The sequence below is a fragment of the Lathyrus oleraceus genome, chromosome 4, assembly GCF_024323335.1.
Source record: "Lathyrus oleraceus cultivar Zhongwan6 chromosome 4, CAAS_Psat_ZW6_1.0, whole genome shotgun sequence".
In the NCBI taxonomy this organism is placed as follows: Eukaryota; Viridiplantae; Streptophyta; class Magnoliopsida; order Fabales; family Fabaceae; genus Lathyrus; species Lathyrus oleraceus.
The window spans coordinates 60,830,579-60,902,667 of NC_066582.1; the positions used below are offsets into that span (position 1 = coordinate 60,830,579).

At 38.5% G+C, this 72,089-nt stretch overlaps 1 non-coding gene and 1 pseudogene across 1 annotated transcript; one reads left to right on the forward strand and one right to left on the reverse strand.

Annotated features, from left to right (window-relative positions):
- The first annotated feature begins 13,246 nt into the window (after nt 1-13,246).
- On the forward strand, nt 13,247-13,353 carry LOC127078025 (small nucleolar RNA R71). The gene has a single exon (XR_007787775.1). It is a non-coding gene; the product is annotated as a small nucleolar RNA R71 (small nucleolar RNA).
- A 19,359-nt stretch (nt 13,354-32,712) lies between these two features.
- LOC127136019 (phragmoplastin interacting protein 1-like) lies at nt 32,713-33,543 on the reverse strand (annotated as a pseudogene).
- Nucleotides 33,544-72,089: the final 38,546 nt, after the last annotated feature.

A 72,089-nucleotide genomic window follows, 5' to 3' on the forward strand; every position in this document is an offset into this window, starting at 1 on the left:
CCCGCCTCATCAGGAATGTTAGGAGGAAGAGGACCCAAAACAGGTGGAGCATCTAAATCGTAGGTCCAATTCCTCTCATCACGTATATCTGTACGTCTAGTGCAAGGTAGAATAATAGATGGGATGGCTACACCATGAACCTTAAGTGTATAACCTCCTTCTCTCCTTGAACGACACAATTTCATGTCTCTCAGAAATTTTAAGTTAATTGTGCGAGGAGGTAAGGGGTCTAGGGTAGCCATCTCATTGTTCAGGTTGAGTGCCCGAGCAATAGACGTAATCAATCCACCAAAAGAAATCGGTCCCGCCTTATTCAGTGTTAAAATCATATGGGCGAGCATGAACGGAACCAAATTAATTCTCCTATTTGTGAGCAAATATAGAAGCTCTCTAGCGTTAACCTTATTTGGATTCTCCCCGCCAAAAATAGTGCATGCCAACAGATATCTAAAAACTCTGATGGTCGGGTTATGGATAGTTGAGGCAAGAACTCCTTCAAAAGAGTTTATTGAAGTGTTTGATAAACGCTCCCAGAAGGAAAATACCTCAACAGACCATTCGGAATCCAAAGGGGCCTCACAAATAGCACCTTCCCCATGAGGGATCCCTAACAAGCTGGCTAGTTCGTTGGTACTGAATTGGTATTCAACAGCAAACATTCTAAATTTGACAGTACCAACTGTGCTAGCAGTGTTAGGGTTGACAATATAAATTAAGGAACTTAAAAATTCGATTGTCAACCGCTCATAGGTGGGTTCTTTGTTGATAAAGAAATTATGCAAACCTAAGTTGTCTAATAAATGGAAAATGCTATGGTAGATACCTAAAGTGTAGAGACAGTTTTCGTCAACATACCTTGTCGGGAGGATTTCCCGAATTTGCAATCGTTCAATGATTTTTCTTTGTCTCTCCCCCGGTTTCCCTCCTCGAAGAATGAATCCGTTGAACTCCATTTGAATGCTCTTGAAAAGTGGATGAAGAAGATGAAGCGGTTGGTGAAAAGGTTGGATTTTTAGAAAATCCGGCGGATGAAATCGAAAATGGAAAGTGGATTAATGATTTGTATGGTATGATGGTTAGGAAAGTATGAGCTTTTTGTGGGTTCAAGGACTTTTTTCCAAGGTGAAAAAATGGGTTTTGGAGGTTGTAAGTTGCAAAAATGGTGAAGAAAAGTGGTCTGCCCCGACCATTTATAGACGCTGTGGCGGGTGCCACAAGGCAAAATCTGGCTGGGCCAGATTTTGGTCCTTTGGTTTGGGCTTCTCTTGTCTTTTGGCTTTGAGGGGTCTGGATAGCATTTGTCTTGTGATTCTCCTAGTTTCTTCGACTTGCATAATTTTTATAAAAGTGAAAAAAACGAAAAATAAAAAGTGAAACTGAAACAAAAACAAAAACAAAAATTAAATATAAATAAATAAATAACTGAAAAATTAAAATGCAAATAAATATAAAACATATATAGATAAAAATAGAAATACTAATATATAGTAGTAGTTTATATAATATTCAAATGCGATAATAATGAGTAATGCAAATACGGTAAATATATAAAAGAGAAATAAAATGAAATGGTGAGATTAGGTATTAGGGGTGTCGTCTGCCTGAGTGGATCCACGGAGCACGACTATCTCCTGCCTGAGCTCTGCGATCTCCTGATATAGACAATCGGCTTCAGTAGCATGGGTGAGATCAGACACTCCTATCTGTAAAGTTAGGTCCGCCACTTCCTGTCTAAGCTCTGCAATCTCTCTACGGCACTCAGCAATCTGGGTGCGTATGTCGGGTGTCTGCAATGAATGATTATTAGAGAAAACAATGATTCTAGGAGATGGTGGTGTAGGCGTGTATTCAGCAACGGGTGGTGATCACGGTGCCTCGACGGTCTCTCCCTGGCCCTCTAAAGCATAACTCCAATTCGTTGGATCATGCACACTGGTTATCATAGGGTCTGGCAGTGTGAAATAATGGATATCCTCACTGTCGACTAGCAATCGGAACTGACATGGGTGGAAAGAGGCTCTCCTCATCAATCCTCTAGTCAAACAGAAATCGATGTCCATGGTAGTGTGTCCACAGTAGACCCGAAGATGTGATAGCTTGCGAGACAGACCTAAAGCGACAGCAATCTGTGTGATGATTCCACTAACATGGATGACTCCTTCGGTGGATCTAGAGATACCGCTGAGATTATTCAATAAAAAGTTCCCACATGCTACTGGGCGAGACTGGGATGCGCAAAATAATAGGAAGATCTCCTCTTCACTCAGTAGTGTCTCTGCATCCTGTCTTCCCAAGAAGGAATGTGCTAATATCATCTGAAAATATCTGAAGGCTGGGTTATGTATGACATAAGATAATTACGTAGATAGATCCTGGCTTCCGCCACCTGATATATCACTCCAAAACTTCTCCACTTCCTTACCCAGAAAATATCCCATAGGTGTCTCCAGGATAGCATCAGGAGTGGTCTGGAAACCTAACAGGTCGCCGAACTCTTTCTGGCTGAAGGAGTATTCAACTCCGAAAAGTCTGAAAGTAGCATATCCATCTGGTCCAGAAGATGGGTCATAGTCGAATGAACTCAGGAACTCCAAAGCCAGGTTCCTGTATGTGTTATTCAAGTCATCAGCAAATTCGTCCCAGTGAAGTTGGTGGCTAAGGAATCTGATACTCGGCTCGATACCCAGTGCCTCCATACAGTGTTGGTCAGGATAACGTGTGGGTGCCATAGGACGCTGATACAAAGCAATGTAGCGCTCCCTCTGAGCATTATCTCTATAAGCAACATGCATGTCATCGAAACCCTGCATCCTGTAAAAGTTAAGAAAGTGATCCTGAAAATGCAAACCATTCAAATTTTTAGTCTCTATGCAAAGTAAGATAAAATAAAATAAAAATAAATGTAAATAAATGTAAAAAGAAAAAGTAAAATGAAAAGAAAAACCATGGGTTGCCTCCCACGCATCGCTTGTTTAACGTCATTAGCTTGACGATCGGAATTTATACACCTGTAGTAGTAGGAATCGGTGGATCAATCAGGATGTGGCTCGAGTAGTATGCTGGAATGTCTCCTCCTTCGTAGAGCTTCAGTCTTTGTTCATTTACAATGAATGGAATACACACTTGGTTCTTGATTTCTACGGCTCCTGATCTCAGAATCTTGGATACTTCGAAAGGACCAGTCCATCTTGAACGTAGCTTTCCAGGGAAGAGTCGTAACCTAGTGTTGAAAAGGAGAACAAAATCGCCTATATTGAAGTTTTTCTTTACTATTCTTTTGTCATGATAGGCTTTTGTCCTCTCTTTATATATTTTTGCATTTTCGTAGGCCGACTGCCTAAGTTCTTCTAATTTATGAATGTCTAGGGTACGCTTTTCTCCAGCAGCTAGGTAGTCTAAATTCAAAGTTTTAATGGCCCAATAGGCCTTATGCTCTAACTCGAAAGGTAAGTGACAAGATTTTCCATAGACTAGTTGGTAAGGAGTAGTTCCTATAGGGGTTTTAAAGGCGGTTCTATAGGCCCATAATGCTTCTTGAAGCTTCTGAGACCAGTCTCTCCTAGAAATAGAAACAGTTTTCTCTAGGATTTGTTTTATCTCCCTATTAGATACTTCTACTTGGCCACTAGTCTGTGGGTGGTACGGTGTTGCTACTCTATGCCTAACTCCATATTTTCTTAAAAGTTTGTCAAATATTCTCGATATAAAGTGTGATCCTCCATCGCTTATGACTAAACGTGGTGTTCCGAATCTAGGGAATATATAGTTTTTAAATAGTTTGATTACTACCCTAGTGTCGTTTGTGGGTGCAGCTATAGCTTCAATCCACTTAGACACGTAGTCTACAGCTACTAAAATATACCTGTTTCCTAAGGATGGTGGAAAGGGTCCCATGAAATCTATACCCCATACGTCAAAGAGTTCTACTTCCTGAATGTTTCTTAGAGGCATTTCATCACGTCTTGAAATGTTTCCAGTGCGTTGGCATCTATCACACTTGACAATGAAAGCATAGACATCACGCCACATGGTAGGCCAGAATAGGCCAACTTGAAGAATCTTGGCGTATGTCTTAGAGGTGCTCGCATGTCCACCATAAGGTGCAGAATGACAATGCTCGATAATACTATTTACCTCTTCTTCTGGAACGCAACGGCGAAAGATGCCATCTTTACCCCTTTTGAAAAGGAGTGGTTCGTCCCAATAGAAGTTTCTCACATCGTGGAAGAATTTCTTCTTGCGATGGTAGTCAAGATCAGGGGGTTCTATATCAGCAGCTAGGTAATTAACGAAATCTGCATACCAGGGTACGTTACTTATTGCTAAGAAATTTTAGGGGTGCTCATAAGGATCTAGGTTATTGTCTTCAATGGTTTCTACTCTAGCGATCAATCTATCATAGGCGAAATCATCATTTATGGGTACTAGTTCAGGTTTTAGATGTTCTAGCCTAGAAAGGTGATCGGCTACTACATTCTCAGTGCCTTTTTTATCTCTTATATCTAAATCAAACTCTTGTAGTAATAGAATCCATCAGAGTAACCTGGACTTGGCATCTTTTTTACTTAATAGGTAACGAATGGCAGCATGATCGGTGTAAACAATAATTTTTGCTCCTACTAGATAAGATCTAAATTTGTCTATAGCGAAAACTACAACGAGTAATTCTTTTTCGGTTGTTGCGTTGTTAAGTTGGGAAGCATCTAGGGTTCTACTGGCATAATAAATGACATGTAATTTTTTATCTTTTCTCTGTCCTAGAACGACTCCAACTGCACTACTAGAAAAACTGTTATTAGCGTCGGCCATTTACAGACGCTAACGGTGAAAAAACAGACACTAATATGTGGTTAGCGTCGGTTTAGCGTCGGTGTCGGGCCTTGAATAAAAGTTGCGAAGCTACTGTGTAACGTCGGCTAAAGATACACCGAGGCTACGTAGCCTCGGGGAGACGGAGGCTAAAGCGGACACTAATTCAACCGACGCTATGTTGTTTCAAAACCATGAAAAGTCAATATTATGTTTAGCGTTGGCCGGTCCGACTCTAAAGTCAACAAAAAAAGTCAACAGATAGCGTCCGTGTCACCGACCCTAAAGTCAACATAGAAAAGTCTATAATAATATTTAGCCTTGCATACACCGACTCTAAAGTCAACAAAAAAGGACAATAACGGGTTGCAACATGACAACCTCACTTGAACAAATTTTTTCAATCCACAATATCATATTTATGGTAAAACATTTGGAAACAATTTTAAACATTCGTGAAAGTAACTACAAAAGTTCTACCCACATTAACTTCCAAAAAACATACACAAAAAGTAATCACATCCGAGATTAATTCGTTCTACTAAAAGTACAAGATCAATCTTCATCTAATGATTGATCATCCAAATCGTCATCATAATGATGAGAATGTGATACAAAAGTTGAAGTGTCAAATTTCTTCATCATAAATTCCTTCGAAGCATTCATCTCCCTCTCCATCCTTTGTGCAGTCTCGGTAGCAGCTTTTGCAGCCTCGATAGCAGCTCGCATTGCTTCGTTAGCCTCTTGTAATTGGGTCGTTGCAGCCTCGGCAATTTGTTCAGCTCTAATTCTAGCTGCTCTTTCAGCTTCTAATGACATCTCAAACATAGAGTGTTGAGGAGTTTGAGATTGTTGGGTAAAACTTTTTGATCCACGTTTTAGATTAATAGCTAAATCTGCAGCGCCATAAACCCGACCACGGTTACGGCCCCCAGCAGCCTCTGTCCATAGCTGATTTACACGCTCTCCATCTAACACTTGAACAACCTCTCCATTCCCTTCTTCAGTTGGCTGAAGTTCTGCGTCAAACTTCTCTTTAAAAGTCTTCTGCATAATAGAAAAAGTAAGGAATATTTAACAGCAAGATAACACAAGCAATTGTATCATTCTTATACAGCTATGCCAATGAAACTCAAAATGGTTATGCCCCATATCTATCTAAGAAAAGTCCCATATCTGCCAAATGGCTATGCCAATGAAACTCAAGATAACACAGCAAGTTTAAAGTCCCATATCTATCTAAGAAAAGAATCAATAATAATAAAGATCTTTAAAGAATCGACTTAGCTCAGTTAATGGTTTCCAAACCAAATCTGGCAATGAATGGAATGCAATTGGGAGTAAACATTCCATGAAAACATGACAATCATGGCTCTTCATCCCATGCACCGTACCCTTTTCTACATTGGCACACCTACTGAGGTTTGAAGCATAGCCATCTGGCATTCTCAATTCCTTAAGCCATTTATAAACCAACTTGGCTTCAGATTTGGTTAGAGTGTAACTAGCCTTTGGTTTACCATTCTTTCCGTTTTCTAAGGGTTGGAGCTCCAAGTCCCCGCGAAAGCATAATTTAGCCAAGTCTTCTCTTGCCTTTTCATTATCCTTTGTTTTATCCTTAACATTCATGACAGTATTAAATATATTATCGAAGACGTTTTTTTCTATGTGCATCACATCGAGGTTATGCCTTAACAAGTTATCCTTCCAATATGGGAGATCCCAAAAAATACTTCGCTTTTTCCAATTGTGATCCACTTCATACCCTTCGAATTCTTTCCATTTCGCCTCCCATCCAATTTCAGTAACTTTTGGAAAATTACTTATTACCGCCCATATATCTTTCCCTGTGGAAATGGGAGGTGGCTCATTGGTCACAACCCTATTTTTTAGGAAACTTCTTTTACTCCTTCTGAAGGAGTGATTAGATGGCAAGAAACGACGATGACAGTCAAACCAGGAATTCTTATGGCCACTTTTCAAGGTGAAAGCATCAGTGTGTTCCATACAATGAGGGCATGCCAATTTACCTTGTGTTCCCCATCCAGATAACATACCATAGGCTGGAAAATCATTAATTGTCCACATCAAGCAGGCTTTCATGATGAAGTTTTGTTTTGTAGATATATCATAGGTCAATATTCCATTGGACCACAATCGATGTAGATCATCAATCAATGGTTGCAAGTAGACATCTATCTTTAATTTAGGGTTTTTAGGTCCGGGTATGAGGCATGCCAAAAACAAGTATGGTTTGGTCATGCACATTTCAGGGGGGAGATTATACGGAGTAACTATTATTGGCCAACATGAGTATGGAGAAGCAGACGCTTGAATGTAAGGAGTAAAACCATCTGAACACAGACCCAACCTTACATTTCTGGGTTCCCTAGAAAAGTCAGGATATACACTATCAAAATGTTTCCATGCTTTTCCATCTGACGGGTGGCGAAGGATGTTGGAACTATTTTTGTTCATGTGATGCCATCTCATTTCACTTGCCGACTCAGTTGATGCATACAATCTTTGTAATCTGGGAATGATTGGGAAGTAGAACATTCTCTTCACTGGGATATCTTTGTACTTTCCCATGCCAGTCTTGCGAGGAATGAACCTAGGAGCATTACAAAATTTGCACTCTGATAGATTGCTATCATCCTTGTAATATAACATACAACCATTCTTACAACAATCAATCTTCTCAACCTTTAGACCTAACTTAGATACCAACTGTGTTGCTTGGTAATAGTTCTCGGGCAAGCATTTTTGAACTGGACATAAATTTTTAAGCATTTGTGCAACAAAATCTAAACCTTTTTGTGGTACATGCCAATTAGACCTAATTTCAAGAAGTTGAGTAGATATTGATAATATTGATTGGGTAGCTCCCTCATAAATGGGCTTGTTGAAAGATATCAACTTGTCATAAAATCGTTTGGCATCTTCGTTGGGAAACTCATCCTCCGTATATTCCTCAACTTCTATGTTATCATTCACGTGAGAGAATACTCCATAAGGCCTAAAAGCATCATACACCATCTGATTCATTGCCTCAATTTGGTCATCATGATGCACATGCTCACTACTATTTGAATCATTCCTTGTATTAACATTGAGCTCTACTTCTCCATGTTGAGTCCAAATCCAATAGTCTGGTCGAAATCCATCTCGATACAAGTGAAGTCTAACATTAGTTGGTGTTCTTATCTTGAGACACTTGCAATTTATACACGGACACCTTATCCCTCCCCTCAGATTTACAAATAGGTTGTTTCAAAGCCCTCTTTACGAAGTCTTTAACCCCGCGAACATACTCTTCTTTCAATCCGTGTCTATTGGAATATACTCTATCGTACATCCAAGTACGATCCATTTTCTATAAGGCAAACAATTAACTCGTCAACCACTGAAAATTAAAACATATATTAGACAAAAATGAATGGCTGATAAGTTCCTAATGGGTATTAGGAGAAAATCAGATAACTTCCTAATGGGTATTAGGAGAGAATAGAATACATGCATTCCAAGGGATTTTTATTTTATTTTCAGTGGTTCAAAAATTAAACATGACGAACATACCAAATTTTAATACTATTGTACATTATTATTTCAGACCGTAAACAAAATTGCTGCACAGATTTATAAATCTATTAAACTGCTGTATATTTTAACAAATCCAATAAGCTATTGTACTCACTTCCTGAAATCTAACTAAAACAATGTAAGCCTTAATTCTTAGTTTATTTTTTAATGTAAACCGAACCAAAACTACATGTTAATGGAAATAACTAACAACTTGCAGTATGTAGTCACTATATAGACTGTCATGTACAGTAGTACCAAATTATTACCATGCCAACACAAATCAACATACAAACCAAAACAAAACTTCTACCTACAAACATACGCAACCAAAACGCATAAGGTAGCCGATACACAAAGCAACCGCCTCGAAACCAGAAAAAAAACACAACACTGGGACAGTGATCACAACAACAAAATAGAACTTAATTCGAAATATAAACAAAATCTATGCGAATCAAATGCCACAAAGGTGAAAGGTTATATCCCGATGCTAGAATTTCATTTACAACATAACCAATTCGCAATCCAAGGGAAACCGAAAAGAGAAAAACACAACATAGCCAATGCGTGTTCGAAATCAAAATAAAGTTCAAAAATTTGTAGGGTTCACAATTCCACGAATTCGCGATATAGGGTTCGAAGAGGTTAGAATGGTGATTTATGTTAGAACGTTCGAAGAAGCCGCAAAGTTATGAGAGAGTGAGGTTATAGTCATTTTTCAAATCTAAACCAGCACAAACTTTTTCAGCTCTTTTAGTTTGACCCCATAAGAAATAATTAAGCAGAACTTAGGAAATTCCATAGCCTCCTCATAACCACAAAATCAATTCATAAATAATTCTCAACCTTGAGAAATACTAACTGATGCAAACACTAACTATTGCAAACACTAACAGTTCAGTCTGGTTCCAAATTAACATAGGGATGACTAACCTTGAGAAAGAGTTGTCTTTGCAAAATCCCGGATGATATAGTGCTTCGGTTCCAAATTAACTTGCATTCAACAACTGCTTACTGCCTCCACTAAGTAAGATGAGCATTCTTGAAAACCTACATTCAGAAAACCAATTAGCAAATAATTTGATTTTTGTAGTTTCAGACTTAAAGGAGACTTTAAACATATTTGGAAACAATACTAAACTTGCAAAGACAAGTTGATTCCAGCATCCACAAAGCCGATAGTTCTGGAAAACCTACATTCAGAAAACATAAAACATATGACTATCTCATACTCATTAAACCAAAACTCCATGGAAATCACTTGAGATGAATATGTATTACCTTTGATGATTCAGAAACCCTTTAACGAGGGATTTTGAATTAGGGATTCTTCAATGGATTCACGGATTAGGGATTCACGAATCGGTTCACGAAATTGGGAAAAAACGGATTCACGATTTAGCATGGAATTAGGGTTTTCGTTTTGTGAAATGAAATGGAGGGAGAGTGAAAAATGACGAGGGAAAAGGAAAGAGGGAAATAAGCTGTCGCGCAATTTTTGGTCCGAAATAGAAAATTCCATAGAGTCCGCCAAGCGGACTCTAATTAATAAATAAAATACTTAAACCTTAAATATATATGTATATATATTATAGATAAATAAATGGAAAATGTATATGTTATAAGAATAGCGTCGGCTAAGCGGACTCTAAGTAAATAAATACTAATTAAAAAATAATGCTACTAGATAGAGTCGGTCTCACCGACTCTAAATAAATTAATCAAACATTCTTCAAAGGTAACATAACAAGTAGTGTCGGTTTTGCCGACACTGATAAAAAAAATAACTTGTCTTAAAAGATGTACGTAGATAGAGTCCGTTAGTGTAGGCTTAGCCGACACTAATAGTGTCCGTGTCGGTGGCCGACTCTAAACTAGGAGGCTAAAATGACTTATTCTAGTAGTGCTGCATAATCACTAGCATCGCACATTATCTCAAAAGGTTCCGACCAATCGGGCGGTTTCATAATGGGTGCAGAGACTAATGCTTGCTTTAAAAGATTAAATGCGTCATTGCATTTTTCATCAAAAATGAATTCAGCATCTTTCATTAAAAGTTCGGTTAACGGTTTTGTTATTTTCTATAACTTCTATTTTAGCTTTATCTACCTCTATACCTTTTTCGGAAACTATATGCCCTAAAACTATTCCTTCGGTCACCATGAAATGACATTTTTCCCAATTTAGCACGAGATTCTCCTCCACGCATCTCTCCAGGATTTTCTCAAGGTTAGCAAGACAATTATGAAAATTGAATCCGCAAACCGAGAAATCATCCATAAACACTTCCATGATACCCTTTAGGTAATCTGCGAATATTGACATCATGCAGCGTTGGAAAGTAGCTGGAGCGTTATAGAGGCCGAACGGCATTCGTCTGTAGGCAAAAGTTCCATAAGGGCATGTAAAGGTAGTTTTTTCTTGATCTTCTGGGTGAATAGGTATTTGGAAGAATCCAGAGTATCCATCTAGATAACAGAAGTAAGAGTGTCTGGCTAGACGCTCCAACATTTGGTCTATAAATGGTAAAGGGAAATGGTCCTTCCTAGTTTCTTTATTTAATTTTCTATAATCTATACACATCCGCCATTCTCCTTCTAAACGATTTGCTACATGTTCGCCTTTATCGTTTTGCACGACCGTGATGCCTCCCTTTTTAGGTACTACATGCACAGGGCTCACCCACTTACTATCCGAGATCTGGTAGATTATACCTGCCTCAAGTAACTTAAGAACTTCCTTCTTAACAACATCACTCATTATAGGGTTTATTCTTCTCTGATGCTCCCTAGAGGGTTTTGAATCTTCTTCGAGCGAAATCCGATGCATGCATACGGATGGGCTTATACCTTTCAGGTCATAGATATTATATCCTAAGGCTGAGGGATGTCTTCGTAAAACGTCTAAAAGTTGGTTTGTTTCTTCATGGATCAAGGTAGCACTAACTATAACTGGACGGTTCATATTTTCATCGAGGAACTCATATCTCAGGTTCTTAGGCAGTTCCTTAAGTTCTAAGGTTGGTTTCTTAGGGCATGGCATAGGATCTGGGGTAAGGGATAAACATTTGTAAAGGTTGTCATCGATGTAAGGTTCTTTAAAGTCATCATCTTCCTTTATGGCGGTTGATGGTAACTTAATTGTTTTTATAATTTCTTTTTGTTCTAATTCTCTAACACATTCATCAATGATATCTAAGGCATAACACGAGTCTCCCATCACAGGTGCCATAAGAAATTTCGAAAGTATAAATTCTATTTTCTCGTCACCTACCTCAAATGTCAACTTTCCTTTCTTGACATCTATTATTGCTCCTGCAGTTGATAAGAATGGTCTACCTAGAAGGATTGGTGTATCATTATCCTCTTTGATGTCCATGAAAACAAAATCAGTAGGGATAAATAGTTGACCTATCCTAACAGGAACATCTTCTAAAATTCCTATCGGATATTTAACAGATCTATCGGCTAACTGAAGTGACATCTTAGTGGGTTATAACTCTCCTAAGTTTAACCTCTCACAAACTGCTAGAGGCATTAGGCTCACACTAGCTTCTAAGTCTAGAAAAGCTTTATTGATGACATGATTACCCAAAAGGCAAGGAATGGAGAAATTTCCAGGATCTTTATCTTTCTTTGCTAATTTGTCCTCGGAAATAGCATTACATTCCAAAGGCTTCGGATCGTCAAGTCTACGTTTGTTGGTAAGGATGTCTTTCAGAAACTTTGCATAAGAAGGTATTTGGGTGATGGCTTCTGTGAAAGGGATTTCTACATGAAGTTTTTCTATAATTTTAATAAATTTTTGGTACTGTTTATTGATCTGGGTTTGTTTGAGTCTTTGCGGATATGGTATAGGTGGTTTATATGGCGGGGGTGGTACGTAAATTTTATCTTTAGGTTCTTCTCCTTTCTCTCGACCTTCCTGGTTTTCAGATTCCTCTGGTTCCTTTACTTTGTCCGGGGGTTTGGTACATTCCTTAGAAGTTTTGAGTTCACTCAATCTTGGGTTTGGTGGCTCATCATAAGCGTTCCCAATTCGTAGGGTAATGGCATTGGCTCGTCCTCTCGGGTTTTGTTGAGGTTGTCCAAGGAATTGTCCTCCAGGAGTAGTCTGAGGGGCTTGGTTTAAAGCCACCTGAGAGATCTGGGTTTCAAGCATCTTGGTATGAGTAACTATTTGGTCAACCTTGGTTCCTAACTGAGTAATCAATTCGTTAACATGAATGCTTTGGTTCATGAACTCCTTGTTTTGTTGGGTTTGAGCGGTGATAAAATTTTCCATAATTTTCTCAAGGCTCGGCTTTGGTGGTACAGGTTGCATAGGTTGATTTGATCTAGGGGCTTGATAACTAGGTCTCGGAGGTGCATTATTTTGGATAGGGTTATTGTTTTTATAGGAGAAGTTCGGGTGATTCCTCAATCTAGGGTTATAGGTATTCGAGTATGGGTTCCCTTGGGTGTAGTTCACTTGCTCAGAGTGGGTTTCGTTTAATAGACTGCATTCTGCGGATTGGTGTCCTTTGGTTCCACATATCTCACAATCCGACGAAACTGCGGCTACAGTATTCGGGTTCGTGTACATATGCTCGACTTTAAGGGCTAATGCGTCCATTTTAGCTTGCATCATGTCTATAGAGCTTAGTTCATGCACTCCTCCTCGGGCTTCCTTCTTCACAACTGTCGCTCGTTCGACTCCCCATGATTGATGGTTTTGAGCCATGTCTTCGATGAGGGCACTAGCTTCAGGGTAAGGTTTATTCATCAGAGCACCGCCTGCGGCAGCGTCGATGGTCATCTTTGTGTTATAATGAAGTCCATTATAGAAGGTTTGAATGATTAACCAGTTTTCTAAGCCATGATGTGGGCATGCTCGTAACAACTCTTTATATCTCTCCCAAGCTTCGAACAACGATTCTCCTTGGTTTTGGGTAAATCTAGTTATATGGTTTCAAAGAACGGCGGTCTTACTCGGGGGAAAATATCTAGCAAGAAAAACTCTTCTAAGGTTATCCCAAGTCGTAATGGAATTGGGTGGCAGGGAATCTAACCATGATAGGGCTTTATCTCTGAGGGAAAAAGGGAATAATCTTAAACGTATTGCCTCAGGAGAAGCCCCATTGGTTTTAAAGGTATCTGCTAATTGAAGAAATATTTTTAAATGTTGGTTAGGGTTCTCGGTAGCGAGACCCGCGAATTGTCTCTGTTGCACTAGTTGTAACAGAGATGGTTTAAGTTCAAAGTTATTGGCTGGGATAGTTGGGTTTACTATACTAGAACTAGGTTCTTCATTAGATGGTTGAGCGAAGTCCTTAAGAGGTCTTTGGTTTTGATCTTCGGCCATAGCTCTCTTAATTCTATGAAAGAATAAACATGCGCGAGCGTAACGTTCAGGTTCCGCCAGAGGGTTTACTAAGCTTAAACTTCCGGTGCTGCGAGTTCTTCGCATTGACCGGCGGGAAATAACCTAAGTCTAAACGATATAACAACAGGAAAATGAAATTTGACGAAATTGGTCCCCGGCAACGGCGCCAAAAACTTGATGCATGCTTTTCGCAAGTATACGAACGCGTCAGAGTAATATAAAAGATTATCGAATCCACAGAGACCAAGTGTCAATCTATTGTTATCTGTCGTTATGGTGTTTATCAAAGGCAATCGAAATAAGTGTTTTTGTAGTGTGCAATGAAAAGTAAAGTATTTAAATAGATTTAATTAATAAAGACAGGGTCGAATGTAATTCACATAATCAATTGATAATCCAAGTACTTGCTAATTGAACTACTTATGGGTAATGTTTCCTACTTTGAAAAGAACTAATTTAACAGGAACTGTCGCTTTCGCATATTCAGAACCGAGTTGTACTCCCTAATCAAACCCTCTTATTGTCACTTATAAAAAGGCGCGCATTGCGTTAGAGTAGTAAACCTATTTTTAAGAAATATAGTGTCTTGACTAAGTTGAAAAGTATTATAACCTGGATTTCTTAACCAAAAGAGGTTTTTACGAACCAGACTTTAAACTTATAAACGCGTCTGAAAATAGTTTTTAAAATCTCTTTTCTTCTTAATGTTAAAATCTCCTAATGAACTAAACAAAGCGCTTTCGCTGTTTTTGTAATAGTTAAAAAACAATTAAGTTTAAAAAGACGTTGGACGGCTTTCGATCTTACCCAACGGAATTGAAGTGCGGGAAAACTTAATTTGAAAGTTAAAATAGCCCTTAAGTGTTTCTACGAACAATTGTACGGATTATCGGTTCAATTATGATCCTGACATTCTAACCTTATAAATTTAGCTAGACATGGTAAAGTAAAAGTGCATTAAAATAAATAAAGGTAGTGCGAGTGCGGAAAGTAAATAAAAGTAGTGCGAGTGCGGAAAGTAAATAATTTAAAGCGAGTGCAAGAAAATAAATAAAGTAAAGCGAGTGCGAGAAATAAATAAAGTAAAAGAGAGTGAGGGAAATAAATAATTTAAAGCGAGTGCGAGAAATAAAAACCTGCTCCAATCGGAGGGCTGAGTAAATTGCAATGCGGAAAAGAAAATGGCGGCAGGATTAACTTCCTTCCAAAGTGCTTCAAACTCGATTACATACTCTATCACAGACTTGATGACACAATTGTGGTAACACTCCAATGCGAAGCGATTACCACTACAAAATACTGAATATATGCCTAAGTGAAACAAAGTTGCTTCTGAGTTTGCCTCTGCTCTAAGTTTGGATCTTCGTCTGCTCTAAGTTTGGATGATTGTAAAGTGAATTCGCGTTTCTATTTATAAGCAAGTAAAAAGACGAAAATGACTTGGATGCCCTTCAACTTGAAAATAAGAGGGAACTGTTTTTCCTCTTGTGGTGCCCGCCACAAGGCCATGGCGCCCGCCACAAGCACAATATGGGGCGCCTTAGTGGAAGTAGTGGGAAAACGTGGGAGTTGATGGAAGTTGAATTTGACACGTCATGGCTTGACCTGTGGCGCCCGCCATTGGGTAGGCCATAAGAGCAAAATGCTGAATTTTAGGGTTTTTGGCTCTTTTTCGCTCCTTTTCTCGATCGGGGCTCCGATTAAAGTAAAAACCTGAAAACAAAGGAAAACATAACAATAACACAACAAAATGACAATAAAACAAGTCACTTTCCTTGATTCGTCACCTACAGAGTGCAAATTCTCCGGTTCTTTTGGTATTCAATCCCTATTTACCTTGAAAGTCTAATAGCCGCTGCTTTCATCCGTTCAGGTTCACAGTTGATTGAATAGGGGCAGCTGTAGCACCTAAAATTTGCCCTCCTCATTCATGCATTCATTTTAGGTCATTTAACATTTCATATTGCATTTCATCATGTCAATCAGAGTTAGCTCCAAGAGTTTATCTTCCAAGAAGCTCGGATATCATTCAAGTCACTTTGTGCGTTCTATCTGAAGGATCAAGCTTAATTGGCTCAGTACGGTTCAAAATTCAACTATGAAGCCAAAAGTCAACTGTTGGTCAACTGAAGGAACAAAGGTCCAGCGCACAGGTTACAAATTTGGAAAGGATGACTGGAAATGTCATGCTCGCTAGGCGAGCAGAATGGTTCGCCTAGCGAGCCACCAGAGTCTGAAATGTCATGCTCTCTAGGCGAGCATATTCTTCGCTAGGCGAAGCCCACGCGTTTTAAAAATATAACCGAAATTTTTTGGACTTGGACCTCTCTCATTTGAGCCCACAAAGCCACGAAAATCAGATTATAAATTCTAAAAGTTCAGTGAAAAAACCCTAGAGAGGGAGAGAGATTCTAACGAATTCAGAGCAGCCTCCAGAGACTAAAGGGAACTCATCTACAAAGAACCAATTCCCTCTCATATAAACCCTAAGATTGTTCCGCAAACCCAACGGTGCAATTAAATTTCATTAGATCTCTCCAATCAGGTTTTCCTTATTCCCATTACTTTACGCTTTTAATTTGAAATTCCCGAAGCATGAGGTATTATGGTTGAATCCGGGAGAGTGGGTATAGTTAGGTTTTGCATGCGGGTTTAGATGTGTATGAATGTGTAGAACAATGCCTTGAATGTTTAATCACTTCGCTTCTGAGATGGATACCATAGGGTTTGGGGTTCTTGAAATCGTATTGTTATCAAAGAAGAACCCAAAACCCGCAGGCATTCGCTAGCACCTTCGCTAGGCGAATCTGCAGCAAAGCTTCGCTAAGCCTTCGTTAAGCGAAGCAGTAGCGATCGCGACAGTAACTGTTTTCTTTCTGTTTGCTCTCCAATCTGTTTTGTGTTTGTTATAACATGATTTCTATTGCATCCGGGCACATGTTTTAGTATGTATGTCATGTCTTGATGTGTGGATCCTTGCCCCCTGACTTTGAGTTTTGATACCCTTTTGATGCATTTGTTTGACAAGAGGTTTAGGCCTCCTGTCCTGGGTTCCTTTGTGTGAGCTTCTTGTGAACTTTAATGGCATGATTCATGTGGCTACATTTTGATTCTGGTTTGGTGCAACTCTTGATCGCACCCTATTTTGTTATTCTAACCTGTTTGTTTAGTTTTTTTGAGGGCTTACATGACTCTTGAAGAGATAGCTTGCTTGGTATTCCACTTTATTTGTGGGATACCATTTGGAGATTTATTCTGATTGCTTTGCTGACTTGTTTTCTTTGATGGTGCTAGCCTGAGAGATCTTCGGGTTTCTTATTTCTTTAGTTGCTGTTACTTCGGATCTTTATCCGTGTGGTAGATCTCTTGATCCCTTTTACATCTTTCCCGTATTTTACCGCTTTCTTAGCTGGAAGACCTCGATAGGAGGCAATGTTTTTGTATGTTTACTTTTGTGCCCAAAGACCTCCAAGAAGAGGCGCCATTGCTAAAGACCTCCATGAAGAGGCAATTGACGGATAAAAGGGATTAGTAGTTAATCCCCGTTATTCAGTGTGTCGTTCTTTATGCTCGCACTACTTGTCGATGCTTTAGAACAAAAGCCCAAGATCTTTTGTCCGGTCGTCAGTGGAGAGGGTTCCACCTTTCTGAATCCCCACTTTTTGTCATGAGCTCACCTTGTCTAGGGTTAAGAGCTATGAGGTCTTATCCTCATTACCCTTTTGATCTGCTCACCCTAACGTTCAGTGTCAGTGGTTAAGAGCCCGTTTGATTACCCTTCCATGGCTTGTTTGTCGAGGTTGATATGACCCCTCTTGACTAAAGCCCTACCCATGTATGTTTGAGCCCCCTTGTTGGCGTGTTTACTTTATGCATGTTTGTTTTGTATGGTGTGATCGTCTCCCCATAGGATTGCTAGGCTTCGTTTAGTCTCTCGTTTGCATGTCAATTAAGGTAGCACGGTTCCTTCGTCTAGGACTTCCTTTTTTGCATGAGCATTCCTAAAACACAACAAACTCATTGATTTTTCTTCTCCTAAGAACACGTTAACTCCTTCTACTACAGGCGAGTAAGTCTCCAGAGGTCGAGCATCCGGTAGATTGCGTAGTAACGTCGTTCATCTATAAAAAACACACAAACAAATAGGTCAGCCGAGCTACGAAGACTCTGATTCTCATATTCAGATGAGATACGTATGCAGTGGATGCGACATCCGTGCGAGTCATTTTCTTTTGACCCCTCTTTTAGTAAATAGTACATTAGATAAACCCACACCCTTTAGACAAGAACCACAAGAGTGGATCTCGTAGAGTACTACGGATGCGTAAGGGTGCTAATACCTTCCCTTCGCATAATCGACTCCCGAACCCAAGATTTGGTTGCGAGACCTTGTCTTTTCCTTTCCTTTTTCCAGGCTTACTTCGAGCGTTTCCTTTCCCTCCTTTGGGATAAATAACGCACGGTGGTGACTCTCTTGTCATTTCTTTTTCGCCGATTGTTTTTTTTTCGCATTTCTTTTTTTTAGGTTGCGACACCTATCCATCAGATAATCGCTCCACGTTCTAATCTCATTCGTTGTTTTTAAATACCATCCCTACGTGTGTGTTGACTGAGGCATTTGATGGATAACACGCGTTGGCCATCAGATCTGCCACCTCAATTAATGAAGGAGATCTGATGGCCCTTGTTTTTTTGAATTTCTTTTAATTTTTGATTTTATATTTTTATTAGCTTATTTTGTTTAATTCATAATAATTTTATTTTTAATCCCAAAAATATGGGACTTTCACCAAAAATATTTAAATATTTTCCTCTTCCATATTTTGAATTAAAATTATTTTTTGGAATAATTTTGATATTTTTCATGAATTAAATGATTTTGTACACATTTTTAATTATTTTAAAATACTTCTGACTTTCATAAAATCATGAAATTTTTTGTCTAAGGTCCTTTGACCTTATTTGACCTAGGATAAATTCCTTGGCCATTTATTTGGTGTTTTGAAGAGATTTGAGGTTTTGTTCTTTTAATAATGCATTTTAATTCACTTTTAATTTGATTTTTAATTGATTAAATGTTTAAAAATTATGTTGAGCCATTTTTATGGTCTTAAGATGTTTGAATTTCTATTTGGGCCTTGGTCATGGTTGATTTGACTTTTGTTTGATCAATACAATTGGGTTTAGGGAATTGAAGAAATGTACATTTCATCTTCCCAAATGAATGGATGGTATTGATCAGATGAAATTCCTCTCATAATCAATTTGTGCTTCTATTTCCCATTCCCTCTTCACCTTCATCCATATTCTTCCCCTGTCCCTCATTGACCAATGAAATCTCTTCATGTCTAATGCTAGTTGATTCATCAATGACCTTGTGTCAGATGAATCAACATGAGCCAGACTGAGATAGGTCCTCCCCCCATTTGTTTTAGTGTGTGGTATGATTTAGGAGTTTGGTTCCTTGTATCAAATCTCTAACATGCATTAACACCTATATTTTTGTTTCCCAAACTCAGATAGTTGTGACTTCTACATAAGTCCAATTACGATTGCTTAACATAAAGCTAAATTTGATCAAGAAGGCATATCATTCTAGTAAGTGAGATTGTAAGTCTCCAATTCTTCATGGCATTGTGTGGAAACTTGACCTTTTTTTCTTTTCATGAGAGCTAGTGGCATACTTTTTGATTTATCAAAGTTGGAGACCTTCTCATGGATGATGTGTTGGTTCAAGGATTCATACTTGTGAATGAATGGTTGAGTGTTCTCCAAAGAATGACTTAATCAATTAAAGTTCATCACTAACATTTGACTGGTCATTGACTAACATCTTAATTAACTTTGCTTTACTTTCAATTCATTTAAATTTCAGTACCTTTATCATTCATTGCCATTTACATTTCATGCAACTTGTTTATGCTTCAAGTCCTTTTCACTTTGCTCATTTGAGCCATATCCTGTGATTGTATATATATATATTGTTTGCTCTATTTTGATTTTGTTTATGGTCTTAGGACCTTAAAGCATTTAATAACAACAAAAACCCTAAAAAATATCTGGTTGGACTGTTGGGATTTGATTTGAACCTCTGGACTTAGAACTAGGCAAATTGATCTGAGACTGAGCTGTCTTTGACCATGCCTTCATCTGATGTAAGACCTTGGATCTCTTTGATTCATCTGGTACTTTGTCTCTGTGCTTAATTGTTATTTTGTTATTATTATTTATGTCTGATGATTTCTTCTGAGTTGATCAAGGAATATTTCATCTGCTATATTGGAAGATACTGAAGACTGCTAGCTATTGGAATGCTTGCTTGGATATTATGGCTATATTTATTTGTTGCCTTGATCTTCACATGATACTAGGATATTGCTCATTGCTCATTGCATATTGCTTATTGCTTGTCAAAGTCCAAAGGAAAATTGATATCTATATGACATTCTTGTCTGTTGGATTGCATCCCATTGACCAAATCTTTTTAACTCTTAACTTTTAAGTTTTTCCCAGGGTAGTCTTTTCATCTCCTCCCACTTCTTTAATTTTAAAATCTCTCTCTCCTTTAAAAAAAACTTTCTTTGCTTGTGATTTCAAACTTAGATATGTTTTAATGATTAGAAACTTTGGCCTTATGCCACTGAATTTTCAAACTTTTTCTTAAATCAAAAATGTAAATAAAAGTAACCATATTGAATTTAATTTCAAAAAAGATACAAAAAGAACTAACAATCCCATTCAAGTATTTGGCCTTTTATGCCTTTTCTTTTAAAACTTTTGATTAAAATCAATTCACCAACTTCTTTGAAATTTTTACCATAAACTACGGGGTTTTGATCCCTCATTTTTATGTTGGTACGTAGGCATAAGACCGAAGGTCTTGTCAAACACAAAAATATAATCAATGAATTCTTTTCTCATCCCTACACTCTATATTTTATCAAACATCATTTATACCAAAAACATATACATCCAAAAAAAGGCTCCCTAGGAGTACCTAGGACACTTTGGATGCTAACATCTTCCCTTTGTGTAACCAACCCCTTACTTATAATCTCTAGAATTTTATTAGTTTTTATTTGATAACTTCTTATCTTTGAGTTTTGTTCGTACTTTTCCCTTTTCCTTTGGAAACAATAAAAGTGCGGTGGCTACTCTGGTTTTACCAACATCGAGTTTATCCATAACTTGATGGTCATGAATTTACCGCTACAATAATGACCAAGCTCCTAAAGCATGCCACACACAAAAATAAAATGGGATGTACCTATCTCAATCAAGCTCATGTTGATTCATCTGACACAAGGTCATTGATGACTCAACTAGCATTTGAATATTTGAGAAGTCATTGATCAATGAGGGATTGAGGAAGAAGAGGGAAGAAAATGAAGTGAAATGGAAATGGAATCCCAAATTGATCAAGGGAGGAATTTAATCTGATCAATACTATCCATTCATCTCGAGGGATGAAGTTTACACTTCATCAACCCCATAAATCCAATAGTATTGATCAAATGGAAGTTCAAATCAACCATGATCAAGGAAAAATAGAAGATGAAACAACACAAGGTCAACCAAATGGCTCGACATAATTTTTAAACAATTAATCAATTAAAATTAATTTAAAAATGAATAAAGATTCATTTTAAAAGGGGAAAAACCTCAAATCCTTTCAAATCAACAAATAAATGACCAAGGGATTTATCCTAGGTCAAACAACATCAAAGGACCTTAGACAAAAATTTTGGGAATTTTTGGAAAGTCAGAAGTATTTAAAATTAATTAAAAACAAGTCAAAAAACATTAAATTCACAAAAAATGAAATATCCAACATATGGTTTTAAAGAGAAAATCACGAGGAACACAGATATGACCTCAATTTCTTCCAATTCTCACTATACAAAAAGATATGTGGAATTGAAAAATGAGATATGCAAACTGAGTTGCTTCTTTTCGATCTCAAAGTAACTCAATCTTGCTGCCTACATTGGTAGGACTTCAGCCAACCAGAAATCATGTAAAATTAGGGATAATTGAGAGAGAATCGAAGACTTGAAGTTTCTGAAAATTCATCTTCGGGTAGTGGATTATGTGCTAGATCTCAATGCAAATGATGCTGACCTTGCTTCCTCTTGCTTGCAGGAGATGATTGGAACACAAAAGGCTTTGAATCCTTGGAGTTTTAGTTCCAAAATAGAAAGAGAACTAAAACTCGATTTCAATTGAAACCTTTAAGGTATTTTGTTAATGGATGTTTGGGATTGATAATCAAATCTTGGGAAAGTTTTTTTTTTCATTCTAAGGCTAATGAGTTAACTATATAGGCAATGCAAAGTGATATTCACACCATTTGAAATTGAATCCAAAAATAGCAACTCATGTGCATGGTTGCATGTGTATGCATTAAGGCCCAAATGATGATTGCAATAGGTCCAAATTCGTTCACATTTGATGCTGAGATCACTTCATGAAGCCATGTAAAGGTGTGTGACAAATTAAGTTCAAAATATGCCAAATAGGACCATTCAAAGGAAACATGCGCAAGTCCCTCAAATTTGATCCAAATGCCATGATCTTGGACTCTTTGGAAAGCTAGCATAAAGGGTAACAACTTTAATATTGAAACTTTTTCCATTTGGATATTAGATAATGATGAATTTTAGGGTGGAAGTTGGAGGAATAAAAAAGAGTTGAAAAATTTCCAAGTTAAAAGTCAAATGACCCTTTTTTCCACCTTGAATAACTTTTGCTATGAGCTTCAAATGACTTTGGTTCCTTCTTAAAAGTTGTAACACTTTCAATCCTCTTCAATTTGGTAAAACATTGGAAACCATTTGGATCTAGAATAATAGAGTTATAGGTTTTAGAAGTTGAGGAAACTTGCTTGTTCAATGGTGATGACCCAAAATGACCTATAATGTTTCCTCTTAGTACATGCCCTTGTAAGTGAAATTTGACCTTTCTCAAAGAAGAAAAGTTGGAGAATACATCTTGAAATTGATCATGAAACTTGTATGATCTTAATATCATGAAAATTTACCAAGTTATGGTTCTTTGAAGTTAACCTTCTATCTAGGGCACAAACAAAATGACCTATAATCTTTCACCATAAAAAAATGACTTTCCAAGAAAAAGTAGTTCTTGATGCCCACATGAATGTTGTTTTTAATGTCATAAAAGAGTAAACTTGATCTTGTAATCATTTTCATATGATAAAAAGTGTAGGAGATAGGGTCTAGGGAACCATAGATTTGACCAGTTGACTTCTCTGGTCAACCTCCTTGAACCAACTTGCAAAATTGAAGTTCCTTTGATCTTTGAGGCTCATGGAAGATCATATATGTTTATGATGAAGTACAATGGAGTATCCCTTGATAATATTTGATCAAATGTTGAAGAAACTTGCTGAGGAAGGCACACAAGATACCCAGATGAATTAGGGCTTCCATGACAAACTAGCTTCAAACTCTTGATGAATTCTTGATCAAAGTGACAATTAAAGAAGAAAGGGATCCATATACGATGCTTAGAACGAATGTCAACCTTTGATAACTTGATACTTTGCACTGAGGGTCTCAAACCCTAGATGTGAGCTTGATGAGGAATATGTGGATGCACATACAACCTACAAAAGAAACAACACTACACTAGACATATTTTTGGTATTTTGGTTAGTTGAAAAAAGAAAAATAAAGTATGATACAAACAAATGCTTAGTAATCTCTCCCAATGAAAATCCAATGGATGAGGGGTGAGGAGGATGCCAAGGTGTGATCCCAATGCCAATGAAAATTATGAGATGGCATGAGGGATCTTAAGGTCAAAATTGGGGTCTTACAACTACCCCTATTTAAGGTCATTCTAGCTGAGGATGTGAAGGTTAAAATCTTCGTATCAACTCGGTAGAATGAACTTAAATAACAACATCAAGAAACAAATTTTGGTCCCTAAGAGACCTCATGTGGCATATGATATGAATGCAAAAATAAGCTTTGTGGGGAATATATTGCCACAAAGAAAAAGAATCCGGGAGAGGCTGAAAGTCCATAGGAGCACAATGCATTCATAAGGAAAACTCATTGGGAAGACAAATACTCTGGGGGATAAAAAGCTATGCGTAGGCCAGGCTACGACTTAAAAACTATTGGAGATATGAGGGGATTTCCATAAAAATAAATCAATGGAAAGACTCAGACTGGGGGAAAAGGAATCTTCATGTATTTGGGATAACACCAATACAGTTAGAAAACCTGCTAAGGAAATGCGTAAATCAGAACAAAACTAAAATATCTAGACACCAAAGGGAATTCTATTTCATAAATAAATACGAATCCAAACTCATTTGGGGAAGAAAAAACTTCAACGCAGGAGTAAAAGATATATATTATCTACCACCTGTTACTGGGTAGGAAGATGATACACTCGGGAAGAGGGACATCCGTTACCGGTTAAGATAAACATATCAAGGATGACTCACTGAGGAAAATAAGGAATATTCATTACCGGTTACTGGGTAAGAATAGCCTACTGGAAAAAGAAAACAATAGGATTTACAACTACCAGTTTACTTGTAAGAAGACCAAAGAGAGTGTATCCATTACTAGTTAAAATGAATATATCAAGGATAAACTCAGAAGGAAGAATATCCGTCACCGAAGTGAACATATCACGGATAAACTGTCGGGAAAAATAGGAATTACAACTACCGGTTACTGGGTAAAAGACCAAAGAGAGAGTATCTGTCACTAGTTAAAGTGAACATATCAAAGATAAACTCCAAGGGAGAGTCACCAACTAACGGTTAAGGCAGCTTAACAAAGGTGATCGTCCTTACAACAATAGGATTTATATCTACCATTTACTAGGTAGAATACCAAACAGGAAGGATATCTATCACCGGTTGAAGTGAACATATCAAGGGTAAACTTGCTGGAAAAGAAGGATTTACAACTACCGTTACTGGGTTGAAGACCAAAGAGAGGGTTTATATATACCCTTTACTGGGTAGAATACCAAACAGGAAGAATATCCGTCACCGATTAAAGTGAACATATCAAGGATAGACTACTTGGGGAAACGAAAAAAGATCCGCTGGAGAAATGAAAGAAGTAAATTACCTTTTACCAGTTACTGGGTAAATTAACATAGGTAAAGTACTTAACATCAAGAAGGATATTACCGGTTACTGGGTAATAAACTCTTGAAGACCAAAAGATCTATCTAGGTAATAACTAGAAAGAAACAATCAAACAAGACTCAACCCAATGAGGACATAACTCAAGGGAAGTGGTTTTATCCAGATAATGAATTGGGGAGGAAATCAAAATAACAATCATCCATGAGGAAATAACTCAATGGGGAAGAAGAAAGGATAAACTCTTTCTGCTTAAGGGGATGACGCTCTACATTGAAGGAGGACAAACGCACCAAATCTGCATGGGGAAATGATATCACCAAGGCAGGGGATTAGAAAAAAGGTCAAATGTGTAAAATGCGTAATGAAGTATCGGATGCCATGTATATGCATGAGTATGTATATGATTAAGCTGACAAACACAAAGAATACAACAATGAAGATCCAATCATCATAACTAGATACTCGACTAATCTCAACAAGATGGGAACACCAAGTGCTTAAGGAAGATAGGGATATCAAGATCCAAATTCAATGCTCAACTCTGGTTGGGGAAAAGCATGGGGAACATGTGTCTGACCAAAAACCGCTGAAGACTTAGCGCTCAGAGGAAAAAAAGAATATATATATCAATAGAAATAATGTGGATTAAAATAAACCCAACTCAAAACTAGACTCTCAAAGGAGGAGGAACCACTGCTAGGGGATAAGAAAAGATTGACAAAGATATTGCTTAAAGCTCAAACTCTCTGGGAGAGGAGAAAATACAACTTGGCAACTTCACGGGGGACGAAAGCACTGTTGAGAAAATCAACCAACATGCTAAGCATCCACATCTTCAAGCTGAGGGAGACATACATACTTTAAAGCAACAAGTCAACGTTGTGGGGAATTTTAGGTCAACAACATATAAAATGGGAGACAACCCTACAGGGGATGACTACATCAAATACTGCTCAGAATCAAACACTGTCTAAAATGAGGAGATCTTTCATCAGAAGAGGAAACTCCGCGGGGAATCCACGTCACAACAAGAGGTAAAACTCTGAGTGGGGAACCAGACAAATCTATTGGGGATTCCAATAAAAATCAGCTTTGTGAGGGACTTCATTGGGGATTCAAAATCCTCCAGGAAAAGTCAAAGGCCATACGAGGATGTAAACCTACAACAATTCCTTAAAAGGAAAACAACAATCACAAGACTCTTGGGGATTGAGCAATACACCAATTCCAAGGTACCAAATATTTACCGAATCTGCATATTCACAAAGGGGAAATACTACCACGTCTATGCAACAACCAAATAAAGGTGTGTTGGGGATCTGAAAACCAAATAAAGGTTTGACTGGAGATCCAGGGTTCATTCACAAATGCAAACTGAGGATGACAAACATGGAAGTCTCAGCTGGGGAATGATGAATTGTAAAGAGAACAACACATCCGCTCCATTGGGGATAAATGATAAAGTGCTTGGGAGCTACTCATCAACCACGCTGAGGATGAACAACAAATTGTTGGGGAGATAAAATCACTAACAACTGCTTAGGTAAGACAACAATGCTTCACACATCAAGACTTACTGTTCTTAGATTGTTGTTGATATTCCTTTTTGAATTCGATGTTCTTAAAGTAAATGCCTTATTATTTTAGAAAAATGATTATTCATTTATTTTTTTATTTCAAATTTACCATCATAAAATTGAATTTTATTAAACAGAAACAAATAAGAATAATGAATGATTGTATAAAGGCTCAACTTTATTTATTAGAATTGTAGTCCGCAAATGGCGGGACTCCATGGATCTGTACAAAGCTTGAAAATGGTAATTTACATGGAAAAGAGCTATATTGAGTACAATGACCACTCTTCTCCCTACCAACTCTGAAATCCAATATGCTCTTGTCTTTGGTTGAGAATGATGAATACGAACCAAATGACTGTTCAAAACTGCTTAAAGATCAGGACTAGCCGGATGCAGTTACTTGCCATACTCCCTATTTTTTGCCTAGATTTCCCCAATGTGGGGTACTCTATCTCCCGGGATAATTTTTCTATTTTATGTCTCTAACTTTTGCCTGGATCGCCCTTTCAGGTTTTCAATCCACCGAGACGCTCATTTTTGTATAAGCCGCCCTTTCGGGTTTTCAACTTAGCGAGCTGCTCTTTTCTTTTTTTAGGCAAAGTATTTCTTGGCTGCATCAACGTTCACAAGACGAGTGAACTCTTCACCATCCATAGTTGTAAGAATCAATGCATTTCCTGAGAAGGCTCTCTTAACAACATATGGGTGTAACGGTAAATTCATGACCATTAAGCTATGGATAAACTTAACGTCAATAAAACCAGAGTCGCCACCGCACTTTTATTGTTTCCAAAGGAAAAGGAAAAAGTACGAAAAAAACCCAAAGATAATAAGTTTTCAAATCAAAACTAATAAAATGCCACATATTATAGGTAAGGGGGTTGGTTATAAAGAGGGAAGGTGTTAGCATCCAAAGTGTCCTAGGTACTCCTAGGGAGCCCTTTCTTATGTGTGTATGTTTTTTGGCATAAAAGATGTTTGAAATAAATAGAGTGTGGATGTGAGAAGAGAATTCATTAATTATATTTTTGTGTTTGACAAGACCTTCAGACTTGTGCCTACGTACCAACATAAAAATGAGGGATCAAAACCTCATAGTTCGTGGTATCAATTTCAAAATGAATGGATTTCTTTTAATCAAAATTTAAATTTAAAAGAGGCAAAAAGGGCCTAAAAGTTTGAATGAGTGTTAGTTCTTTTTGTCTTTTGAAATTTTAAGTCAATATGGTTAGATTCATTTACAAGTTTGATTTAAGAAAAGAGTTTAAAAATGCAACGGCATAAGGCCAAAGTTTCTAATTTGATATAAAGTAAAAGTTTAGAAATCACAAGCAAAGAATATTTTTGAAAAGGGGGAGATATTTTGAAATTTAAGAAAATGGGAGGAGATAAAGAGACTAATCCTAAGCAAAAATTTAAAAGTTAAGATTTGAAAAGATCTGACCAATGGGATGCAATCCAATAGACAAGAATGTCATATAGAAACCTATTTTTCCTTTGGACTTTAAATCAAGAAATATCAATAAGCAAGTAGCAATATGAAGAGCAAGGCATCAAATAAAGATAGCCACATCCATGTGTCGCATCTCGAAAAATACGATCCCTCGCGATGGTCGCAGAAAAATTATGTTCGAACAGAGTCGCCACCGAACTTTATTTATCCCAATGAAGGAATAGGAAAATATCGATAAAACCTTTAGAAAATAGAATAATGGTCTTCGCAACCATATTCGGGTTCGGGAATCGATTACACAAGGGGAATGTATTACACCCCTCCCGTACGTTGTACTTAACGGGAACCTTTTACTTTAATTTGCAATTTGAATGTTAGATAATGTTGTTTGTTTTCTTCGAGTGATAAAAATATTGAAAAGAGAGATGGATGGAAACCTCAAAAGGGGGGAAAGGGGATGTTTTTTATTAGTGTGCTCGCCAAGATCTCGCAATCTCATGCCTACGTATCCTTATGGTGTAATAAGGAAATCAGAGTATTCGTAGTTCGGGAACTACGGCTGGTTGGTGTCTTTTAATGAACGAATGTTTAGATCACGTTCTAAAGGCTAAACATTGACTTGTCTACTCTCGGCAGAGGCTTAAGCACTAGTTTCTTGTGCGTGTTAGAAAGGATTAAACAATGTTCTTTTGAAAAGAGTTTCGATAACACGGGGGCAATGAGAGAGGTTTGATAGGTTGAATGTGTTTTAATGAACAAGTACTTAGATTGCACACTAGCGGTTAAACGTTGGCTTGCATGTTCGCGGTAGAGACTTAAGGTCTAGTTTCAATAGCACTAGAAAGGATTAAGCAATGTTCTTTCTAAAAAGAAATAAGATGTTGGCCGCACGGGGGCGAGAAATTAGGTTTAATGAATTTGGTATCTTTTAGAAGAAGAATGACAAGAAATTGAGCAATATGATGCACACCAATCATTCAATCTTTTGAGGAATGATAAGGTGACTGCCTCTTGTTCCCTTTTTGTTCAAATTATTATCGAAAGTTGTTTGCGGAAATCGAATATGCACGGTAGTGAGGTGAGCGCCTCACACTTTCTTATTCAAGGAATAGTGAGGCGACCGCCACTCATTCCTTTATCCAAGTTTATTTAAAGTATTTTAATTGGAAGACGAAAACTTGAGCAATATGGCGAGCGCCAATCATTCAAATATTCGAGAGATGGTGAAGCGAACGCCTACCATTCTCCTTTTCATCCTAAGTTTAAATTCTAAAAGAATATTCTTTAGAAGTTATATCTATTTGAAAAAATTATTTGAATTTGTAGTTAGTGTCTTAATTGGGCGATGAGAATTCGAGCAATATGGCGAATGCCAATTACTCGAAGACTCGAGAGATAGTGAAGCGGGCGCTTACTATACCCCTTTTCATCCAAAGTTTAAATTATAAAAATGAAGTCTTTAGAAATTATATTTAATTTAGGGAAAGCGATTTGGATTTGTAGTTTAGGGTTTTAATTAGATGACGAGGATTCGAGCAATATGGCAAACGCCAATTATTCGAATACTCGAGAGATAATGAAGCAGACGCTTATTATACTCCTTTTCGTCCAAAATTTATATTACAAAATATTTTTGGAAACGTGTAGATAAAAATGGTTTGAATTATAGAATTGATAGGATTTGATGAAGATTACTTGGTGTTCGATCAACGATTAATCTTGATGAGGGAGAAAATAACCATCGCATTCGTCTATGCTTAATTAACCATTCACTTGATTATATTCTAATACAAGGATAAACTTATAATTCAAAAAGGGGTAAAATAAATAATCAAGTAAAAATAATAATATACTTTACTACTAGTGTCATCATATTTTATTGGCTAAATGCTAAAATCAAAATAGGAAATAAATAAAATAAAAATAGAGCAAGCCAGGGGTATAGGAAATAAAAAAGGGGAGCAACCCCAAATAAACAAACTACAAAGGATTAGGAATGGGTCTTAAGGCCCAAATTCTTCTCTAAACGTCCAAGGCCGGTCACCTGAATGGACCCTAAGGAGTATCCGAAACGCCACAACTAGTAGGAAGGAGACATCATAAATCGGCCAAAAATGGTGCCATGAATGACAATCATCATTAAACTAATATTGAAAACCGTTGGTTCTATGTGTTGGCATCAATTTTGGTAAAACCTAGAGTTATCACAAGTTGTGACGCGTGTTGTCTTGACATGTGATATCAGTTTCCTGCAGGATGTTTAAATATGGTTGTGCAGGATTTAGCTAAGATGTCAGACCCGATGTTAAGACATGTGTATATAGAACGTTCAGTCTGAATGTTATGTATCTTAAGATTGCGCTTTTCATGCAAATTTGCGTGTGATTATGTGGATATTGAATGCGCTATTCAAGGAGTAATTTGATTTAAAACCAGAATGATCTATTTTCCAATAAGGGATGATTAGTTGTCATTAATAAGAAGATACGCAAGGAAAATAGGTTTAGGGTTTTATGATGCCCAGGCCCATTCGAAAGCTTCTATTTAAAGGCCATGTAAAACCTGGATTTAACACACAAGAAACAAATGAAATAGTGAGAGAGTGTTAGGGTTTTAGTCTTGTGTGAGCTTGTGTATTGCGAGTCATTCGTTCATCTTATTGATGTTTGAATTGGACTGACTTTTGTGTTGTAATTTGTCAACTCTAAGCTTTGAAGCACGAGTGTGTGTTTACTTGGTTGAAGCTTTTAAGCAAGATCAAGTATGTGTTCTTGAAGAGTGTCTTCTTTCTTTGTAATATTTGTTTCTATATCACTGCTGTGATTGAGGGAGAGTGAGTAGGGTCTCATATCTAAGAGTTCTTAGATAGAAGTCACACGGGTAGAGATTAGGTGAAAAGACTATAACTTGAAGTTGTTTACTGAGAGTCTTTGAACTAATTCTATTTAGTGGATTTCCTTCCTGGCTTGGTAGCCCCCAGACGTAGGTGAGTTTGCACCGAACTGGGTTAACCATTGCTTGTGTCACTTGTTCAATTGTTTATTTGTTTTCTATCTTATTTATATTTTAGTTATTGTTCAAACATTAGTGTCATGACATTACTTCGACATCTCATATCTGATACCAGAATTTCAAAAACAACATAGGTATTGGGGAATCGCATCCTGCAGCATTTCCATCAATCAACAACAAATTATCTTTATTGGGATTTAAAGGGAAAAGAAACGGTAACAGTAAAGAAGGAGGGATCCGATGTAACTCTTTTAACTCCAAATTCGTTCTCTCCCTCATTTTAAACACACACACACAGAGTTCTTCAAAAATAGAAAAAAAAAACAAAAAGGAGAACACACGATGAACACCCTTCGGTGTTCATCCTAATGTAAGCTCAGACTTCACTCCTCAAAATCTCCTAACACTCAATTTTTTCAACCAAAAACAAACGCCATACTACCCTATTCCCAGGCCCTAAATCGATTTCTATAAACAATCGTCTTATCACCGTAAATCTGAAGTTCAAAAGAAAAACTAACCTAAATTCTCATACCAACAACCAACATCAAAGATCAATAAAGTTCACAGCATGGAAATCGAAACTATGAAAAAGATACGATATTGGAACGCTCAAAGTGAAGGATAAGAGATTTCAACTGAAGCTTCATAACTTCGGCGAATGTCCGGTAGTCGCGAACATACCTAGGGTAAATGATTTTGATTTCGTCTTTCCCGCTTCGAATCCCCAACCTCTTATCTCGTTCTTCTGTGTGTATGGTTGTTTACCGTTCACTGATGCTTTTCAATAGGACTGTGAATCTTAGGTTAGGGTTGTCAAGATTCAAGAGCTAAGATATTTTGGAGTTTCTCACAGTTTTTTCGATTTTTTTGCGCAGGGTAACATTGCTTATTTTCGACCCCCATTTGCAGTGATTAAGATCGTTTTTATAGAAGAAATATGAGGTCTCAAATCATGTGTGGATTATGAGTTGGCGGAGGATCCTCCGAATCATTCTGTTAGGATTAGATTTATCTCAGATTTCGTGGGGACCGATTGTGGATCTTCAATTTGTTGAAAGCAAATTCCTTTTTTTGCGTTTTTGCTTGTAGTGACACATCTTGATATACCTGGAACTCGGGTCGTCCCGCCCATTTATCATGACATCAACATTTGCTTTAAACTCTTCATGTATACGACTATGTTGATGGAATTGGTCTGCTATTTCATTTTGGTTTTAAAATTTCCTCGACCTGCTATGGCTCATGCTTTTCGCTAGATTTTTCAGTCTTGTAATATAACGCCATTGATATGAACATGTGATTGGTTTATGTTAAACTTGTAATGCAATGGTTGGTTGGATCCATGTATGCATATCCAAATCATGTTGTTTTAGTGTTTGGTGTACGAAGCTACTTTGATATCACTTTGATTGCTGCTATTAATTTATTCGTTACAGGTTGCAGTTAGTCAAGATTCTTCTTGGATGGTTTGGACTTTCATGTCTTGGAATTTCGGACAGGGCGCTCTACATATCCTCCTTCTCTTAAAAGTCTTAATTAAAAATTCCTTGGGTTGCTTAATATGTCTGGCTTTTATTTTGCAGGTTACGTTATGTTTTCTTATTGGGAAAATGTCTTGCAGGTTTTCAAGAGGAGTGGCAATGTTGCAGGTATTATAGCCATAACACTAAACCATATATCTCATTGCATTGTATGATAATGGTACAAGTGTATTCAATTCATGTTGGTGATTTGCAGCAGGTCTTGGTCGTGTTTACCCTGAACGAGGTTTAGAACCTACAACTGACTTTTTCACTCAGACGTGGTTTAGAACTTGCAACTGATTTTTCAACTACACTTGGCTTCGAGCCTGCGACTGATTTTTCACCTGCACCTGGTTTTTTATTCAGAGGAACTACACAGCTTATCCGGACAGGCCTTCCAAATAAAACACTTTGGTCCAACGCAAGTGCTGTCTTCAGTGACTTACTATCGCTGAAATCCACATGAGCATACCCTCAGAATTCTCCTATTTCCTTGTCCTTCCCTAATCGTATGGACTTTATATTGTAATTTAAGAAGAATTTCCTCAACTCTTCCTCTATTATTTCCCATGATAAACTTCCAACGTAAATTCTATTATATCCCTCTTTCAGTTCTAGAGTAAATCGGGTTGTTTGAGCTACTTTATACGGTTGGATTTTAAGAAAGAGTCCTCCCATGTCAGATCCATCAAGAGCCAATGCTCGTTTGGCCGTTGCTTCAGTCTTAAAAACGATTATTGCAATTCCTCTGAACTTTCTAGTGTCAGGAAAAGTCATGCAATTAATTTCAGTGATGGTGCCACAACTTTCAAAATAACTATGAATGTCATCCTCACTTGAATAGTAGGGAATTCCTCCAACATAAAATTTTGTAGCAACATCACCGCTTTCTTGACGGGTAGTGATATTGGTATTAGCCAACTCTGTAGTAAGCTCTGACATTTCCTCTTGATGATTAGAACCACTTCCCTCAGCAGTTGTAACCTCACCATTTTCCTCCTCAGTTTTGACGTTACCATTTTCCTCTGCAGCTTTAGCCTTATGGTTCATATATATTGATTGTGACTTAGAATGCATTGTAGCTAGGATCTCATCTACATGTATCATGACGTTGCCATTCCAAATTTGTTCCTACCTTGCTCATGGTTTGCCTTTGTGTGGATTTCGTCAGGTTGCAGGACACATGCTCGTGGTTCTACATTGCTTTACCAAGTCAATAATAAACCCCTGTCTAAGCCCTTCTTTATTGTTGGGGTCTATTGCATTAAGCATTTCCGTATTTTGGTCAAACCTAATGTACGCATGCTTGAAGCCAACAATTGTGTTTGTGAAGGAATGAATACAGACACCGGTTGTTCAGATCTGTTTGAAGAAGCACTACCCTGGCATGCAACGGTTCCTGGTATGAAAATTCCTAAAATGATTTTCGTCTCTCTTGTAGAAGTTGCATAATCTCTTTGGGATGATTCTTACTATATTCTCTTTTTTGAATTCTGCAGGTTTCACTTATAATACTAGGTTTATTGCTTCTTGAAGTGTGTTGAAACAAAGGGTGCATGGGGTTGCCATGGTTAATTGTCATGCTGCTTCAAACTCATATGCTTTTCTTTTGTAATGTCATCCAATCCTTAGATCATAGGCCACAACTTTGTGTAAATCATGAGGTTACCACTATAATTGAAAATTATGCCTTTGACAATGGATTTCTAGAGAGATCATGCCCACAAATTCCATGAGTTTATCCATTTCTTTGTCTTGCTGAAGTCGAAAAATGATGCAGCCCGGTTGAAGTTTGGATTTGAATGACATGGACAATGTTGTACAAGCGCACTGCTTGTTGAATTACCTTGTTGTAAATAAGACTTTGGCCATGAAATGTGGACTTGAAATATGTTTAAATGGAATGATTTAAAAGTTATGGTTATTGTGGATATAGAATGGATTGGCAAAAATGGATTTGAAAAATGGGAGCAAAATAATTGGAATTAGGTTTTGTTGGACCATGTATTGAATACAAATGTATGATAAATTTGAACATGACTTGAACTGACCACATGAACATGGCTAATGAACCATGCTATAACTTTGAATGAACCACCAATCCTAAACCAATGAGCATGATTAATCTCTTGAATTTAATCATACTAGGCTTTAATAAACTTGTATGGACGAATGATATGCATGAACCAAAGACCTGTGCTATTGTAATAATGACAACCCCAACCAAGCCGAAGATCAAGAACATGTGATGCTTTGAAACGAATCCTTATAAAAGAATCAAGACCATAAACCTGTTAATACCACGAACCACCCATAATAGACCAAGTGGATCAAATGAATCCTCAATCCTCTAGTGCACGAACCATAGAGGATTAAATTCATTGGAACCACGAGCTTAGACTAGAACCAAAAGTTATGAACAAATGAATGTTGAGTGAACTTTTGATCAAGCAGACGAAACCAAGCACTATGAACAATGAAGAGTCGTGTAAGATTAAGGTTAGGAGACCACACAGTGAATGTTCGACATGATTAGGGTTTGTGAAGCTTGGATTAAGTAAAGATCCCTAAGTTTTAAGTTTATGTACCATTCTCTCTGATTGTGAATGCTTAACAAAAGTTTTTTGAACTATCTGGACAAAATTGGGGTATGACAGCTGCCCCTATTTAATTACCTTGAATCGGAAGGTAAGAATGACAACAGTCTTCGTACATTCATGGTGGAAGATAATTAAATACGAAATACACGAATTTTGTCCTTTGAAATGCAAGCAAGAAATACAGAAAGAATATTTAACGAGTTCTAGAAGCACCAAGGTATTAGTGGCAGGTCATTAGATCAATGTCAACCCCGAGTGAACACTTAATATCTTGCAGAGGTCACTATTGAAATAAGAATGATGGTGAGGCCAGAACTGCAAAGGTTTATGGAATTAAAAAGAAAGACAATAGAATTAATAAAATCACTACTACCAAAAGGATGATAGTAATTCACAAAGATCTCAAAGATCGTCATCAGCAAAAGGACGATAGTTAAACCAAACTTCAACGACCGCCATCACCAAAAGGATGATAGTTACAATAACAATAATCAAGGATCTCCATCACCAAAAGGATGGTGGTAAGATCAACAACAAAACTTACTATCACCAAAAGGATGATAGTTAGACACAATAACCAAAATGATCATCACCAAAGAATGATGGTTAGACCAACAAACTTCAAAAATTTCCATCACCAAAAGGATGATGTCCATCACCAAAAGGATGATGTCCATCACCAAAAGGATGATGGTTATCCTGATAAAGCTTTCCATTACCGAAAGGATAATAGCAAGACTATCACCAAAAGGATGATATTTAAACCAAACTTCAACAATCGCCATCACCAAAAGGATGATATTTAGACACAATAACCAAAATTATCATTACCGGAGGATGACAGTTGGACCAAAAAACTCAAAGATTTCCATCACCAAAAGGATGATGTCCATCACCAAAAGGATGATGGCTATCTTAATAAAGCTTTGCATTACCGAAAGGATAATGGTGAGACTATCACCAAAATGATGATAGTTAGCTCATCAACTTTAACAATCACCGTCACCAAAAGGATGAATGTAATACCAACAATGAAACTTGCCATCATTAAAAGGATGATAGTAAGCCATAATAATTTCAGAGATGGCCATCACCAAAAGGGTGATGTTTAGACCAAAACTCCAAGGATCCTCGATACCGAAAGGATGACGGTAAAATCACAACTGAAAAAGATTTTCCATCACCAAAAGGATGACGAACATCACCAAAAGGATGATGATTAATTCTCAATGAATTTAAAGATCGTTGATATAAAAAAGGATGACTGTAAGATCCAACAACAAAACTTGTTACCACCTAAAGGATGATAATAAGCCACAAATATTTGCTAAGACAACCATTACCAAACAAATGAAGGTAAGATCAAACAATAAGATTGATTATCACCAAAAGGATGACAATAAGCAAATAATCTCAATGATCACCATCATCAAAAGGATGAAGGCATAATCATAACAAAGACTTGTTATCACCAAAATGATGATACTAAGTTACAACAACTTCAATGACCACCATCACCAAAAGGATGAAGGTAAGATCATAACTTCAACTTGCTATCATCAAAAGGATGACGGTTAGATTAAACTGGACGCCATCACCAAAAGGATGATGATTAAACCATAGTGACAAAAATCTCCATCACCAAAAGGATGACAGTAAGATCTAACAACAAGACTTGTTATCACCAAAAAGATGACAATATACCACAATAATTTAAAAGATTACCATCACCAAAAGGATGACGATTGTCACCAAAAAAGGGTGGTGACTAATGTTATTGATTAAGGGACTTCCATCAAAAGGATGATAGTAAGAAAACTCGTTGGAAAAATAAGGCTATCGACAAAAGTTCAATAGAACAGACTGGGTAGTATTAGAACATCAATGGGTAAGACGTGCTTGGGAATATCAACAATAAAAAGTTGCAGAAAAAATATTCTCTAGAAAGATGTAATTTCCACTCTACCGAAGGTTAAAGGGAACAACCTATGATTAACTCTGGATCCTGACTCGTGTTATGTGCATAAATGATATGTATGCATTGATGTATGACCTAATTTTATTTTTTTGAAACGTTATGTATGAGGTGATGCATGTGATGCATGTTTGAATGCAAAAAATGTTTGGTTTATTCGGGATTGGTCTCCCCTTTTCAAAGTCGATGTCTTTTTTGGATACCAATGCTGATTGTATTTGTTTTTATGAGGATGCCATCAAGGTGGACTTTGTTTTTTTTAACTGTCACTGTGAATTGGACTACTGGTTTTTGGAAGGATTTGACTTCCCGACACTCGGTAGTTGATGATGTGATGATCAGACAACGAATGTGGATACTCTTGGTCCCCCAAGTTTGATTTCTTGCTAATACATTGTGTATTTGTCCTTGAGAAGATCTCGTTTTTTCTTCTGATGTGTTTGGACGACCTGTAAATGAGCACAGCGACATGATCAACGCATGATGATTATGCTTTTGACATTCCCTAGGGATTCTTATCAATATATGATGTTGCACTAGCAGGAACTTTTGATATTTTTGTTACGAATTCAAACAGTTACTAGTATCAGACACAATCTGCTTGACCAACTTGAAGATATGGAGGTAGCTTGCCCCCTGGCCACTTGCCTAGCCCTGGTCTGTAGGGTACTTAAAGGAATTCTCCTAAAAAGGAAACCTTTAAGAGTGATTATCCCATGACATGGTCTGAATTTGTTTACCCTAGTGCCTAAATCTTGCCCTGGTCTACCCCTGATTAGCCGGCTCTCAAAACGGTTCTCTTCAATTGACTGATCTCTTTGAGAGTTAGTTTTCGCTGTACTTTTAGGGTGACTTGTCCTTGAATGAGCCTTTGAGGTACTTGCCTCAGACAAACTGAGTATTGAAGTAATTTTCCTCCCCGATCAACCGATCCTTGGAAATTTATCTTATACTGACTAATTCTTAAGCCAACACAATCAAAAGATATCATGCCCCTGATCATGTACTTCTCTGATTTCCCCTTGTTGGAATTTCCCTGATGTCAAGTACTGACTTACAATTGAAATTGTTCATAAAAAATGGTAATTTTAGTGCGATGTTTATGCAAGTTTTGAAAAACTATTTATTGGAATGGTATGGTAGTGTGTGACAAGTGGACCATGAATCCAAATGCGGTATTGATTTAGTTAGTGTGTGAATGATACAACGAGGATAAAAGATCAACAAGTCTCTAGGAGTCAGTTTACGCAACCTTGCTGTAGTATGCTTTCAGAATAAACCCTACTTCAATTAGGTCTTTTGAGGGTTGTAACGTGGCTTGGTTCATGGTTTTTGAAACAAAGGATATAAGGCTCAAATTTTGTTTTAACCCACCCTTCTTCATGAAGATCTACAGTCCTACGTTCAATTAATTCAACATACACATTCGCCTTTTTGAAGGTGTAAGGATAAAGAGGGTGATTCCATGTCTCTCGAAGTGGCAACCACCTTATTTCGCTTTTTGGATGTCGGTGATCTTCTGATTTTGGTATGGTGGTCACTAAATCTTATTTTTCTTGAGGGTTTTCATGACCTCTTTTGATTTTCCCTTGATCCCTAACTTTTGCCTGGATTTCTTTTTGAAGCTTAAGTCCATCGGGATTGCCCCAGTTTTTGCCTAAGTCTCCCTTTTTTAGGGTGTTCGACTTAGCAGGCTTTTTCTTTGATTTTTTCCAAAAATTTATGACTGCCAAGTCCATGGTCGTTGAAGAACAACCGACATAGATTTTGGATTTTGTCTAGTTCTTTGACACTTCGGGAGTGTGTAAAGAATAACATGTAGTCGGTCCTCGTACAGGATACCTTATCTTGTAATTTGAATGCGTACTCGGGTTAACTGAACATTACCCTGCCCCGGGTTAAGCCTAAGGGTTTGTAAATCCTAAAGAATCTTCTACTTCTAAGCTCAAAGTGGTTGACTAGGGATTAACTCCTTATCTCTCCAATGTTTGGGATTTGAAATAATGTCTGTACATCACCAGTAAGGTTTTATTCGAAAGCGCACTATTAGTAATTATGAGTATTTTGTTTTCGTCATCCTCCTTCCAATATTTACTAACAATAGTATGATAAATAAAGTGAAGTGGAAAAGTATGTGTTCATGCTTTGTGAATATGAAAAGATTGATTCAAAACATGCATAATCATTTCATTATAACAAGACCAAATACAAATAACAATGCTTAAAGCAGACAATACTTAGACACACGAGAACAAATTACAAAAATGCAAAATGGTAAAACTGGCATAATGATTGCCTTCATTGAGGAAACATGCCTTCTCTTCTTGATTTACTGTCGGACTAGCTTCGTTAGGAATTATTCTGCTTGTTCAGGCCGGTATGAAACTTTATCTTCGGCAATCCCTTTAACGAAATTCACTTACTACTCTACATGCACCCGCATGGGATTTGTCGCAACATTTGGCCTAACTGGCGTGAAAGAAATTGCCTTAATGTTAATCAGGTTATGAGCTTTGTGTTTCAAAGCCTTACAATTCTCCACTGTGTGCCCTGGGGCACCCATGTGATACTCGCAATGAGCATTGGCGTCAGAGCCTGGTGGATAAGGTGGAATTGCAGGCGTTAGCTCTTTCAAAGTGATTGATCCACCTTTTAGCAGGTTGGGGAGGATCTTGTTGTATGGTATTGGCAAAGGATCAAAATGTCTTTCTGGCCTCCTTACCCTCTGCTGGTTAGGTTGACGTTGTTGTGGAACACATTGCTGTTGATTTTGGTGTTGTTGCTAGTAAGTTGGTTGTTGATATGGCTGCTGATATGGTGTTGGCGGGACAACGACAACCTGATGGTAGGGTATGGGAACATATGGATGTGCCTTATGTCCCCCTCCTCCCATTATGGCATTGGCTTGACCTTCTGGATTCTTTGGGAGGTTAGGATATGATTTCTTCACTCCATTTGAGGCGTTGGCGGCGCATGGAAAGTTTCCTTTCCTGATCCGGCTCTCAATTCGTTCCCCCACAGAAACAACCTTAACGAAAGTTGGGAAGCTGGATCCTACCATTTTCTCCATGTATTGGGCATGAAGAGTCACCATAAACATATCAATTAATTCTTTATCAAGGAGAGGAGGTTGGACATGAGCTGCAAGCTCTTTCAACCGCTAGGCGTATTCCTTAAATGACTCATTGTTGCATTGAGTCATGTCTTGCAGCTGGGTGCGATTGGGCGCCAGGTCAGTATTGTATTGGTAATGCCTAAGAAAGGATTTTGCGAGATCTCTCCATGACTGAACCTGTCCCCTTTCTAGCTGCATGTACCACTCCAAGGATGCCGCACTGAGGCTATCTTGGAAGTAGTGAATCTAGAGTTGATCATTGCCGATGTGGGCCGCCATCTTCCGACAGTAAGCTCTGAGGTGGGTTCTAGGGAAGCTAATCCCTTTGTACTTTTTAAAATCCGGAACTTTGAATTTTCGTGGAATCACCAGACCTGGCACCAGGCACATGTCAATTGCATCCAAATCGGGAGTAGTGTGAACCTCCAAGGACTTGAATTTATCTTCCAAAGCATGAAGTCTCTCAACAGCTGGGTCTAGGAGGCCTCCAACATCAGGTTTTGTGGGTTGTGGCATGAAGAAAGCATCATATTGATCTTGATCACCAATCACGGATCTATGTCGAGCAGATGCAACAGAATGTTCAGGGGGGTCCATATTGACCATTGGAATAGGAATAGGGATATGGCCTCCTTTAGGATGAGCAAGACTACCATCGTGGTTAGTTACTCCAGGGATGCTGAGCGATTGTGATCCAAACTGAGCAGCAACTCTTCTGGCTTCGACATTAGTTTCATCATCTTTTTCCTTTTGGGCTAAGAGCAATATAGTCTCAAGCAAATAATCTATCTTTGCCTGCATATAGTCAATGTTTGTTCTCATTGAAGCATGGTTTGCCTCAATTTATTCGAGTGTCATCCTGTAGTTGCGACGTGTCTCGTACCGGTGCCGAGTAGTCAGCATTACTGGACAAAGGGTAGAATATGGTGTAAGTTTTTGTTTCTGGTTTATGAAAATGATGTGCAATTCATGTTGATGATATGCAAATGCATGAAATTTTTCCATGTTTTTCGCATGGGAATACAAATACTCATGATCATCCCCATGTCGTGTAAGTCAGGGTAATAGGAACAAGTATAGGTTCTATGATTACTAAAAATCCCGAGGGTAGGTTATAAGGTTGTGTTTTCAAGGAAAGAACTTAGAATCATGGATCATGTTCAAAACTTCCTAGCAATAGTGGGCTGGCCATATCATGATGAGAGTTTTGAATCGATCTAGTCTGAGTGGGATCTTTGTATTGTTCGAACAGGGTGTAGACCCTTCGGTTCAATACTACACAATCGCCAATCATGAAAACAAACCTTAGGCTTAAGGCGAGGTTCCTAGAGTCACATATCGTATTTAAAATTTCCCCATAATAATAGGCTAGCCATGTTGTGATGGAAATTCCAAACAGATCTACTCTAGGTGAAGTCTTCATATTGTTCCAACGAGGTGTATACCCATCGGTTCAATACTACACAACTCCGGGTTCTACGTTCTTCTCAAAGGTCGGATACGAAGCTTATCTCGCAGCATACATCAAGCCCCAACCCATAGTGTCAAAATAAATCACATACAACATAAGTAACATAATAAGATATAGAGAAGCAATATAGAAGAAAGGAATACCATTCTAACATTAATAGCAAATTGGGCTAAATTAGGTTTGACTCTCTCTTTCTAGGAGCAGGGTCCCCAACAGAGTCGCGGAAAAATTATGTTCGAACAGAGTCGTCACCGAACATTGTTTATCCCAATGAAGGACTAGGAAAATATCGATAAAACCTTTAGAAAATAAAATAATGGTCTTCGTAACCATATTCGGGTTCGGGAATCGATTACACAAGGGGAAGGTATTAGCATCCCTCACGTCCGTTGTACTTAATGGGAACCTTTTAGTTTAATTTGCGATTTGAATGTTAGATAATGTTGTTTGTTTTCTTCGAGTGATAAAAACATTGAAAAGAGAGATGGATGGAAACCTCATAAGGGGGGAAATGGGAGGTTTTTTATTAGTGTGCTTGCCAAGATCTCGCAATCTCGTGCCTACGTATCCTTATGGTGTAATAAGGAAATCAGAGCATTCATTGTTCGGGAACTATGGTTGGTTGGTGTCTTTTAATGAACGACTGTTTAAATCGCTTTCTAAAGGCTAAAAGTTGGCTTGTCTACTCTCGGCGGAGGCTTAAGCACTAGTTTATTGTGCGCGTTAGAAAGGATTAAACAGTGTTCTTTTGAAAAGAGTTTCGATCGCACGGGGGCGATAAGAGAGGTTTGATAGGTTGAATGTGTTTTAATGAACAAGTACTTAGATTGCATGCTAGCGGTTAAACGTTGGCTTGCATGCTCGCGGTAGAGACTTAAGCTCTAGTTTCTGTATGCACTAGAAAGGATTAAGAAATGTTCTTTCTAAAAAGAAATATGATGTTGGCCGCACGGGGGCGAGAAATTAGGTTTAATGAATTTGGTTATTTTAGAAGAAGAACGACAAGAAATTGAGCAATATGGTGCATACCAATCATTCAATCTTTTGAGGAATGATAAGGCGACTTCCTCTTGTTCCCTTTTTGTTCAAATTGTTATCGAAAGTTGTTTGCGGAAATCGAATATGCACGGTAGTGAGGTGAGCGCCTCACACTTTCTTATTCAAGGAATAGTGAGGCGACCGCCACTCATTCCTTTATCCAAGTTTATTTAAAGTATTTTAATTGGAAGACGAAAACTTGAGCAATATGGCGAGCGCCAATCATTCAAATATTCGAGAGATGGTGAAGCGAACGCCTACCATTCTCCTTTTCATCCCAAGTTTAAATTCTAAAAGAATATTCTTTAGAAGTTATATCTATTTGAAAAAATTATTTGAATTTGTAGTTAGTGTCTTAATTGGGCGATGAGAATTCGAGCAATATGGCGAATGCCAATTACTCGAAGACTCGAGAGATAGTGAAGCGGGCGCTTACTATACCCCTTTTCATCCAATGTTTAAATTCTAAAAATAAAGTCTTTAGAAATTATATTTAATTTAGGGAAAGCGATTTGGATTTGTAGTTTAGGGTTTTAATTAGACGATAAGGATTCGAGCAATATGGTGAACGCAAATTATTCGAATACTCGAGAGATAATGAAGCGGACGCTTATTATACTCCTTTTCGTCCAAAAGTTTATATTACAAAAGATTTTTGGAAACGTGTAGATAAAAATGGTTTGAATTATAGAATTGATAGGATTTGATGAATATTACTTGGTGTTCGATCAACGGTTAATCTTGATGAGGGAGAAAATAACTATCGTATTCGCCTATGCTTAATTAACCATTCACTTGATTATATTCTAATAGAAGGATAAACTTATAATCAAAAAGGGGTAAAATAAATAATCAAGTAAAAATAATAATATACTTTACTACTACTGTCATCATATTTTATTGGCTAAATGCTAAAATCAAAATAGAAAATAAATAAAATAAAAATAGAGCAGGTCAGGGGTATAGGAAATAGAAAAGGGGTTAAACCCCAAAGAAACAAACTACAAAGGATTAGAAATGGGCCTTAAGGCCCAAATTCTTCTCTAAACGTCCAAGGCCGGTCACCTGAATGGACCCTAAGGAGTATCCGAAACGCCACAGCTAGTAGGAAGGAGACATCATGAATCAGCCAAAAACGGCGCCATGAATGACAATTATCATTAAACAAATATTGAAAACAAAATAGGTATTGGGGAACCGCATCCTGCAGCATTTCTATCAATCAGCAATAAATTATCTTTATTGCGATTTAAAGGGAAGAGAAACGGTAACAGTAAAGAAGGAGGGTGTAAGACCCCAATTTTGACCCTAAGATCCCTCATGCAATTCCATCATAAGCATTAGCATTGGGATCATACCTTGGCATCCTCCTTGCCCCTCTTTCATTGGGTTTGTTTTGGGAGAGATCACCAAGCACTTTGTGATTGAATCATACTTTTATTTTATCATTTCACTAACCAAAATACCAAAAATATGTCTTTGCATTTGTAGGAAGGGCATGATTCCATTGATTCATCAAGTTCACATCTAGGGTTTGAGACCCTCATGAACAAAGAGTACAACCAAGAATTGATCCAAGAGTGGTTATGAGAATCATATATGAGTCCCAATGTTCTCTACATATTATATTGATCAAGTTTTCTTCAAGAGTTTGAGGGCTATTTGCCTTGGAAACCCTAGTTTGATTGGGTATCTTGAGTAACTTCTCCAACAAGCTATCTCACCAATTGATCAAATTTCTCAAGGGAAACTTCAAAATTCATCATCTTATGCATATATGATCTACCATGAGCCACGAAAGTCAAGAAAATTGGAAATTAGCAAGTTGGTTGATGGTGGTTGGCCAGATGGATTCATCTGATCAAAACTGGGTCTCCCTAGACCCTATCTCCTACAATTTTCACCATATGAAAATTATTCCAAGAGAAAACTTATTCTAAATGACATTCCAAACAAGTTTCATGTTGAGATCTATAGCTAGTTTTGCTTCGAAAGTCATTTTCTATGTTGAAACATTATAGGTCATTTTGTCTAAACCCTAATTTGAAAGTCAACTTCCCAAGGCCATACCTTGCTCAATATTTATGATATGAAAGATTTACAAGTTTAAAAATCAAATTAAATGTGTATACTTCAACTTTGATGTTTGGAGTGGGAGCTAATTCAACTTTTTTGAGCATGTGATATCAGGTTACATTATAGGTCACTTTTGACCTATACCATTGATCAAGTGATTTTTCCAAACTTCAAAAATGCATAACTCTATAATTTTAAATCCAAATCACATGAAATTGGTGTCCATTTTGAATATCTTTGAGAGGGCTACAACTTTGATAAAGACACTTTTCTCATTCGAATCTCGTTTAAAAAGTTAAGCAAGGTGGAATATTGAGACATATGGCTTGACACTTAGAAACATTTTGATATGTCAAAAACTTCCAAACTTCCACCTCAAATTTCTTCAAGTTCCAAGCTCAAAATGAAAAAGTGTCGAATATGAAAGTTGTTCCTCTTGATCACACCTTTCCAAAGAGCTCAAATTCATTCATTTTGGACAAGGAATGCATAGGCTGAGCATGGCATGAACATGGTGTCATCACTTGGCAAGGATCAAACTTGAAATCAAAATGTACACTTGCCTTGCAATCCAAGTCGAATTCAGACTATCTAACATTAATTTGTGAACTTATGGAAATGATTTTATGGGCCTATGTGCGCCCATGCACCCATGCATCATCAATGACCAAATTTGGAAAGTGATTTCAAGTGTGCAAATATTAATGGTTTCAGCTATAAATAGAGCCTCATATGCCCAGCAGTGGACACACATTCGCGCCAACTTTGATCCCCCATCTCTAACCCTCACTTTGCAAAGGATAAACCTGAGAAATTCATTTGAATTTGAGGTTGAATTTCCACTGTTTTAAAATTCAAAAACTCCAAGAGTCCACAACCTTGTAAGCATCCAATCCTTCTTCTGCAAGTAAGTGGAGTGAGATCAAGCACAGGCAAGATCAAGATCAGTTGAATCCAGACCTCCATTGAAGGCATATTCCCGAAATTTTGATCTCTTCGATTCTCTCAAATTCTTGCTCAATTCTATTGATTCTTTGGTTGTCTGAAGTCCTACCAATGTAGGCAAGAAGATTGAGTTGCTTTGAAACCAAATCGAAGCAACTCAGTTCATGTACCTCAAATTTCAACTCCATGTATCTCTCAATATACTTGGAGTTAGAGTGAATTGAGGCCAGATTCGAGTTCAGTGCCATTTTTACTTTGAAATCATGTCCTTGTTTTTAATTTTGGTGATGGTTGATGGTGGACCAGTCCGGTGAGGTCCACCGGAGAAGAAAACCGGAGTTACAGCTCCGGCCATGCGCTGGCATGTCTCACAGCCATAAGATCCATCTCATTTGTTTTAATCTCGTGCGTTCCTTTTGAATACCATGCCTGTTGCACGCTGACTTGAGTGCACGATGGAACACATGTTTTGATCCACTTGATCTGCCACCTCAATTAATGAGGGAGATCAAGTGGTCCACATTTTTTCTGATATTTTAATTTTATTTTAATTGCATTATTTTCAATAATTCATATTAAATTCAATATTGAACCAAAAAATATGGGACTTTCACCAAAAAATTTCAAATATTTTTCTCTTTCATATTCTGAATTAAAATTATTTTTTAGATCACTATTAATATTTTTCATGAATTAATTGATTTTGCACTTGTTTTTAATTGTTTAAAAATATTTTTAAATGTCCAAAAATTATGAATCTTTTTCTAAAGGTCCTTATACCTTGTTTGACCTAGGATAGATCTCATAGCCATTTCTTTGGTGTTTTGATGAGATTTTAGGAATTGGAGAAAACCATATTTAATTTAAATGCACTATTTTAGTATTTTTAATTTGAATAAATGCCAAATAAATTTGTTGACCAATTGTGATGAATTGTTTATGTTTGACTCTTGTTGTTAGGCCTTGGTCAAGGTTGATTTCACTTTGTCAAATTAATATCATTGGATTTAGGGGATTGATGGAATGTACATTCCATCTCCAAAAATGAATGGATGATATTAATTTGGTAAAAGTCCTTCTTTGACCAATTTGTGTTTTGATCCATTCCCCTCCCACTTCATCTTATTCCATTTCTTCACTCATTTATTCCATTTGGCCTATGATATCTCAAAGTCCTAATGCTAGTTGATTGAAAAATTAACATGAGTATGGATGAGATTAGGCCACACCTTTTGTATATTCTTTTTGTGTGTGGTATCATGAGCATAGTCCATTATACTATGTCTCTAACATGCATTAACACCAAAATTCTATTGCCCTACCTCAAATAGTTGTGACTTCTACATAAGTCCAATTACGATTGCTTAACATAGTGCTAAATTTGTGGCATATAAGGTATAAGCATTATAGTTAGTGAGATTGTAAGTATCCCCTCTTTCATGGTATCGTGTGGAAACTTGGCCTTCTTTCCTTCCTTTGGAAGATGTTTTGGTTCAAGGATTCATGCTTGTGATAAGTGGGTTGAGTGTTCTCCAAAGAATGTCTTGAAATGAAAATCAAAAGCAAAACAATACCAACTTCTAACCAATTAACTACTAACTTTTAATTTCAAGCTTTTACTTTAATGGAATTTACTTTTAGCACTCTATTCCATTTGCCATTGTTCATATCATTCTAATAGTTTATGTTAATGCAATTTTCACTTTGTCCATTTGGACCATATTGTGTGATATATTTTGCTTGTGTGTACTTTGATTGTTTGTGTGGTCTTTGACCATTAATGTACATAAATATAACAAAAACCCTAAAAAACATTTGAGTGGACTGTTGGCTTGATCTTGGACAAATGGACTTAGAATCTAGGCAACCTTCCTATGCTAAAGGACTTGGCCAATGCCAACTTGTTGAAGAACAAAGTGCTTGCAATTTGAAATTCATCTGATACATATTTGAAGACATATCTATTTTCATCTTCAATATGATCATTGTGAAGCTGTTATTTTGAACCTGTGACTTGTGGAATTCATTTGTTGCATGGGTTATTTTGGAGAAGATCATGGAATGGATAAGCTTGGATGTGGCCATCTTTATTTGATGCCTTGCTCTTCAAGATAATATAATTGTACATTTGTGTGTTGCTTGAATCTAAAAAGTCCAAGGGAATTCTGGGTTTCTATTGACATTCTTGTCTATTGGATTGCTACCCATTTGGTCAGATCTTTTCAACTCTAAAATTTTAATTTTGTACATAGGATAGTCTCTTCATCTTCTCCCCATTTCTTTAATTTCAAAATCTCTCCCTCCATTTTTCAAAATCTTCTTTATGTGAATCACTTTTTTTCTAAACTTAGACTACTTTTGCAAAAAGATAGAAACTTTGGCCTTATGCCATTGCATTTTCAAACTTCTTTTCTTAAATCAAACTTGTAAATAGACTTAACTATACTTGAATTAACCTTTCAAAAATCCAAAAAGAACTAACTCATTCAAACCATTTTTAGGCCTTTGTGCCTTTCAAACTTAATTTTTGTTAAAAGTAATGCATCCACTTTGAAATTTGTATCACGAACTACGAGGTTTTGATCCCTCATTTTTATGTTGGTACGTAGGCACAAGACCGAGGGTCTTGTCAAACACAAAATATAATCAATGAATTCTCTTCTCATCCCCTCATTCTATTTGTTTGTAAACATCAATTTATACCAAGTACATATGCACACAAAAAGGGCTCCCTAGGAGTACCTAGGATACTTTGGGTGCTAACACTTTCCCTCTGTGTAACCAACCCCCTTACCTGTGATCTCTGACGTTTTATTAGTTTTGATTTGAAAACTTCTTACTTTGGGGTTTTGTTCGTACTTTTTCCCTTTTCCCTTGGAAACAATAAAAGCGCGGTGACGAATCTTGTTATTTGATCTCTAGCTTGTCAATAGCTTGATGATCATGAATCTCCCGCTACAGAAATTAAGTGGCAACTCCACTGGGGAGTAGTCTCCAGTCTGTTTAGCCTGCTTTTTGGGTGTACATATTTGTATATATGTGATGTTTGTATATATGTATGTGTGATATAATCTGCTTGTTGTGCTTGGTGATCTTTGAGTGGTGAGATAAGTTCTAACCTGAACTTGAGTGCAATTAAGATAGAAGGATGGTATAGTCATGTTCAACTTGTGTGGAGTAGTCCTTAACAAGTTGGCTTGAGATCCATCTGCTCAGTGGAGACTCCTTTTGTAACACCCCAAAATTTTCCCTCCTCATTCATGCATTCATCTTTAGGTCATTTAACATTTCATATTGCATTTCATCATGTCAATCAGAATCAGATCCAAGAAACTTTATTTAAAAAAAATAAATTAATTAATTAATTAATTAAATAAATAAATAAATAAAATATAATAGAAAAATCTTAGACTTGGACCTCTCTCATTTGAGCCCACAAAACCATGAAAATCAGGTTATAAAAGAGGGAGAACAGACAGAAATAGGAAGAGAAGCAAAATACTCTGAGGTTTCCTTGGAACAAAACCCTAGACAAAACCTGGAGAGAAACCTAGATAGAGAGAGTGAGAATTAATCTGCAGCAACCTCCAGGCAACTCTGAAAGGTTCATTCTGACTCACACACTTTCAGCCCAAGCAAACCCTAACATTGGTTTGCAAATCCAGCCGTGCCATTTGATTTCAACCGATCTCTCCAATCAGGTTTGCCCTATATCCATCATCTTTATGCCTTTAATTTAAATGCTCTAAATGTATGAGGTATTATCGGTGAATTTGATACCCTCTTGATGCATGTGTTTGACAAGAGGTTTAGGCCTCATACCCTTGGTTTCTTTTTGTGAGCTTTTTGTGAATTGAAAGGGCATGATTCATGTGGTTACATTTTGATTTGGGGGCAACTCTTGGTTACCCTATTTTGTTTCTCTAACCTGTTTGTTGAGTTTTGTTTTGTGAGGGCTCATATGACTCTTGCAGAGATGGTTTGCCTGGTGTTCCACTTTATTTGTGGGATACCGCCTAGAGGTTTCATTCTGATTACCTGTACTGACTCACTTTCTTTGATGGTGTTTAGCTTGGAAGGATCCCTGGGTTTCCCATTCCTCTAATTGTTGTTACTTCATATCTTTATCCGTGTGGTACTTTTACATTTTCCCATATTTTTACCGCTTTCTTAGCTGGAAGACCTCGATAGGAGACAATGTTTTTGTGTTTTTTTTTACAGGTTCCTTCGTCAAGGACTGCCTTTTGCATGAGCATCCCTAACCCTACCAACTCATTGATTTTTCTTCTCCTAAGAACACGTTAACTCCTTTTACTGTAGGTGAGTAAGTCTCCAAAGGTCGAGCATCCGGTAGATTGCGTAGTAACGGCGTTCGTCCAAAACCCAATCCATAACCCCGTAGTTAGCCGAACTACGGCTTGCTCTGATTCTCATTCCAGATGAGATACGTAGGCATAAAACGCGATGTCTTAGCGAGCACAATTACCCTTAACCCCTAGGTAGCCAAGCTACGAAGACTCTGATTCTCATATTCAGATGAGATACGTATGCAGTGGATGCGACATCCGTGCGAGTCATTTTCTTTTGACCCCTTTTTTATAGTAAATAACACATTAGATAAACCCACACCCTTTAGACAAGAACTACAAAAGTGGATCCCGTAGAGTACTACGGATGCGTAGGGGTGCTAATACCTTCCCTTCGCATAATCGACTCCCGAACCCAAGATTTGGTTGCGAGACCCTGTCTTATCCTTTCCTTTTTCCAGGTTTACTTCGAGCGTTTCCTTTCCCTTCTTTGGGATAAATAACGCACGTTGGCGACTCTCCCGTCTTTCTTCGCCGATTGTTTTTTTTCGCATTCCATTTTTCAGGTTGTGACAGCTGGCGACTCTGCTGGGGACCCGGTTTCCCTAAGAGAGTCCCTCCTAGCTTTTGTAGGTTGTTTGTTTATTGGGTGTTTATTCTTTTGTACAATTATTTATCTTTCAGCATTTACCTGCTTTATTGCATTGTGTACATATGACTGCCGTATCTGTTGGTTCTGTTTGTGAGATGAGTTCTATACCCGAACTCGAGTGCACTTAGGATAGGAGAATGACATAGTCTTGTTGACTTGTGTGGAGTTATTCCTTAGAAACTTGACTTGCAAGCCCATTCACTTGGTGGAGGTCATGTTGGGATCAATAATGTCACACAAGTAAGTTGTGGTTAGACATTACTTATTCCAATATAGACCTTAGAAGCCAAGGACCTTAGTTTACCAAACCCATCTTGGCCTATTCGTAGGACGTAGTGCGAAAGTCGTTCAAGTGTAAGATTTGATACGATTATTACGCAATACTACACTCGTAAGAGTCTCTTTTGAGAATATTTTTGGAATACGAGTAGTCGTTCCTCCGATAATATCCGAAAGATGGGATTATGACTATGGGAACCTTTTGTAGAACATGTTTGGCAGGTTTAAACCTTAGTACACTCCCTTTGGGTGGTTCTTAACCTAAACTCCATGCTCGTGACTTGCAACAAACCCTTGATTCATGGTTGATCCGTTCAGGTATCCTTAATATCAATGAAACTTGGGTGTTGATAAGGTGTAAACCATAATCCACCAAAAATGGATGGTTGATATTAAGGATAACATGATCCATCCCATGACCTTTGTTTGGTGTGCTTTGCTTGACCCTCTTAATTTCGCTCCAGGCAGTGCAACCTGACAGATGTTCAAGCGGATCCAGCAATTCTGATTGACATGCCATTGCATTGCATAACATCATCTGCATATTTGCATCCAACATCTCATGCTTATTCATTTGCAGGGTATTCCCTTTTTAAGGGGGGGCCTTAAAATCGAATAAGCAGTGCATCGCATACCATACATACTAACCCTTGCAGGCAGTTATTGGTCCCAAGCGAGTTCACAGGTACCCGACAAAGGAAAACCGTCCACGACTAGCAATGGACCAGATACAGAAAGAACTGGCTGATATGCGTGAAAGGATGAATCAGTTCATGACATTGATGACTGGTATTGTAGAAGGCCAGGAGAAGCTGAAGGAATTGGTTGAGCAACCGAGGCCCGATCCAGAGGTGGAAATACCAAGTGCTGAGGGGAACCCTGGTAACCCTGGGAACCCTGGTAACCCTGGGAAGACTGATAACCCTGTGAACACTGGAAACGCGGGTAACGCAAATGTTGATGGAAACCCGGGTAATGTTGGAAACACGGGAAATATTGGGAATGGTATTGGCGGAAGGTACAATGTGAATCAAGGGATTCGGATTAACGGGCGCCCCGTTACTGAAGATTGTCAGTATGATCAATTTTCTTTGCACGACGAGGCCCTCGACACCACTCGCCGTATGGATGAGCTTGCTGAGAAGCTCAAATCTTTGGAGTCTCAAAATTCCTTAGGTTTTGATGTCACCAATCTTGGTCTGGTTCAGGGAGTAAGGATCCCTCACAAGTTCAAACCCCCTACTTTTGAGAAATACAACGGGGCTTCTTGCCCACGCACTCATCTCCAATCTTATCTGGGAAGGTTGGGAGCTCACACTGAAGATGAAAAGCTGTGGATGTACTATTTTGAAGACAGTTTAACTGGAGCTTCTCGTGAATGGTATTCTCATGTGTCTCGTACTACCATCAAGAGCTGGAAAGACTTGGCAGAGGCTTTTGTCAAGCAATATCAATACAACTTGGACATGGCTCCAAATCGGACCTTGTTGCAAGGAATGTCTCAGAATGCCAAGGAGACCTTTAGAGAATATGCTCAGTGTTAGAGACAGATTTCTGCATCCGTCCAACCCCCTATGTCTGAAAGGGAGATGGCGAACATGTTCATGAACACTCTTCAAGGCAATTATATCGAGAGATTGGCTGCTTGCCCGTCAATCAGCTTTGCAGAGATAGTAATTGCTGGAGAAAGAATCGAGAGTCTGTTGAAGATGGGCCGAATTCAAGACAACAGTGCTTCCAAGAAACCGTTTGCTGGTAACGGTCAGCGAAGAAGAGAAGGCGAGACAAACATTGTGTATGCCGGCAGAGGCAGGGGCAGAGAACGCCCTAGTTATTATCAAGATCAAGTGGCCGCAGTCACTATTCCAACACCTGTTCCTCAACCGCAGTATCATCCGCAACAGCAACCCAGGTACAACAATCAACAACTAGGAGGTAATCCGGGTCAGCAAAGACACTATCAACAACGTCCAAGACAGGAGGACCGGGTCATTGAGCCAATCCCAATGCCTTATTCTGCATTACTTCCCAAGCTGATTGACATGAATCTGGTTACGTTGAGAACTCTGGCCCCACCGGTCGATCCCAACCATCTGCCTAAAGGTTATGATGTCAACGTCAGATGTGCTTTTCACTCCAACGCGCCTGGCCATACTACAGATAATTGCAAGGCTCTCCAGCTAAAGGTACAAGATTTGAGAGATGCCCAGGCCATCAATTTTTCTCCGGTGCCTAATGTTATCCAAAACCCGATGCCAGCTCACGGCGGGCAGAGGATTAATGCTGTTGATAGTGGGGAAACTTTGAATTTGGTTTCTGATGTGACTAAAGTGAAGACTTCGCTATCGGTGGTCAAAGACCGACTCTTGAAAGGACGGATTTTCCTAGGCTGTGGGGAAGAGTGCAGAAATTGTCAAGACGCCGAGAACGGATGTGATAGTTTGAGAAGGGGTATTCAGCAACTAATAGATGAAGGTTGTCTTTAGTTCGATCAGACTCGTTCAGTGAAGAATGATGTGTCGACAGTAATGTTTTATTTCACTCCTGAAGAAATATATGTTCCCGAGAGACCCGATCCGACAACAATATATTTCCCAGAAAGTCCAGCACCAATTTACTCTGACAACCCTCAACCGACTTTGATTGGTCCGGTCACCATCACGGTACCAGGACCTGTTCCGTATGAGAAAGGCAGTGCTATCCCGTGACACTCTGGGGCTGATATCTACTGCCAGGGGCAGAAAGTTAACGAAGAAGACATTGACATTGGTAGCTCTGCTGTAGACAATGTTGGAGGAATTGGTGGCTTCACTCGCAGTGGACGCCTATTTGCACCATCAACATTGCGCACGAATGCTGAAGCTGAGGCAGCTGCCAAGGCTAAAGGAAAATAGGTATCCACCGAAGAGGTTACTACTAAGGAAGCTCCTCCTAAGACCGCATTTGAGAAGGAAGTGGATGAGTTTATGAGGATTATCAAGAAAAGTGACTACAAGGTAATCGACCAGCTAAATCAGACACCCTCAAAGATCTCCATTCTCTCACTATTGATGTGCTATGAGGCACACAGAGCAGCCTTGTTGAAAGTACTGAATATGGCTTATGTTCCCCCAGAGATAACTGTTGACCAGCTGGAGTCGGTAGTTTCGAGTGTACACATTAGCCATGCGCTAGGTTTCACCGATTATGACCTAACATCTGAGGGCAGGAATCACAACAAAGCCTTGCATATCACAATGGAATGCAAAGGGACGGTGATTTCCCATGTTTTGGTTGATACAGTTTCTTCTCTGAATGTTCTCCCAAAGAAAGCCTTAACGAAGTTGGATTGCGATGACGCCACCCTGAGGCCGAGTAATTTAGTTGTAAGGGCTTTTGATGGCTCTAAGCGAGCTGTCTGTGGCGAAGTTTAGTTGCCAGTTAAGATTGGACGGCAGGTATTCAAGAGTACCTTTTATGTGATGGATATCCAGCCTGCTTATAGTTGTCTGCTAGGTCGGCCCTGGATTCATGCTGCCGGTGTTGTTACTTCTACTCTCCACCAGAAGCTCAAATATGGACTAGAAGGTCAGATCGTCACCGTCTGTGGTGAAGAGGATATTTTTGTTAGCCACCTGTCTACATTTAAGTATGTGGAGATGGTTGGCGAGATGCATGAGATGCTGTGTCAAGGCTTCGAAGCCATAAACATCAGTGAGGTCGCGCCCGAAACTATCTTTTCACCTGAGTCTGAGAAGGTTAGGACTTCTATCTCTTCATACAAGCTATCTCTTAATAGAAAAAATCTTAGACTTGGACCTCTCTCAATTGAGCCCATAAAACCATGAAAATAAGGTTATAAAAGAGGGAGAACAGACAGAAAAAGGAAAAGAAGCAAAATACTCTGAGGTTTCCTTGGAACAAAACCCTGGACAAAACCTGGAGAGAAACCTAGACAGAGAGAGTGAGAATTAATCTGCAGAAACCTCCAGGCAACTTTGAAAGGTTCATTCTGACTCACACACTTTCATCTCAAGCAAACCCTAACATTGGTTTGCAAATCCAGCCGTGCCATTTGATTTCAACCGATCTCTCCAATCAGGTTTGCCCTATATCCATCATCTTTATGCCTTTAATTTAAATGCTCTAAATGTATGAGGTATTATCGGTGAATTTGATACCCTCTTGATGCATGTGTTTGACAAGAGGTTTAGGCCTCATACCCTTGGTTGCTTTTTGTGAGCTTTTTGTGAATTGAAAGGGCATGATTCATGTGGTTACATTTTGATTTGGGGGCAACTCTTGGTTACCCTATTTTGTTTCTCTAACCTGTTTGTTGAGTTTTGTTTTGTGAGGGCTCATATGACTCTTGCAGAGATGGTTTGCCTGGTGTTCCACTTTATTTGTGGGATACCGCCTGGAGGTTTCATTCTGATTACCTGTACGGACTCACTTTCTTTGATGGTGTTTAGCTTGGAAGGATCCCTGGGTTTCCCATTCCTCTAATTGTTGTTACTTCGGATCTTTATCCATGTGGTACTTTTACATTTTCCCGTATTTTTACCGCTTTCTTAGCTGGAAGACCTCGATAGGAGGCAATGTTTTTGTGTGTTTTTTTTTACAGGCTCCTTCGTCAAGGACTGCCTTTTGCATGACCATCCATAACCCTACCAACTCATTGATTTTTCTTCTCCTAAGAATACGTTAACTCCTTCTACTATAGGTGAGTAAGTCTCCAAAGGTCGAGCATCCGGTAGATTGCGTAGTAACGTCGTTCATCCAAAACCCAATCCATAACCCCGTAGTTAGCCGAACTACGGCTTGCTCTGATTCTCATTCCAGATGAGATACGTAGGCATAAGATGCGATGTCTTAGCGAGCACAATTACCCTTAACCCCTAGGTAGCCGAGCTACGAAGACTCTGATTCTCATATTCAGATGAGATACGTATGCAGTGGATGCGACATCCGTGCGAGTCATTTTCTTTTGACCCCTTTTTTTTTAGTAAATAACACATTAGATAAACCCACACCCTTTAGACAAGAACTACAAAAGTGGATCCCGTAGAGTACTACGGATGCGTAGGGGTGCTAATACCTTCCCTTCGCATAATCGACTCCCGAACCCAAGATTTGGTTGCGAGACCCTGTCTTGTCCTTTCCTTTGTCCAGGTTTACTTTGAGTGTTTCCTTTCCCTCCTTTGGGATAAATAACGCACGGTGGCGACTCTCCTGTCTTTCTTCGTCGGTTTTTTTTTCTCATTCTATTTTTCAGGTTGCGACACCTTTGGATTTGGAAATGTCACATAAGTATTTGTGGTTAGGCATTACTATCTCTAATTAGGTCTGAGAAGCTGAGGACCTTAGAACATTTAACCCATCTTGGCCTATTTAGGACGTAGTGCGGAGACTGTTCAAGTGTAGACTTGATAACAGTTGTTACGCGGTACTACACTCAGACGAGTTTCTCTTGAGAATAATATGGGTCGATGAGTTAGTCATATTAACCTGTAATATCCCATAGATTGAATTAAGAATCTGGGAACTTTTTAGAACATGATCTACAAGTTTTTATCCTTAGTTCACTCCTTTGGGATGGTTCTTACCAAGACTCCATGCTCGTGACTCACAACAAACCCTTGATTCTTGGTTGATCCAATCAAGTCTTGTCAATATCAATGAAACTTGGGTGTTGATAAGGTGTAAACCATAATGCACCAAAATGGATGATTGATCTTGACAATGACTTGATTCATCCCTTGACCTTTGTTTTCCTTGTGTGTGGTCCCTTATTTGTGATTGTTGCATTCATGCATTCATGCGCATCATAACATTCATCACACGGAAATTTCAAGGAACTAAGGTATCATTTGCAAAATATTTTCAGACCACGGATTATGGACGAAGGAACACTAAGAAGTACAGTTTCAGATGTCCCGACTTGAAAGAGTTAAGGAAGCTAGCATCTGCGGATGTGGTTGAAGGACTCTTGAGTGTGCTAGTACAGCTCTATGATCCTCTCTACGATTGTTTCACTTTCCCAGATTTTTAGCTTGTGCCTACCTTGGAGGAGTATTCTCATCTTTTGGGGATACCTGGTTCTAGGAAAGTTCCTTTTAGTGGATTGGAGGAGATTCCCCGATCTAGTATTATTGCTGAAGATCTTCACTTGAAGAAGTCTGAGATAGAGGCTCATTGGGTGAAGAAAGGAGGATTGTTTCGGTTGCCATCTGTTTTCCTCGTCAAGGAAGCTACTACTTTTGCTCAAGCTGGTAGTGTGGATGCTTTTGAAGCTATCTTTGTTGATGTTAACGCCATTAGACTTTTCTTGATTGGGAATCCTGTGCCTACTTTGTTGGGTGATATGTATTTCTCTTTGCATCTAAGGAATTCTAAAGGTGGTGGAATGATTGTGTGTTGCATTCCTCTTCTATACAATTGGTTTATTTCGCACTTGCCTCAGACACCTGCTTTTATGTAGAACAAACAATGTCTAAGGTGGTCTCAGAGACTTATGTCTTTCACTAATGATGATATAGTTTGGTATGATCCGTCTTTAAGAAGTTTGGAGATTATTGATAGTTGTGGTGAATTCTCTAATGTGCCTCTCATTGGTACACAAGGAGGAATTAACTATAACCCTGCTTTGGCTCGCAGTCAACTTGGGTTCCCCTTGAAAGACAAACCTAATAACACTTTGTTAGAAGGTCTTTTCTATCAAGAGGGTAAAGATCCCCAACATTTGAAGCAGAAGATTATGCATGCTTGGCATAATGTGCATAGGAAAGGTGGATCCGAGCTTGGTCCGTGCAACTGTGTAGCTTTGGAAGCTTACACTCTTTGGGTGAAGAAGAGAGCTTTGGAGTTGAAGATGCCTTATCCTTGTGAAAGACCTATGTCTATGGTTATGGTTGAGCCATTAACTCTCCCTAACCAAGATGTAGAGGAGTTGGAAGACGCACTCATCAAGATGAAGCAAGAGAAGGACATGTGAGAAGAGCGTTTCCGTGCTTTGAGCAAGAAGCATGAAGAGTTGCAGTTGGAGTCTAAGGACAAAGATGCACTTATCGAGCTACTTGAAGACCGAGTGACGAAGAGACAGAGAGAGCCAGAGGTTTCATCTTCTAGCATTCCTCAGCCTTCCGTTGCTTGGAAGAAGATTGTTGACCAGCTTGTCCTCGAGAAGACTCAGATGACGACTTCTTTTGAGACTGAGATCCGTCGCATTCGGAGGAAGTACGCGCCTTCAGCCAAATCTTTTGACATTTTTTTTAGGGATCCTTAGGATGACTAGTCTCCTTTTCTCTTGTACTTTTCATTTGGTTTCTGAAATTGTACTCAGTGTAATCCTTCCAATTTATATAAATAAAAAGAGATTTTCGGTCATATCAAATTGTTGCAATTGCCATTTAAATATATATATATATATATATATATATATATATATATATATATATATATATATATATATATATATATATATATATATATATATATATATATTTGCAAATGATATAGTAAGTTCCTTGAAAACAAAAATAAAAATAATCAAGCATTGCATTTCATGCATCATTTGCATAAGCAGGTTTTCGCCAGATGTCTGATTGGTGTTTCTTCTGTGCTTTAGCTAAGCTGACTCACCGGTACAATACCTGAGCCAATCATCAGAAAATCATGGAACATTTGGAGCAAGAGAACAGAGAGTTGAAGGATGAGATCGCCTGCCTGACTGCCATGATGGAGTCATTTCTTGCTGCTCAGAACCAAGCTTCTCCAACACCTGCAACTCCTCTCGCGAGAATTGTTACTTCAGAGGTGACTACCTCTATCATGCCTGCTGCTACCACCCACTTCGCGCCGAATATGCCTGTCGGATTCCCGTGGGGAATGCCGCCCAACATTGTGCCCGGAGGCTTTGTGCCTACATTTGCTTCCATGTCGGCATCTAGCCCGGTCATGTCTGTGCCACCTCCCGTTGTGCACACTTTGCCTCGCGTAGAGGACACCATCTATCATTCCGAGCCGTCTGAGGGTCCAAATTTTTATGAGAAGATGGACGAGATGAAAGAATAGTGTCTTGAGCCGAACAAGGAATTGAAGATGCTGAGAGGTAAAGATCTGTTTGGGAAGAGTGCTACTGAGTTGTGCTTAGTGCCCAATGTCAAGATCCCGGTGAAGTTCAAAGTGTTTGACTTTGAAAAATATAAAGGGAACTCTTGTCCACTCAGTCATCTTTTGATGTATGCCCGTAAGATGTCTACTCAGACTGATAATGATCAATTGCTTATTCACTACTTCCAAGATAATTTAACTGTTGTTGCACTCTGTGGGTACACGGGGTTGGATAGTGCAAGCATTCGCACTTTCAACGACTTGGGAGAGGCTTTTGTGAAAAAATATAAGTATAATGTGGACATGGCGCCGGATAGAGACCACTTGAGGTATATGTCTCAGAAAGACAAAGAGACATTTAAAGAATACGCACAAAGATGGAGGGAGTTGGCTGCCCATATCACTCCTCCTTTGGAGGAGAAAGAGATGACAAAAATCTTCTTAAAAACTCTGAGTTCATTTTATTATGAACGCATGATCGCTAGTTCCCCCAGTGATTTTACCGAAATGGTAAACATGGGGATGAGACTTGAGGAAGGAGTCAGTGAGGGACGATTGTCAAAAGATGAGGCGTCAACAAGCAAGATATATGGTAGCAACTTTGGTAAGAAAAAAGATAGTGAGACCAGCGCGGAAGAAATCCACCACCCCGTCAACATCATCATCATCAAGTAATGTAGCAGGGTATTCGTTACCTTTAGATTTATTGACTAAATCAAAAGTAAATCATACAATTCGAGTCGTCACCACACTTCTATTTATCCAAAGGAAAGGTTAGAAAGCGAACAAAAACCGAGAAGTTTTATCAAATAAAAAACTAATAAAAATGTCAGAGATTTGGGTAAGGGGGTTGGTTATGTAATGGGAAGGTTTTAAGCACCCAAAACATCCTTAGTACTCTAAGAGAGCCCTTTTCACAATTGTTGTAAGGTAGGTTGGTATTTGTGAAAAATTATTTGTGCAAACATGATTGGGGAGATGAGAGAAGAATGTACAAATTATATACAATTTTGTGTTTGAATGGATAAACCCATTGCCTACGTACTATCTTAAAAAAGATTAGGATCAAAACCTCGTAGTTCGGGGTAAAAATCTCAAAAATAAGTTGGTGAATTGATTGGTCAAAAGCCTTAAGGTCTTTTGTTATCAAAGGGAGAAAACTCAACCTAAAACTACAAATCCACCATGTGAGGAGAGCTTCAACATGCTAATGAGGGGTTAACCCTATAATAAGCATGGAAGTCTTATAGTCCATCACTAAGGATGTAGGTGAGCATTATATCAACCTCTATGATAACTCAAACCTAATAGCTAATGTTTATGAAAAGTTTGGGCAAAAAGTGGTCATTGAAACCACAAAAACAATTGAGTGAGTTGCATTCACAAATGAAAAGTATTCACAAAGTATGGTCAAAGTTGACTTAAGGATTCAATTCAAAATAAGTGTTATGAAATGAAGTTTGAAAATCAAAAGCATAATGCTTAGGTTTATAATTTTGAAAGCAAATGTTAATGTTTGCACAAACGTTTGGGCTTGGGTTAGAGTGGAGGGAAGAAGAAGAATGGCTAAATCCTAAAACATACAAAGATGAAGGAAGAGAAAAATAAAACCACAAATGGAGTTCCCTTCTTGAGATCATAGTAATGATCCAAGTAGCTCCCATCCTTTGGAATTAACAAGCAAATAGCAAATAACTCAAGCAATCAAGCACACAAATCAAGCTCCTAGGAATCTTCCAATGGCTTTTGTATCTCTCACTTTGGATGCTCATGACAATGGTTCTTCTATTTGGCTCAAATGTTTGGTACCCCTAGCACAAGAACACACAAATCAAAAAGTTCCACAAAACAAATAAAGAATGGACAAGAGGGAGTTTAGAATTTGGTCCTTTCAATGTTCATTTTCAAGCTTTAAGCATTCTAAAGGCATGAGGCCTAGTTGCTCTTTGACATTTTAAGCACTCTAAAGGCATGAGGCCTATTTGCTCTTCAAACTCCATTAGCTTAGGTAAGGTCCTAGAATCTAAGTCCTTTGTCCATTTGCATTTGGTTTCACACAATCAAAACAAAACAAGCACAATAGTATATACACAATAATGTGCTCAAGTGAGCAAAAGGAAAATTGCATTAACATAAGCATGAGCTCAAGTGAGCAAAGGGCAAAAGCAAATGAATTATATGTACAAGAATATTAAATTTGCATTAAAGTAAATTGCAAGAATTAAATGACTTGTATTAAAAGTTAATGGTCAATAGTTAGTGTTTGTGTGCCATAAGGCAATTTAGCGCTATGTTAAACAATCGTAAGTGGACTAATGTAGTAGTCACACCTATCTGAGGCCGGTCAATAAAACTATACGCAACAAACATGAGTTAGAGACCTTGACTAGTTAGCCAAGCTCCTACAACTTGCCATGCCAGAAGAAAATGAGAATGATCTTGTATTGATTTAGGTTTTTTGCTTGACCAAGAAGCAAGCTATCCTCAATGCAAAGCCATTCACTTGATCTATGATCAAGATGAATTAGATTTGAATCAAGGAAGATTAAGCCTCCCATATGTCAAGGCTAACCACCAATCTTTAACTCATTGATCAAAAAGAAAAAGATGAAGAAGAAGATGAATAAGAATATACATGAATTTAAATTCAAATGAAATAAGCGAAGTACCTTGACCAAAGATGAATGGAATCAAGGTCAAACAATAGTAAACAGAACCAAAATGAAACTTAGAAGTCAAGAAACAAATAAAATATTTTTGGTATTTTTCAAAATTAAAATAATACTTGAATTAAAATAATCAAATAAAGGTCAAACTTCAAATCCATTTCAAATTAACTTTGAAAAAGTCCAAATGGATCATCCTAAGTTCAACAAGGTCAAACAAAGTTTGACAAAAAATTTCAGCATTTTTAGAAACCAGAAACTATTTTTAAACAATTAAAAATGAAAAAAAAAAAACCTAATTGAACTAAAGTCTCAAATAAATCTCAAATCAATTAATAAATTGATGAGGATATTTTTCATAGATTCATCATCATTCAAAGAGGTTAAGAAAATATTTTTGTATTTTTTGAATATTGGAAACTATTTAAAATGAATTAAAAATAACCAGAAAAGATAAAATTCACAAAAAATATCAAATGACAAAATAAAAAATATTAAAAATCATTTTTAGAAAACTAGAATTAAAAAGGAAAATAATGCAACTGGTCCCATATTTTTTGGAATTAAAATGAAAGAGTTATGTTTTTTTGAAATAAAAATGAATTAAGAAAATAAAATGGATAAGTCAGAAAATAGCAAAAAAAACCACGTGCGTTGGATCTCCTTTCATTAAATGACGTGGAGGATCTAAGGGCAACGGAGTGCGTGCGCATCAAAGACATTAGTCAACTGAGATACATCCAGCATTAAAAAAAGTCATAACAAGTGAAGGCCCTGATTCAATATGGGAATCATCATCAATGGCTCACATTTAATCTGGCAAAGAGACAGTGGTGTACACCACGGTCTTCTCCGGCGAGCTCACCAGCGCCGGTGGAAGTTGCAGGTCAACAAAACATAACCAAATGAAGCGATCCTCATATCATTGGAAAGCTGGGGTGATGTACATCACCCCTATACCATTGGTTTCTCCTCTAGACTCTCATAGAAAGAGAAATCAGAGAGAGAAAATCATGGTGTTCAATGTGAACTTGGTGGATTTACAAAATTAAGAACACTATTTAAATGCCTCTTATGAGAGGACTTTAGCCAAGCCAATAAACACAAGAAATGAGCTATAATCAGTGTGTTTTAATTGAAAAAAGTTTGAGTATCAACCTTGAAAATGCAGATCTATGGAGCACGGTCCTTCACCAATCTTGATTGCAACGTGTTCTTGAGATGGAGATGGAGCAAGGCTAAGGAATTAAGTCCAATAATCAACCAATGAAGTTGAAAATTGGATCTGAAAATTTGAAATGAAATAGAGAAATTCCTTTAGGTGAGGTTTTGGTTTCAATTCTGCAGCATCTAAGGCGCCTTCAAGTTGGTTTATGATGAAGGTATGCATCTCTATTTATAGCAAGGCAGGCTGCAAGGCATGTAAATTTCGTGTGCATGTGCGATGAGGGCCTCCATGCATGGGCCTGTACAAGCGCATGGAGGGACCAAATCCAATTGGAAATGCAAGCTTAAGTCATATTAATCTAAAATGGCCGTGCATATATGATTGCAAATGAGTGTGCATGAAGTTTGAACAAAGTTTCTATAATTGCACCAAAATCTTCTCCTCTTTGAAACTACCTCTTACCAAAATGAAACATTGCCTTGTGGGTAATGGTTGGAAAGGTCTTGACATGAGGATCAATTGTTATGTTGAACAAAACTTCATTTGGAATTGGGAAATTAGTGAAAATTGGTCATAAAGTTCAAGGTGCAAAACATGTGCATGAGAATTTTGCCAAAATGGACCAATTTCAAGCCCTTCTGTTTCAATGATGTAAGCCTCAAATGACAAAACCTTCAACATAAAATTTGTAGATCTTTTCAAGACAATCAATTTGGACTTAAAGTTTTCACCATTTTGATTTTTGATGAGAAAGTTATGGGCACTTGAAGTTGGACTTTTTAACATTTCAATGCCTTTGGTCCAAAGTGACCTATAATGTTTTGCATTATCACATGTATTTATTTTAGGATTATGAAAATTTGGTCAACATAACAAATGAAGAAGACAGCTTATCACAATCCTCTTTCATCACGCCATTCTGGCCAGCAGGGACAAGAGCTTTAGCAACAGCGGCGACAGGTCTATTAACAGCAAGTTCCGAATTCGGAGAAACAACAAAATTCCCCAAAGGACGAACACCACTATCAGCAGTATCAACCCTTCTGGTGTCAGTCTGAGGTTTCAGCGGTGCCGAGAAAAGACGACCACTACGGGTCAGGCCACTGACATCAGTGATATTAACAACAGAGGTGGAGGGTAGGGGCACCTCCTTCCCATCTTCCAATGCCACAACATTATAACGATAACGAACAACCTTGTCAGAAGAATATGGCACAAGGCCAGCTGGCTTAATTATGAGAGTAGGAGAAGCCTTCTGCTTTCTGCCATCATATCGGATGACAACAGGCTTAAGAATCCTGAATACTGGTGATATCACATTAACTTCATCATCCTCATCAAGATTCTGAAGTATCTCAATTACACCTTGATCCATCATTTCTTGGATGTCTTTTTTAACTTGACGACATCCTCTCTCATTGACAGTGCAAACACAGCAACTGTCGTGGTCATGATCGTAGTGACTGTATCCACACAACAGTCTGTGCATCTATACTAGAGATTGTCAGATATGGCTGACATATCGGACCTTGTATTTGCCAGGGCAATCCTGAACCATGTTGACAACAGATTTCCCATGCTCGGGCAATGGGTTCTTCTTGACATTAGGACCTACGTCCTCGAAAAACAATATACCGTTTCTCACAAGGTCCTAAACCTTGGTCTTCAATGGATAACAGTTCTCCACATCATGTCCGGGAGCACCAGAATGATAAACACAATGAAGCTCAGGCTTATACCACCACTGATGGTTGGTAGGTATAGCAGGTGGGTCATGTGGAGTGATTAGTTTCCTTTCTATCAAAGAAGGATATAGCTCTGCATAGGTCATGGGAATAGGATCAAAATTGACCCTCTTCCTATCATAGCTTGTACATGTGTGATTATTGTTTTGAGGCTGGTAGGGCTGCTGTTGAGGACGGTGCTATTGTTGTTGATACTGTTGATGTTGCTGTTGCTAATTATGATGTTGATATTGCTGATTTTCTCTGAAAACAGGTGCTATATGAGCCACCTGGTGCTGATTACCGGAGGGATGCACGGTCTTCCTCTTCACAGAGGGTCTTCTTTTTTTAACATGGGAGGTCACAGCATGTGCCTCTCCATCTTTCTTTTTTGCAAACTCCCCATAACTTTTGGTAGAAGAGCCTTCTTCTCTAGTCAGGCGCCCTTCTCTGACTCCTTCCTCTAGACGCATCCCCATATTCACCATCTCGGTGAAGTCAGAAGGAGCGCTAGCAATCATCCGCTCATAATAAAATGAACTCAAGGTCTTCAGAAAGATCTTGGTCATCTCTTTCTCTTCCAGTGGAGGCACAATCTGTGCAACCAATTCTCGCCACCTCTGGGCGTACTCCTTAAAAGTTTCCTTATCCTTCTGGGACATGGCCCTCAATTGGTCCCTATTGGGAGCCATATCAACATTATATTTATATTGCTTGACGAAGGCTTCGCCAAGGTCGTTGAAGGAGCGGATGTTCACGCTGTCCAAACCCATGTACCATCTCAGGGAGGCACCGGACATGCTGTCCTTGAAATAATGAATGAGGAGCTGATCATTGTCGGTCTGAGTCGACATTTTTTGTGCATACATAACCAAATGGCTGAGAGGGCAAGTATTTCCTTTGTACTTTTCAAAGTCATGCACTTTGAATTTTATAGGGATCTTAACATTAGGAACAAGGCAAAGTTCAGCTGCAGATTTGCCAAAGAGGTCCTTCCCTCTGAGAGTTTTGAGTTCCTTGCGCAACTCAAGGAATTGATCGTTCATAGCATCCATCTTCTCATACACGTCTGGGCCCTCATATGGCTCAGAATGGTAAATGGTGTCATCTACTCTCGGCATAGTATGCACGACTGGAGGTGGCACAACAATGACCGGGCTAGATGCCGACAGAGAAGCAAACGTTGGGGCGAGACCCTCAGGAACAAAATTCTTGGGCATCCCCCTGGGAAACCCGGCTGGCATGGAAGTAGGCGCGAAGTGGGCACTGGCAGCAGGCACGATTGAAGAGGCAATCTCAGAAATGACAGTCCTCTAGGGAGGAGTTGAAGGTGTTGGAGTCGACTGGCTTTGGGCGGCCAAGAAAGACTCCACCAGGGCAGTCAGTCTTTCCACTTCATCCTTCAATTCTCTGTTCTCTTGTTCAAGGTGATCCATTAGCTTTGATGAGTTGGCTCTGGTGTAGTACTGGTGCGTCAGCTTGTCTTCAAAATAAATGAAGAACATAAAGTTAGACCACTGAACAAGAAGCCTGGAGCAAAACCTGCTTATGCACATGATGCATGCAATGCTTGTGCATATGATTTATTATTTTTAATTAGAGGAAATTTTAGAGTTCTATTTTCAAATATTGGAAATATTAATCATTTAGACATATATGGAAATATCATATCAATAACATCTGAAAAATATTTTTACACCAAAGAAGTACAATCTTGGTAACCAAATACAATACAAGAGAGAAGGAAAATGAACATCCTATGGAATCCTAGAAACAATCGTCCAAAGCTCTCGAGACCAGAAGGTAAGTTGCACGAAGCCTCTTCACCTCTCTCTCATAGGCTACCTCCATACCTGCCTTCTCCTTGGCGAGTTGATCGTACTTCCTCTTCCAAAACCTGGAAGACTGAGGAAGAAGAGAAGTCATTACATCATCAGGCTCGTCGATAACCTGATGCTCAAGAAACTCTATCAATGCATCCTTATCTCTAAGCTGCTGAAGTAGTTCCTCTTGCTCAGGGATCCAAGCACGCGAACGGTCTTCATCTCTCAACTCCTCTACTCCTTGGTCAGGGAAGGTTGAAGGCCCAGCCATAACCAAAGGTGTAGGTCTCAGATATTCGTAAGGCATAAGGTACTCAGAATCTCTCCTCCTCACCCATGAGGTATACGGTTCCAAAGCATTACAATTCTTCGGACCAAGCTCTTTCCTTCCCTTCCTAGGAATCTTGCGCCAAGCGCGAACCATCTCGCCTTTCAAGTTTTAGGGATCTTTACCCTCTTGAAAGAACACACCTTCTAACAGAAAGTTATTAGGTTTATCCTTTAAGGGAAACCCAAGCTGATGACGTGCTAAAACAGGGTTGTAGTTAATCCCACCACATGTACCAAGAAGAGGTACATTGGAGAACTCACCACAAGAGTCAATAATCTGCACACCATCATATACACGGTTATACCAAAAGATATCATCATTAGTGAGAGACATAAGTCTCGTGGACCACCGTAGACATCCTTTGTTCTCCTTGAAGGCGACCGTCTGTGGCAAGTGCGAAATAAACCACTTGTACAACAGAGGCAAACAACACACAATGGTACCACCACCCTTTACATTCCTCATATGCAATGAGAAATAGGTGTCACCCACCAGAGTAGGAACGAAATTAAGAGTAGAGAAAAATCCTAATGGCATTCACATCCACAAACTTGTCGATGTTGGGGAATAACACTAGCCCATAGATGAGAAGTATAAATATGGCCTCAAAGGCGTCCTTACTCATGGGCTTCCCATACAAAGTAGCTTGAGCAATGACGAAATCAGATGGGAGACCTTGAATTCCATCTTTGGTAGTCATATGAACACCCACAATAGATTCATCTATATGCAACAGATCAACAATCTCTTGAGAAGTAGGAACCCTCTCCAAACCACTGAACGACAACTGATCTAGGATAGGTATACCCACAAGATAGGCATACTCCTCAAGCATGGACAAAAGCTGGAAATCCGGAAATGTGAAGCAACGGTACAAGGGATCATAGAACTGCACCAATACGCTTATCAGACCCTCATCCACCTGAGTAGAAAGAATAAACAGAAGCTTCCCATGACGAGCCTTGAACTCTAAGGGATCTGATCGGAAAAATAGCAAGTGTACTATTTTCACCGATGTAGTAATAGGGAGTTTATTTCCCAGTATCGATCTCGAGGATTGCGTAGGAATTACTTATTTCAATTCGATTCTATTCAAACAAAAAGATAATGGTTGGTTTGTTTTGGAATTGCGAATAGTGACACGAAGATAGTAAAAATAACTGATTAAGATAAAAGATGCTAGGGTAAGTGGTTGAGTTAGCCCGTTATGAATTTATCCCGATTTCCTTAATGCCTATGATACATTCAATCACCTAACCTCAGAATGTTCTTACTTAAGTCCTTAAGTGAGAAACTATTAAACTACCAATTCTTACTCAAATGTCCATTCAATTAATCATTGGTTTTAATCATACAATATATCAAGGTTTACGGTAATTTATGAAAGTTACTAGTCCTAGATGATGCATTCATAAACCCAATTGTGTGAAAACCCTACCAATCACAGTCCTGTAATTGGAAGTCATAGATTAATTTGTATTTGTCAGATACAAAAGCATAATAACATCACACAATTAAATTGAAAGACATAACATAGTAATCAAGGAATCATTGGTTCACATTCATAACATACGATAACATCAGGACCACCCCCTAGCATCAGGGGGTTTAGCCTCTCATAGTACTTAAAGAATTCATAAAGTAAAGATTAGACATTACAAAGAATTAGGAGAATTTGATCTTCAATGGTGGCTACCGTTGAATCTCGCCGTCTTCGAATCCGTTGTATTCGCTATCTTCTCCACTGTAATGCTTTCGTTCGTCTGTCAAAAAAAATCCCTTTTTCTTTCTCTTCCAAGCCTTCTTATAGTTTCAGATGCCTCCTCCCCAAGCAAAAGGTCCATACTGCCCTTAATGAGAAGAATCGGTTCACAATGCAAAATTAGGTTTTCCAGGCTGCGCGCAATCAACACGGCCGTGTGTGTACACACGGGCGCCCGTGTTTTTTCTCCTGCATTAATTAATTTCAGCATTTGTTACAGTAGCAACAACACGGGCCGTGTCCCTACACACGGGTGCCCGTGTAGATGCACTGTTTTAATCAACACGGCCGTGTGTGTACACACGGGTGCCCGTGTTGATCCCTGTTTTCTGCTTCGTCTTTTTCTCTGCTTGACCAACAACACGGCCGTGTGGTGGCACACGGGTGGCCGTGTTGACCTGCTGTTCTGTCACATTTTCGTCCTTCAGAGTGTCCCGAACTTCACCATTCTTGCTTTTGAACCTGGAACAATGACACTACCCAAACGAAGCATAAACGAGGTCTTTTTGACTTAAACTCGTAATCGAATGTAATGTAATACCAAACCAACAAAACTTGATACTTGACTCAAATGCAACTAAAAACAAACATAAATCTTACCAGAGTGATGAAAATACGTCGGATTAACGGCGGGAATTCAATGGAAATGGTGACCGATCACAACCCCAAACTTGTCTCATTGCTTGTCCTCAAGTGATGTATTGAGTCCAAACAAAGGTCACCTCCGAATTCGTTTTCCACAATGCAACCTAGTCTTTCACCATTTGTGTTCTTCCTTTCCAATCGAGTTTCAGGTCTCTCCAATTCAGGCAGTTTACCATATTTCCACATCAGAAACATCTTCACCTGCAAGCTTTTCACTCACTCACAATATCTCTCGGGGTTAGGTGTGTACACTCACAGCACAGTATACAGTATCAGACTCTTAACTTTGAACACATTCTAATGTCATTACCACAGCAGATTTCACACACTTTTTGAGGTCTTTTTAGGTTGTAACGGGGCTTGGGTACGGTGGGATAAACAAAAAAATGGGTACAAAGGGTTTTGAACTCGGTAATCATATTGTGTACTTTTTCTTCTTTTCCTGTGCATCACATATATTTTTGGGGTAAAAACTCTTTTGACTCTTTTTCTACTCAACTTTCCGAGCATTTCATAACTCTCTAAGGTCTCGGCAAGTGCATTTTTTCTTTTCTTATTTTCTTTTTTTTTTCTCTTTCCGAGCCTTTCATATCTCTAAGGTCTCGGCAAGTGCATTTTTTTCTTTTCTTATTTTTTTTTTCTTATAAAGGACATACATACTGTTTTTCTTTTTGTATGATCTCATCTTATGCACTTGCCTTCCCTTTCAAAATTTTCACCCCAAACTTATTTTCATTGCACATCTTGCAATTCACACAATCATACCGAGTTATGACACAAAAGGGAATGGATAATTAAAAGTTAACATGGATTTATGAGGAATAATGCTTGACGTTAGCATGGGGTTTACAATGAACAAATGGCTAAGGCTCAACGGGGTTTTACGAAGGGAAACATACATATAGGGATGGCTAGAAAGGCCCTGGCTAAACAAACAACTTGCCTCAGTGTGTGTTGTCATGCTGTGATGTGTCAACAGAACATACGCAAAATCAGAGTGATAAAGTTATACCTGGCTGAACTCTCATGTTGATATTTCGTGTTTGGCCTTTTGTGATCTCACCATGTTGGTTAGCTTGCAAGCTCTGAAGTCTCTTCGTATTATGTGGTTCTTTCCTGACTTGGTCTTTCCATACCGCTCTCTTGGTCTAGTGTCACCAAATTGTGTCCGACTTTACCTTCTCATGGTTGCATCAACTTCCGGGGTGCCATATCAGAATAAGTATGAGGGGTGTCATTCATCCACTACCATTGATCCCGGATTCGTCCAACCATTTCTCATCACTCTGTACACACAAGTAAACAACGAAAACAAACAAAAACAAAAGCGATGGAAATAAAACATGAAAGGAAAACCCCCCCACACCTGAACTAAACATTGACCTCAATGTTTAAATCCAGATACTAAGGGGACTCACAGCGACTACTGTTGGTTTAATGCACTTGTGTAATTTCCTTCCACTTGGAGGTGTTTGTGACTTTGCCCTTTTAATTCTCCTCCTCCCCTACACAAAATTTTAGCACACACCAAAAAAATAAAAACGAAATAAATTAGAAATCAAACGCGTGGGTTGCCTCCCACGAAGCGCTTCGTTTAACGTCGCATGGCTCGACGGTTCATTTCCCTGATCATGGGGGGTATTTCAGGTTCAAAACCTTGTTGCACCTCTTGTCTACAACACGGAAATTGTCTCTTTTATCAGTGTGGACTCCTTTGTACCACGATTCCTTTTTAACTATCCTTTCAGTGTTAGGAATCTTTCCATTTCGGGTGGCTACTGGCAGTGGTGAGCCTTTGATAGTATTCAATGTCTTGATTAAGCCTACTTGATACTGAGATTTTGTATTTTCTTCCATCTCCTGATTTTCAATAGCATTCAATGTTATTTCCTTGTTGTGAACTTTCAAGGTTAGCGTGCACTCATCCATGTCGAGCTTGCATCGACTCGTCTTCATGAAAGGTCGACCCAGAATAATGGTTGCCTCATTGTCTTCAGGTATGTCTAGGATTACAAAATCAACTGGGAAAGTCAAGTCCGCTATTGTTACCAGCACATCTGCAGCTATACCATATGCATCTTTCCTTGAGTGATCCGCAAACTTCAGATTGGTCTTTATATCACTAATATTTTTAATACCCAACCTGTGATAGACCGATAATGGCATCAGGTTCACACTAGCTCCCGAATCTATTAGTACCTTTTTGAAGGTTCTTTCTTTGATTGTGCATGGTACTGTGACGGTTCCTGGATCCTTTTGTTTGTTAGGAATGTTCTGCTCCAGGGAGTTTGCAATATATTGTTCCTTACCAGATACCTGTTCTTCAGTGGTTGGTTTCTTTTCAGCCATTACCTCTTCCACGAATTTCTTGTACATGGGCATCCTTTCAAGTGCTTCAAACAAAGTCATATGACCCTCAATCCTTTTAAACATTTTTATGAATTTCTCGAAGTCTGACTCACTAGGTTCCTTCTTTGTCACTCTCTGAGGGTAGGGCAACTTAATCACCGGTTTAGTTCCTTTTGTAGTTTCTTCTTTAGCCGGCTCGCTCGGTGATATAATTTTTTTCTTCTTAGCAACCTCTTTCTCTGTCGTCGTGACAATGTTAACATTCTCCTGACCTCTCGGATTTTGCACTGTTTCACTTGGTAGGGAACCTGGTGTTCTAGAACTTGACAGTTGTTGTGCTATCTGCCCCAGCTGAACTTCGAGATTCCTTAGGGAGGCGGTGGTGTTTTTCTGATTGTTTCTAGTCTCTTCTTCAAATTGCATATTTTGAGCTGCCATCTTTTCAATTGCAATCTCCCAATCTGCCTTCTGAGGTACCTGTTGCTGATCTTTCCAAGAGAAATTAGGATGATTTTTCCACCCCGGATTATATGTATTTGAATAGGGATTATTCTGCCTCAGGTAATTTATAGCTTGCACTTGTTCTGCGGTTGCAACACAATGCAT